General features: G+C 36.3%; 1 protein-coding gene across 1 annotated transcript; it reads left to right on the top strand.

The window, feature by feature from the left end:
- The first annotated feature begins 3,090 nt into the window (after positions 1-3,090).
- LOC134648326 (BDNF/NT-3 growth factors receptor-like) lies at positions 3,091-53,108 on the top strand. The gene is made up of 9 exons (XM_063502832.1): positions 3,091-3,138; positions 47,605-47,683; positions 49,348-49,440; positions 49,577-49,726; positions 49,978-50,075; positions 51,051-51,263; positions 51,394-51,616; positions 51,725-51,883; positions 52,002-53,108. The coding sequence occupies exons 1-9, from the start codon at positions 3,091-3,093 to the stop codon at positions 52,760-52,762; spliced, it is 1,824 nt and encodes a 607-aa protein (XP_063358902.1). The 3' UTR covers positions 52,763-53,108.
- Positions 53,109-58,845: the final 5,737 nt, after the last annotated feature.

The raw sequence follows: 58,845 nt of genomic DNA on the forward strand, positions 1-58,845 counted from the left end.
GGTTACCAGTACCAGGTTTTTTTTTCAGTGTAGTAGGTAGCTATGGTAACGCAGAAAGAGAACGCTGCAGGAATTAGGTACGGGAGCGTTTCTGTGTCGATGATGGCAAAAAAAATCTTTAAATTATATTTCATGTAAGTACCAATTTTATTCGACACTGCCCTATTAGTAGGTATTACGATTTGCCAAAAGAATAAGTCTGCGAAAAATCGCAATCTAATTTACAGGTCTATAGGATCATTCGTCAAAGGCCCACCAGAAATTTGTGTAAACACGGATTGCGATATCGAGGTCGTTTTAAGAATTTAATCGAAGTCGACGTCAATATTCATTTAGTAGCAGCCGAGTCTCACATTAAAGCTGCTACCTAATGCCTCGAGTACTGAGCTTGCAATAAACGTCGGCTTGCATCGCTAGCGCATACTAATTGCCCGTGCTACTGCATAGGGAAGAGATGACAAAACTGCAACACTTCCCAAACGAGGATTACAACGTGTAATAACGATTGAGTGTTGAAAACCTTTGGATAAATCAACTGATTTTTGATACGATACGATACGATCATTTATTGATAAAAATATTTTTACATGTCAAGTTTTAATACCTACTTGATGATGCTCTCCTGATGCTCAAGCTTATTATGGCGGAGTCTGAAGAAAGGCTGTGCACCAATTCAAGGTGTAAAGCCATCTCGCAGCTTATGTTTCCTCATCTACCCTGGAGCACGCAGCTCTCTGTTGGGTAATAGAACTTCCCAGAAGCAGTCGGATAAGTGGGGCCCCTACTCTCCACAAGCTGCCATACGATGATTGCACCAGCGGGCGATGTGGTCGTCACATCCCTACGCCTAGGTCTTATGGTTGTTATGTATGATTATGAAGTAATAGGTACCTAATAGTACACATGTAAAATACTACAAGATTTTTTATGTACAGTCAGCAGCAGAAGTTGCTAAGCGGGCAAGGTGTTCGAAATTAGCTTGACACGCTCTTATTCTCTTAATAATAAAGTCGCGTCAAGATAATTTTGATCACCTGGGCCGCTTAGCAACTTCTGTTGCTGACTGTACGTACCATCGCCCACATTGTTAACTGTACATCGGTGGACCTTATGCCTTTTGTGATAATTAGGAGTGTTGCTGTTTGTACCTATATAAACATAATTAGGTACCCGACTACGGCAACGCAAAAGGAGGGTTATGATTTTGACCGGTATGTATGTGGGTATGTATATATGTATGTTCAGTTGTTCCCTCATAATTTGTCAGTTGATATTGGATCTATTTCAAAGAAATCAGCCCTTAGCGTATATATAACTTGTCATCAATACCTACTTTGTAGACAGGGTAAACTCGTCTATACGTATTAATGTCCGTCACAGGCCACCAAATTCATCGATACTCGACGTCAACGGAAAACTTCGTAACTGAGCATCAATTCGACTTGTTTCATTTATTGTTTAAGATATAGTGGTAGTCGATATCACCAAAGAGATATTAGAGGCTAAAGTAAGCAATTAATTTCACAATATGGGGGCCATAACAGCTAGCAGACTAGCAATGTCACAAATTGTTAAAATAATGCAGAATTGCGCCCCTGAAGGGTTGTTACAAAGTGAAGATCGGACTTGACAAATGGATTGTCATTGTCGCTGATGACAAGTGACTAAACAGTGTTTAAGAGAGTGTATACTGTATGTTCCGAAAATCGTTATTTCCTAATTGCAGTTAATACCATTCGCATTATTTCTCACTTTATATTTTTCTCGTAATCTTCCTTTCCCTATAGCAACTTTAGTCATTCGCATATTTTTCCATTCTATTTTTTTTTTGAAAAACTTATTTACCCGGTATGTTTTGTAACCATTCGCATTATTTACCAACTTAAATAGACGGAGCCCCGCTTCGCGGGGCTCCTATTTCTGGGCGGTTTGCCCTTCGGGCATCTGAGCGCCTACCGCGAACCACGTTCGACGTGTTGCCTCTCTGTCGCACTTGTAAATTCGTACGTAAGTGTGACAGGGAGGTAACACGTCGAACGTGGTTCGCGGTAGGCCCTCTGAAGCTACCTAACGAACCTAACCTACTTACCTACCTACGCTTTTTTCCCCAAAGTGTAATGTTTTCACGGACGTCTCACTAAATCAATAGCTAGGTAGGTTAGGTTCGTTAGGTAGCTTCAGATGCCCGAAGGGCAAACCGCTCAGAAATAGGAGCCCCGCGAAGCGGGGCTCCGTCTAGTTAAGTTGCAAAGGAAATGTTTTTTGAAAAGAAACAGTCCGACGAACTCCAGATTTGATGGACACCCTAGCGTTTTTCATAGTTTGTTGTTGTTATGTCAGGCAGAAAATAAGCTACTAATAAATACATAGAATGGGTAAATATGAAAACGGTTCAAAAACATATCGAGAAAATAAGCTACTAATAAATACATAGAATGGGTAAATATGAGAATGATTATAATTGCTATTGATAAATGAAGCTTACGAGAAAAATAAAAAGTGGAAAAAAAATAAGAATGGTATTAACTGCCATTTAGGAAACTACAGTATACACTCTTTACATCTTAATTTAAAGGCTGTTCTAATTAATCTCCACATTTGACAAAAGCTCGTCATAAACAAAAGATTAACGCTACAAATAATCATCAACAACCCCTTTATCATAATGAGGGGTAAGCAAGGGATTTAATTTGAGATGTTTGCCGGGAGAGGCGCGGGCGGGGCTGCAGAAGGCGGGCCGAGATGTGCAGGATGCCCACTCGGCACTCGACGCCACGCTTGATCCGCCGCGGGACGCCTCCCGCACGCCGCACGAGAAAACTCGCTGATAACGCTTTCCACAAGTGAAAATTTCAAAACAGTGACCATTGTTACTTGTGACTCGATTCTGACAAGCTGTGACAAACTTACTAGATACTTACTAAAAGTTTTACTGATAAACTATATTATTATTCTAAAATGCCTATACTGATAAATGGTACCGTATGGATGTGTGATAGTGATTTATGCACAGTGATTTCAAGTGACTCTTTGGGTTTTTTGCAAAACTTTCGTGTCGTAATTGGATTTTGAGCGAACTCGGAAGTCAACATGGGGCAGCGGAATCGACGGGAAAAGCAGAAAGGAAAACGAGTGAGGGTGAGTGGACAATCGAAAACAGATTTTAATTTCTTAACTTTTAGTGTTGTTTTCGTTGTTGCTTGTTCTTTCATGGCAGAAAAAAGTAGAATAACGAAATATACTTTTCGTCGGCGGCCGATCGTAAGATCAGGCATATCGTGAAACGTGAAGTTCTTTGACGCGTTCCCTGAGTCGAGGGAGCCCCGCTACACGGGACTCCTATTTCTGGGCAGTTTGCCCTTCGGGTATCTAAAGCAACCTAACGAACCTATCCTACCTATATATTGGTTTAATGTCACTATCGTCAAAACATTACACAGGAACATTAAACGATCTGCCTGATCTTACGATCGGCCGCCGACATATCCATTATTTAGTGACAAATTCCAAAAATAATTAACATATTAACTGACGATTAAAAAACTATACGTAGGTATATGTAATGTACTTACCATCAGCATCACGCTCCGCGATTGTTGCGCCATTTAGGGTCCTAGCGAAATTGGTTGTTCAATACTTACGCTATAGATTAGATAATTTAGCAAGAACCCTAAATGGCATAACGCATAACAATCCCGTGTGGTGACTGTACCTACTTATAAGTAGAGGAAATAAAAACCTCGGAACAACACAGCTGAAAAGTTTGTGACACGTAATTGTTTTTGTTTTTCCCTGGTAATTAACGCCTTTGGTGTGGGGGTTGATGATTTGAAATAAGTAAATAATTAGTATTTATATGTGTAAACTTTTAGTAAAAATATACCTAAATATTGGTTTCTTTATATTTGCCATTTGTTTTAATAAATTAGGAGATTTTTTGAAGTGAAAACTTCTTTAGCGGCGCTGTGCACTTTTTGAGGTGGGGAAAAAATGATAAACTCCAGACAGCGTAAGGCGATCACGTGACCGTAAGGCGATCACGTGACCGTAAGGTTTAGATGGCCACTCATTTGATGGCATTTAAATCAATAAAGAAAAACTCAATGACGTTACATGAAAAAGGTTCTAATCTTGTACGGGCTGAAATACGAAGATCTCACAGTTACATTCTAACTTTATATCATTCAATAAAGCTACATCTTGATGAAATCGCTAATAAAAGTGAACTCTAGTACTGGTGAATAAAACTCAAACAATCATGACCAAATATATTTAGATGCGAGGTCTGCAAGGTAACTTACAATTTCTATTCGAATTTTAAACAATTAACGCTATAAATATAAGCTCACTTGCCATCAATTTCGGAACAAAAGTTTTTCAATAGAAAGGAGGATGGGTCAATTATACATAGTGCTGCAGACATTTTGGACTAGTCATTGAGTTTTCACTTCTGTCGGCACTCCCGGAGACGTTAGAACAGTTAAACTAAACGTTAGACAGTTTGGACTTGGTTTGTCCACGTCAAACTACACTCGTAATCTCTAGGGAATGTTGTATTACCTAATCTGCAATATTGCCAAAATACCTATTACATTCAAAATTAAATAACTTCATTTATACTTTGCAAAGGCAAATGCTATCCATGGGGCTCTTGAGAATTCTTAATTATATAACATAACACGCTAACGTTAACATTTTATTTATACCTATATAAATTATTACATTTCATCTTAGAACTAGCCAATTCATAATGTGATATACCCAGGCTCTAAGCTTTCATTACTCTCTAGTCAATAACAATAGGTACTCCACAAGTTGACATTATATATTATCAGTGTTATTTAAATATGTTTTTCTACTCCAGCACTTAAATGTGTCAATTAAATGACTGACAGTGATATCTAAAGCAATGTCATTTGAATGCTTTGTCTATAGGCTCATAAGATGACTGCTAGCAGTCATCTTATGAGTATAATACAACTGCTTTATTTTTTTTAAAGATACAAGTTCCGATCATCTTGATTGAAAGAGGTATGTTTTCATTTACAATAATAACTCTTTTTTTTTTAAATAATAACTCAATTTTTTTAAAATAATAACTCTTTTTTTTTAATAATAACTCTTTTTTTTAATAATAACTTTTTTTTAATAATAACTCTTTTTTTTTTTTTTTTCCTGCAGCTGTCATAGAAAAAGTAATGTATGCAACAGCTCATAATTGGTTCTTAAAATTCTCGGGTCTTGTTTTACAAAACTCGACTACGTCTCGTTTTGTAACTTCGACCCTTGAATTTTAAGAACCCTTATTATATCACTGTTGCATAAACTACTAATGAGACTGATATCAAATATCAATATTTATGTCGTACAACATATATATACATTCTAATATCATAAGAAAAACAATTCCCAATTACGTATAGGTAAGTACTTAATAATTAAAGACTTATAAGTAGGTTCCTAGTACCTACCCTAAATTATGATATCTAATTGAATTATTTTTATATAAATTAGTACTACAAAGTATATATTCTATATTCAGCAATCCATATTCTATAATATTTAGTGTGTGTTACTATTCAGCAGAATATGATTTCACGGGATATGGCTCTAACTCATTATAGTCATTCATATATATTTTTTTAGAATAGAATAGAATAGAATAGTTTAGAATAGAATAGAATATTGTTTGCAAACCTCATTGTTTGGATCGAGTAAGTACCTACTTTACTATTAAGTAAGTTAAGTTTGCCAAACTTGAATACCCTTTAAAGTTAACGGAGTATCTATGTATATATTTATATATTTAAAAAAATATATTTAAGCCCAACAAAGGATCAATTTCGTTAGTGACACATTTTAATCTTACAACTAATGTTAGTATGAAACTTTCCTTGCAATTTTCGAAATAGTTATTTGTACAACAAGAGATCAAAGTTTGATATTTCTTCGAGTGCTTATTTTGAGTCCCGTGCAAGCGAAAGATTCTATACTAGATTCACGAGCGTAGCGAGTGAATCTAATTTAGAATCTTGAGCGTAGTAAGGGACTCAAAAGCGCACGAGATGTAAATAACTTTGATCTCGTGTAGTTCACTTTTCACCTCAGCAGTGAGAACATATTAGAGAACCCGAAAAATGTATTCCTTCTTCATCACTTACATATTCACTCATGTTTTCTTAAGATATACCAACAATTAAGTTTTCACCTCAGCAGCTCGAACAAGGGTACTTTGCTACTTAAAAACAGGGAGCAAAATCGCATTTTGCTCACTGAGTGAGACAAAATCAGCAAAATGCGATTTTGCTCACTGTTTTTAAGTAGCAAAGTACCCTTGTTCGAGCTGCTGAGGTGAAAAAAAAACTGTCTATATTATTTCAAAAGAGATTTTCGATATCATAACTACTCGTGTTATGTTATAATATAAATAATATCTGGGAGACCGAGCTTTGCTCGGAAAACATATAAAAACTAAAAAATGAGCGTTTTCCCAGAGATAAGACCTAGCTAGATCGATTTTTCGCCCCCGAAAACCCCCATATACCAAATTTCATCGAAATCGTTAGAGCCGTTTCCGAGATCACCGAAATATATACCTATATAAATAAATACATAAATAATTAAATAAACAAGAATTGCTCGTTTAAAGGTATAAGATGACAACAAAACTATGTTTTATCTACCTATATCTTTTCGGGCTTTTACTCGAAATTGAGCTGGTGAGCTGATATTCCATTCCAATCAAGTAGGTATAGGTACGGTACACCTATATAACCGTGACTTCGAGAACCGTGACAACAATGCGAAATCGTAGACCAAGCTATACTGGTCTGGGTGAAGGGATGCGCTCGGTCTACGATGGGAACACCGTGAGTGTCATCACTGTCATCGCGTAGCACAGACCCCTGCAGCGTTATACGGTTTTACATTTTGGCCTACATGAGTTTTAGACATAAAATGTGTTAGAGAAAGATTAGAATTAAAGAAAAACCACACAACTTTGGTAATCTCATATTTAGCTACCACGATTAGTTTTTCCATTCAATCTCCCTGAAAAAATATAAATCGATTATATTGAGTTGCAAATCTTAGTAGAATATTTACTTAAAAGGGGACACGACGTACTTACAGTGACTTCAATATTAAGATACTTCAACAAAACTTAACTAAAACGTATTATTATTTGATGAGGCTACACATGCATACAAAGGGTGCACAGAATACTCTCTCTAATCATAAATTACACCCTGCCGGTCCACGAACATAAACTCGAGTTGCGTTATCAGTGTCATGTCATGTAGGTTAAGGAACTGTTAGGTAACGTGATGCACTATCTATTCACTGTCTAGGGATAGTAGGGATATTCAATATTACTTACTTATAAAAATTGTTTGAAATGAGACATTGACTGAACAAAACTCTGCATAATAGGAACATAACTATTTTATTTTAACCTGGGAATTTGAAACTTTGTAAAAAGGTATATTATTAAAAAACAAGGAAACTAATTTCAGCGTTTTTGAAAATTCATCCCCCAAGGTGGTGAAAAAGGGGTTGAAATTTTGTATGGAGACCAAATATTTTTATGAGTGTGAGACTTGAATCTTTGTATAAGGGCATATTATTAGAATACAAGAAAAGTAATTTCAGCGTTTTTGAAAATTCATCCCCTAAAAGAGATAAAAAGGGGTTGAAAGTTTGAATCCATTCCAAATGCTTGGAAACTTCTTAGAAAGGCATAATAGCCGATTACAAAAAAGTTATTGAGACGTTTTTTGGAAATTCAACCCCTAAGGGGGTTAAAAAGGGGATGAAAGTTTGTCTTGGGTTTCAAATTTTATTGTAAACTAGTTTGTGTGCACATCAAATATTTTTATGAGTGCGGGACTTGAATCTTTGTATAAGGGCATATTATAAGAATATAAGAAAAGTAATTTCAGCGTTTTTAAAAATTCATCCCTTAAAAGGGTTAATTAGGGGTTGAAAATTTGTATGGAGATCAAACATTTTTTAGAGTGCGGGACTTGAATCGTTGCATAAAGGCATATTATTAGAATACAAGAAAAGTAATTTCAGCGTTTTTGATAATTCATCCCCCAAGGTGGTGAAAAAGGGGTTGAAAGTTTGTATGCACATCAAATATTTTTTTAATTGCGGGACTTGAATCTTTGTATAAGGGCATATTATAAGGATACAAGAAAAGTGATTTCAGCGTTTTTAAAAATTCATCCCTTAAAAGGGTTAAATAGGGGTTGAAAGTTTGTATGGAGATCAAACATTTTTTTTGTGTGCGGGACTTGAATCTTTGTATAAAGGCATATTATTAGAATACAAGAAAAGTAATTTCGGCATTTTTGAAAACGTCCCCTAAAAGGTTTAAGAAGGGGTTGAAAGTTGGTAGAGAGTTCAAATTTTATTTAAAGCTAGGAACTTCAAACTTCGTAAATAGGTAGTTAGGTAGTAGGTTTTACTAAATAGTGGACTTGAAAATATGCTGGGGTTGAGAGGGATTATATCGAGAACAATTTTATTCAGTTACGGGCTTGAAACTTCATAGCCAGGTTGTGTATAATAATTAACAAATGATTAACAGTCCCTGCTGCTATCTTTTGCTGCATAATGTTCTTAGCTAATGTAGAATATATAACCACCAATATACAAATCCACGCGTACGAAGTCGCGGGCAACAGCTAGTGTAGCATAATTTCGAAAATCAAAAATCCTAAGTACGAAATTCCTAAAGACAAAACATCGAAAAACAAATTGTCTAATGTACGAAATTCCTAAAGATGCATGTCCTACGGTTAATCAACCTATGTTTTAAATGTCTAAAGTACAATTGATACTGCTAGTGCACGAAAATACTAACGACCTTTTTTCCTACGTCCAGTTGACCTAAGTTTAAAATACGATACGAGTAGCAGGGATCGGAACCGGTTTTTTGCAAAAACTTAGAAATAACCATATTTTTCGAATTCATTTATACTCGAAATGTAGGACTCGGTTGTGTTTTTAGGTTACGACTTCATATTATTAGATCGCCCAATTAGAAATGAAGTAATTAGCAAAGAACGAAAAAATACCGTTTCCGTTCCCATACAAAAAATACCGGTATCCGATCCCTGACGAGTATATAAATTGCGCTAACGACATGTGTCCTACGTTTAGCTAAGTTTAAAAAGTCTACCGTACGAAACTGATAATTTTATTTAATATCACGACATTTGGTCGTTCATGAAATGTCAAAAGTGACGTTTTTGTTTGAAGAAACCACAGACCTAGAATCCGCTCGCGCTTGACAGACAGCTTAAGTGTGCGAAAGGGAAGCCATCACGTATATGATCATCCCATGAGTGCGAAAGAGTCGGACTACCAATGAGAAAACGTAACCACTTTTGAGTTTGACGACGGCCGCTGACGGCCAAGAGCGTATCACGGTAATTTTCAAATTGAAAAATATACACGGATTAGGACGAAAAGTATTAAATAAAGTAATTCAGTGATGATGGTGTCTTGTAGTGTGCCTGGTTGCAGTGTCACAGGGCCAAATAATCCAAGCAAATACTAATTTCAGAGGATTTATGATATTCCGAGAGAAATTTTCATAACGATATTTTGTCAAATTAACAGCGTAAAAAGTGTAAGAAGCCGGTTTATACAGTTCATTATAAGTTTTTCTTCCTTTGTGTGCTAATATTTTATCATATTAGTCTATAATTTAAAATATTTTGTGTAAAAACATAATCTGTTACTTTACGCTAGGGCTTGACAAAATGTTCATATGACAGTATCGATAACTTGTCGGTATATCAATAGCTATGTAATTATTTCTTCACAAGACATCATTAAGATATTAGCTTTTATAACCGACTTGAAATAATAACAAATGTTATACCTTTTTGAAGGTGCTCATGTTTAGCAATAAATTTAAACTTCACTTTCCAACACAGTAAGAGTTACATTAAGATAAATCTGCAAGGATTTTGATAGCACACGCAGTGCAAGTGTTACTTATACGTCTTAATGTCGTAGAATTTTTACGTTTAAAATAACACATTTGAAAAAGTAGTCGATAAAGCAATCAAACATCGACAGATTATTAATATGTTGTAACTTGACATCACTATTTTTGATCTCACATAGACAATTTACGCACACACTTGCATTTCATTTTTGGTCACACTTTTGAAGATTGACAGTTGTTCTTGTTCATCTAATTCTATGGAAGAAACGTTACATTTGACACTTGTATGGATAGGATATGTCAGTGTCAAACAAGTGACAAAAGTCACATTTTTGTTTGAAGAAACATCACTTTTGACACTTGTTTGACACTGACATATCCGATCCATATCGTTTCTATGTCTAATATTTGACGTATCTTTAAGTTTGAATAAGGCTGTAAATCAATAGGTAGTTTAGGTTCGTTAGGTAGCTTCAGATGCCCGAAGGGCAAAACGTCCAGAAAAAGAAGCCCCGCTATGGCAGGGCTCCGTTGACTCAGGGAGAGAAGGACAAGTTCTCGGAAATATTGACTTTGAAAGTATTGTCATTAGGCATCTTGTACAAAGGAATTTTGATTTTCGAAAATGAGATCGTTCGATTAAAAGTGTATTAGGACATGCATCTTTAGTATTTTCGTACATTAGACATTTGATTTTCGATGTTCTGTCTTTAGGAATTTCGTACTTAGAATAATTTTGATTTTCGAAATTATGCTACATAACCCAATAGACATACCTACATAATAGCAAAGTTACCGCGTAATCTAATCTGTCGAGTTCACCGATAATACACTTTATGGTACCCTTGAATTAAACAAAAAAATACCTGCAAATTGTAAACAATACGGCTAGTGAAGAAGAAACACGGCTGCTTTCAATCGGAAGACTTCACATGCTAAAAAAGTATTAGACGCAGACAAAATAAAGATATCTTTAAAAACTGAGAATAATCGCTAGGTTAGAATGACATCCCGTAGCAATCATAAATATGTACAAGCCTTTTTCTAGTGCTGTCAATAAAAGTTATAATAGTAGTTTGTGACTGTACATAATGAAGGGCATTAAACACGAGTGTGGGTTTAAGAAACGAACGAAGTGAGTTTCTTAAAAGGATCACACGAGTGTTTTAATGCCTAATTATGTACAGTTACGTACACTACTTTATCTACCCACATACCATAAGCCTCCATGATGCATTCAGGAGCCGCATATTATGACCGGCATCGCGGCGTTGTTCAGGGCCACTAACAGTAATTATTAGTAAAATAAAACAGAAAACAAATGCGAAAATGAAGAAATTTATTTAGAACAATAATAATTATTTACAGTTTGGATGGTGCAATTATTATAATTCACTTGCCCAGCTCGGACAGAAGTATGATCCTTTGTATTGTTTCCTTGACTTAGCTGGTAAAAGTCATTTATAACGTTAGTTGCTTTGTCACGGATATCAGGAGGCGTCGCCGAAATATCTATATCATCTTGATCGCTCATTTTATGGTTTAAATTCAACAAATTGAACAAGTTTATGCAACAAAACAAATTTTAACCGGTAATGGCGTTATTGAAAAGTTTTCTGGCAGCTGTCATAGTTTTTTTTAAATTCAGAGACAAACTAGAGTCGGCCCCAACTATCATATCGTTCGATATCTTACTTACGTGCGACATTTGTCAAATTTGTTTGCAAATTAACAATTCATTTCGAAATAAACGTCATCTCGACTGATTTTAGAATAGAGGTCAAATCAAATTTCTTTGTTTTTCAAAGATGTTCGAAATTTGAATGCATAATATTATCGAAATCGATGTTATTTTATTATTTATACTGGATCAACCAAATCTTGTCAATAGTAAAAGGCGGCAAATTTGAACAATCGCGGGTTAGCAACACTGTGTTAGAATAATTCCAAAATCGCGTGTCATCTGTGTGTTATCTGTGGAATGTGGATCGCGAATGACAGCCATCATCTTATTGTTTACATTCTGAATCGTTTCTATTTCAAGAGAAATTCCTGGTGGTGGTGACAACCATTAAATACCAAGATTATGCATGACCTCAAGCAAAGCTAAGGTGCCTACAATGTACAATCATGCTCGTTGACGGTAAACATTAATAAAATTTGAGGTTATGATAATTCACTCCAACTGACGTATGAAGGGCGGAAAAATAAACACGTTTTGGTTCGATGTACATTGCTGCTTTATTTAGCCAATTCTGCTCTTTGAGTGTTACATGGTGTTACCCTACTTTAATTTGCAGTACATTGCTACTGACAAGATTTGCTTGACGCACTATAGCAATAATAACATTGTCACAGATAAGAAATTTGTTCTAACAAAACAGTCTATTTTTATGGTGGTCATAATGTGTGGTTCTTGAACGCATCATGGAGGGTTTATGATATTTGGGTAGATAAAAGTATATAATATTCAATATTCATGATCTTGACTCTACCCCCCTATCCATCCTAAGTATTCACGAATACATTTTGTCTCGACCGCGTACCCGTAGTTTGTATAATTTGACTTCGCGATACGTAACAACTATGTGGAGTAGCAGGCCAGACCAGAGTTACGTTGGCTTTTCAATGGCCAATAAGACCGTGGGCTTTTTATAAAATAACCTACGCTGTCGTTCGGATTGAAAGGAATTTATCCGGAAATGAATCCATTTCTAACAGTTTAGGCCCTTAAAACCCCCTAACATGATTTGATCATAAACTAGCTTTCAAGAACGCAAAACTTATAAATCTTATTTCTCTTGTGTCATAAAGTGTCATTCTATGGAACTTGCTGACTATATAAACAAAGAATTTTGTTTAAATAGTAAGCAAGTTCCATAGAATGACACTTTATAGTTAGGTACATATACGTAGTATTCTAAATAAAAATAGCGGAAGTCAGTCAAAGTATCTTATCTATTTTCCCGAGAGTAGACTGGTAGAGAATACCTTATATATCATTAAGTCCACCTTTTGTAATATTAATAAAGATTTTTTATGCAATATACATATACTTGGTCAACCAGATCTTGACAGTAGAAAAAGGCGGCAATTTTGAAAAATGTAGGCGCGAAGGGATATCGTCCCATAGAAAATTTGAATTTCGCGCCTTTTTTTACTGACAAGATTTGGTTGACCAGCTATATTAAATAAATACATAAATGAATAAAGTTATATTTGTTGAACATAAAACTGCAATTTAACCTCTAGGTATAAGTGAGGTAAATAAACAAATTTCAATGGTAGGTAGGTATTTCCAATAAAGCAAAATCGTCGTATTTTAGTTGAATGTGCCTATACAATAAGATAATAAGATGCAGCTGGGTGACAACTCGCACACCGTAAGACTTCTTGTTAAATTATTGAGATGCCGTTGTAAATGTGGGACCCGAACATCGATAAAATACATATAAATTCACGCCACTGATATGCAAACTGCAACAATAATACTCAATACGAAAATTTCCCATAAAAATGTAACTTTATCTCCTGTTAGCTCTAGAAATGGTCATTACGTTCGTTTAAATGTTAAGCATCCGAGATGTTGGTGTTATCAAAGGTTTCACCCTCCGTTTAGATAGGTACGCGTGTACATAACCGTTCTCTAAACGACTGTTTCAATAAAACGATCTGTTGGTAAACAAAAAGGGTTATCACTTTATTATTAATGCAGCTCCCATATTACTACACTGAATAGGTATGTATAGGTAAACTTATTTGTACTTTTTATTTTGTAACTGTCGTAACCGTAGTGAAATATTTTAAGTATCTATAGGTACCTACTTAATGATGATCCTTTGTAATAAATGTTATACTAATTTAATTATTTTTTAGCTAAGGTTTACTTACCTGTGCCAAAGAATTCCTGATTGCGCAGCGAACATGGACGCAATATTTAAACCATTTCCCACTAAATAAAGTATGGAATTTTATAATATGTATAATATATTGCTAAATGGGTAATATCTAACTCGTAAATGCATACGTCGACAAGAGGGCCCGTTTATAATTGGCATCTTTATCCGTTTCCTGTTCCTTTAAAGGATCTTCTTTATACAAGATCTCCATTCACACATTAGGCCATTCAACCGTCGCTCATTAAGATCATAATTACAAAAATAAGTTACGTAATACTTATATAATTCGATATTAAATTTTCGTGAGACATATTTTAAACTGTTTATACGACAACAGTTTCACTCACTTGAATTTTTAGTCGCTATTGGCGACATGTTTCGGGCCCTTCGGGGGCCCTTCCTCACTAAAAACTAAAAACGCTAAAAAACGCTAAACGCTATAGCGACTAAAAATTCAAGTGAGTGAAACCGTTGTCGTATAAACAACCTATATAATTATATACGCTGAAATTTTTCTAAATATAACACTTATCGTTTTTCTTAGAAACCTTTTTTAAGTCATGTTCGGTACCTATTTAATGATAACACAAAACTAGGTAAATATAAATTGGGCAACTTGTTTGATAATAATTATAATAATGGCGGTTATTTAGTTTCGTTGATATTAACAATACAACTTGCATTTGACCTCTCACTTCTGTTATCGGGAAATGTAACAAAATTCTAAAAGTGCTCATTACATATTATAGCAATAATGATCGTTTGAAGTTTGCCGTATTCTGTGGACTAATAATGCTCAATTGTTTGAATTTTTGATGTATCAGCTACAAGTATTATAACGAATGTAAGACGGAACTAATGTTACGGAAACAGACTCTAACCGTGTTCAAAAAGTTAATTACTAAATTACACTTTTTAAACACCTATATACAATATTAATACGATTTTACGATCTAAAAATAAATATTTTCATCTAAGGCTGCTTACAGACGAGCGACAGTACGCGACACACTGTCGGCGACGGTCGCTGACGACCGCCTGCGACGGCTATCGGCGACGGTCGGTGACTGTCGGCGACGGTCGGCCACTGTCGGCGACGGTCGGCCACTGTCGGCGACGGTCGGTGATAGCTGTTGCGGCGTCGCTCTTGTGTCACAGCACGCAGTCTTCGATGTGTAGTTCAAGAAAGAGCACGTATTTTCTTTTTCAAAATGAGTAATGACGATTTTGATGCTGATGCATTATTGTTTAAAGAAAATACGTGCTATCTCTTGAACTACACATCGACAACTGCGTGCTGTGACACAAGAGCGACGCCGCGACAGCTATCACCGACCGTCGCCGATAGCCGTCGCAGGCGGTCGTCAGCGACCGTCGCCGACAGTGTGTCGCGTACTGTCGCTCGTCTGTAAGCAGCCTAAATATTTGTAAAAGCTAATTTGGTTCAGACAGGCTTTTAAATTAAAAAAGGGGTTTAATACAATTAATCATTCAGGATACGACGGCGCAGTTAAAATCACAGGTGGATAGAATTCTTAAAAATTCCCTGTAACGAGTTAGCAAGAAATCCAGCAACAGACATAAAATTAAATTATCCCGTGATAACTGATAATATAATGGAGGTATAAGACAAAATAAAGGACTGTGAGTTAAAGATACGAATTATGATTTAGCCAGCATAAGATAGAAAACAGGTTCTTTGACTATTTAACACGGAAGTCAATCAACACCTCAATTAGAAACTAACTTCAAACTAAACTTAGGCATCTACAGAAGTCAGTGGGTTATGTTTGCAAACCAGGAATCAAGTTTAAAACTTAAAGCTCTGAATAACTTAACACTCTCTTGAACTCCATATTTGGACCACTCAAAGCGTCAGGATTCAGAGTTGCCTAATATTACTTAGTTAAGCTGCGTATGTTTTATAAGTTCTGCGCCATTAGAATTCCGCACGTGAATTACTTAGACATGTTAATATAACATGTGTGTTACTTTAGTGTTTCTACATATAAAGTTGCGTTCTAATTGGATGTAATAATATACCTCATTAACGCAATAAAAATATTATTATATAATTATAGGCGAGCAGCTATTCAGCTGATGAGCCTATGTCACACAGTGTCCAGTGTTACATAGTTCAAAGTTCGTATAGTCATATCACTTCACTAGTAATCATCTGTCTAACTTATTGTTTAAAAGCCAATTGTCCAATCTGTTTTTAAACACATTGACCGAGGGGGCAGTCACAACACTATCCGGTAAACGGTTCCAAGCCGCCACGACACGGTTGGACAAGGAATGATATGCAGCTTTAGTAGTAGTGGGAGTGCGAACAATTCGTAGGCTGTGACCTCGGGTCTCGCGGCTGACAGTTCTCTTATTGATTATTTTGTGGATGTCAGGGAGGTTGTAACAGTGGGTTAACAATTCCTCCTTTTATGATTTCTAGTATTATTAGCGACCTAATGGATGTTTCCCGATCAGGGAAAACGTTGAGAGCCCAGTCACATAGTGTGGTTCTTCAAACAGTAACTGATGCCGAATTTAGGCTCGTGTATTTTTTTTTCGGTTACTCTAACACCTAAAGAATTAATAAACAAATAACTAAGATCCTCAATAAAAATCAGAACCACATCATTTTTCACGTACGAAATGAGCGAGGATATTATTGCATGATACCTAATAATTCAGCAATATTTTTTTTTTTATAATATAATGATAGTAAATATGTAGTTGCAATTCTTGCCACCTAAATAAAAAGTTTAGATACGCTCTCCAATTTCTAAAGTGACGCGAGTGAACGGTTGACGTCAGAAATCAACAACAGGAACAATGGAGGATATCGGGTCTGTTTAAGCTAACACGAATATATTTACTAACTTTATTTTTTAATTTAATTGCAGACGCCTCATTCGGTTCTCGTATGTTTCTTTTCTCTTAATGAATGTGTTAATTATACTGGATTCTGACTCTTGGAGACCCTTTACATCTCTAAGGATAATTTGATAAACTATGTTATCTTATACGAGGGGCGTTCAAAATATTCTCGGTATTGATATCTTACGACCTCTTCTAAAATTTCTTTCGTTACTGGCCGCTAAGGTTTATTCATTGACATTAAAAAAAAGTATAATTCGAACCGAGATGGTCTTTTGTTTTTCTGCAATTGCTGAACAAACATGAACATCATGTGCGAATTGACAATGTTAACTAAATTAGAACATCGATGCGTGATAAAATTCTTGACAAAACAGGGTAAAAATCAAAAAACCATAAAAGAGGAAATGGATTGTGTTTACCGTGAGTCTGCTCCTTCTTTATCTACCATTCAAAAGTGGTCAAGCGAGTTTAAACGCGGAAGGGAGAGTATTGAAGATGACCCTAGACCTGGCCGGCCTGTAGTAGCTACTTCACAAGAAAATATTGATAAAGTGGAAAAACTTATATTGGAAGATGGTCGAGTGAAGGTAAAATCTATAGCACAAGTAACCAATCTCTCTATTGGTACCGTACATGATATTATACATGACCATCTTAATATGTCAAAAGTAAGTGCAAGATGGGTTCCGCGAATGCTGACTCGGCTTCAAAAAGACATGCGTGTAGCTTGTTGTTCCGATTTTATTGACCTGTGCGGTGAAAATCCTGATGAGGTGCTGCAAAGAATAGTTACTGGAGATGAAACCTGGGTTCATCATTATGACCCAGAGGGTAAACAAGAGTCCATGCAGTGGCACATTAAGGGTTCAGCTCATCCCAAGAAGTTCAAGGTCATCCCTTCAGCTGGCAAGGTCATGGCCACGATATTTTGGGATTGTGAAGGAGTATTACTAATCGATTATAAAGAAAAAGGTGTAAATATCACAGGACAGTACTACGCTAACATTCTACGTCAATTAAAGGATGTAATTAAAGAAAAGAGGCGAGGAAAGTTAACCAAAGGTATTCTGCTTCTGCATGACAACGCCCCCGTCCATACTGCTCATATTGCCAAGGCAGCTATTGTTGAATGTGGGTTTAAAACTGTTACTCACCCACCGTATAGTCCGGACTTAGCCCTCAGCGACTTCTTTTTGCTCCCCAATCTTAAAAAGGATCTGCGTGGAAATAAATTTTCTGACGATGAAGCATTGAAGGCGGCAGTGGAGGAGCATTTTTACACGAAAGATAAAAAATATTTTTACGAGGGATTAAAAAAAATAATTGATCGATCTTTTAAGTGTATGAACATAGGGGGGGAGTATATTGAAAAATAAAAATATCAAACTTTTCGTACTTGTTTGTTTTCATTCTCATACCGAGAATATTTTGAATACCCCTCGTAGTTCTGACACTTAGAGACATTTACACCTCTAAATAAGTTTAGATTTTTTTTCCATTAATCTTTTTTAATAATATTATTATAGTTTTTATTTATGTAATTCGACATTAAGAGACCTTATACATTTCTAAGTAATTGTAATACGTTAGTTTGATTTGTTAGTTGCAGTTAGTTGTATTTTATAATTGATGTATTTTTTTTTGCTTGTATGTAAATTCAATGTTGACGTGTAAAAGTGCCCTTGTGGCCTATTTGCTGAATAAATGTTGAAGTTTGAAGTTTGATAGCGCCAATAATCTGTGCACCCAATCTTGAGTATACCTAAATATAGACAGGGCTATGCGGCAGCATGGTATCAATCTGTGACGTGCAGGTGATGCGTGTGCCCACGCGCAGGACCCCTCGTGGTCCTGTCCGTCCGGTGTCTGCTCACTTTACTACCAGACTGTCACTACTGTTAAAGCTTGGTGCACACGTGAGAGACAATCCTCTTCAATTGTTCACTCGTTGTAAGTATTCATTGTTTGAGTAAATCAGAAAAACTCCTTCCAAAATAGTTTTGATCCTATAAAAATAATAAAATACTTATTATACCTACTCGGTTTCAATAACATTTATTGAGCATGGTCCCAAAAGAAAAATACTTAACTTCTATTATTTCCAAGACAGACAGTTTTACACAGTATTTTGTAAGAAAGGAGACTTTTATTTGTACACATACCCAATTAAATAAATTGTGTTCCTAGTTAAGTGCTTATTTTTCTTACCCTACCATCTTATGCCACTTTAAAATTTATACGACTCGAGTGGAATTCTCAAAGCTATCAATATCAGACTTGAGAGGTATCACGTATGAATCATGTATGCGGTAATTATTAGAAGGCAGTTTCACGTAATGATAACGTGGTCATAATCATAATACTTGTCCGTAGAGCTCTACGTTAGCCTTAGTTTGTTCATTTTTTTATCAACAAAATAGTCCTATTTCCTCCTCCGTTTGTATTAATAGAAATAATAAGCTAAACCAATCTTAAGTAATAAGTAGGTAGCTAATTAGTTAAGAAAAATAACATTTCCGCGTCGCCTATTCAAGAAAATAAATAAATATCAACGAGGAAAAATACACGTTTACTTACGTAACGTGAAGTAATTTAGAACAACATGTAAAACTGTGGAAAGGCTTGTATTCTATAAAAACAAGACGAAACGTTCTACAGAGCCTAATTAGAATGTTAAACTATATTAAAATAAAATTACATTATTCAACACTTGCTTTCCTTATTAATAGTAGATTGTTAACCAAGGGATGAAATGATGCCTTTCACCCGAGTTAAACACTCTACTTTTCGTTTCGAATACGAGGAAAGTAAAATGCATGTGTTTTTTTTAATGGATTAAGTATACAATTTTATAGTAAATCTTAAGGGTACTTTCAATTAACAACTTAGGCAAAAGTATCGTTATTTATGGAATGGGAAGTTAAATATCAGAATGGAAATTGTATAACAAATACATTTCAACCCGAATTTCAGTTGCTTATCGTAAAAAAAAAAATCGTACTTGGAACGTAAAATGCTCTAGTGCAGAAACGTAAGTATCATTTTCTGCACACCTTTGAGAACAACCATGACCCTCTTTCAGAGCATGAGAAATGTAAAGACTTTACCTTAGTCTTAATCAAAACTATATTATTTCAATTAAATTTTTTCGCCTTCATATCATTTTAAATCTTTTACCAGATAAACCAAATGCTTATCGGAATCGATCAATTAATAACACGAACAAGGTGGTCCGACTCGTGAATCGTAAACAATCGAGCGACAGATCGGCGTTTCTAAATTAATGGCTTACGGTCGGTAATATACACTTGGGAGTATTTATTCTCCTTAGTCTCTGAGAAGAAGTCTGAGATGGGCGGGCGGCGTGCGAGCGATAGTGGGGTCACGTTCCGGAGATAAAACCAGAGATAACAGACGTCTTCACTGTGCTGTCTTTGCGTCGAGTCCCGAGAATCGTTATACTATGTGGCGTAGAGTATGCCGGCCATTGTAGCTCTGATAATCGATGTCTAACATGCGCTAATGATGGTTGTAACAGTAGTGAGTTACGTAGACGTAGTGTGTGAAACGGCGAAGTGGCCATGAGTGCCTTGATCTCGATTCTTGGCAGCGGTTCTTTATTTTAAGTCAGACAGGTCGACCGAGGGAATAGTTACAAACCAACAAACATTTCCGGCATAATACTTATTTAAAAGGATTAAATCTTATATACAGTTCATGTAGAATAAGTAAGCAAAATTCGCTTTTGCTTCTCTACAGATATTTATTATGCCATGCAACTAACTGCAGCCTTGCGTCAATCTTGGTGCGGATGTTGAACCAAAAAAATGGTGCGACGGAAATTGGCGTTAGGGGACATAATTTCTAGACACTATTTTTACCAGACAAAAACTTTTTAGTTTTGTGAGTGGATATTTACTTGTGTCAATTTCTTTTTCACGTTCCATAAGCTCAAACGGCTGTGATAACCATGATGATTTATGACGTGTAAAATGTCGTGATATTATTTTGAATAAAAGAAATTAAGCTTTAATATATACATGTAATATATTTAGAATGTTCAATAAAACAGTCGGAGCTTTCATTATTTAAGTAATAAATAACTTTGTTGATTTAGGCTTGTGCAACAAAACTGGCTTAGAAATAGAACCCGACAATGAATTAGTTATCAAAAACGCATTAAAAGTTAAATTTGTTTATGGATAGCCCCGATGATAGTTTAATCTATAATGATTAATTAGACTAACGGTGGAAGCGAGTAGCCGTCACATGTTTTAAAATGTACAATTAGAACCAATTCGGTTGATTTATACGAAAAAACCAGGTATCAGAACTTACCAGGGCTGTTAACAAGATAATTTTTCAAAGAGAGAGGTATTGAATTATTTTGACCTCGAGGTCAATATGATTTATAGACGGTAACAAACAGACCCGGGAATTGAGAAAACGACCATATATCTTACCGTATTTTTGTTTACAAGAAAATGTACGACACACTCGATGAGGAAACAGACAACTTTAATCGTAGGGTTAATGAAATTAATTGTGTAGTTTATAGCCAAATTATAGGCGCCTAAGATATAAACATGAAACACACTTAATTATTATAGGTAACCAATTGTAGGTACGTATTGATTGATAAGATATATAGGTAAAGCTACGATTAGTTTTTTTCTGAATTCATCTTCTTGTTTCTTACAAGTACATATTATTATAAATAAATGTGGGTATGAGTGTATGAGTAAACGTTAATCTTTAGAGTCATACGGAGTATATTATTATACCATGGAGTCATACAGCTTTCCTGGGTTGCCTGAGACAATCTGACCGCAAGTAGGTACTTTTTAGGGCACACTTGTTTGCGTCGTAACGACGTAAGGGTAGATTTGGCCTCTTAGGGCGTCTCCTCTTCTTTTCTTGCTGTTGTTGTCTGTACATTGTTCGTAAATGTTTTTTGATCGTCACGGATTAATGTATTTTTTCTTTTTTTTTATACGTGCTGTGCTAAGCCGTGTATACATGGAATAAAACATTCCCTTACTCGTCAGTGTGAATTCGAGTGAACCGTCTGATATCACCTTTACCAACTATTCGCTACAGGGCCTTATATCACGAACAAACCAATTTAGCCCTTATCCTGATGGATAGAATAAAGTTTTTGATAGATATCACAAGCTTCACTTATCTACTTTCATGTTAGCTGATTTAGATAAAATATGACATAGCCAAAAGTGTGGGTTATCTGAGCAAATATTTAGGTGGTGCAATTAATCTAATGGCCTAATGCGTATTGGTTAGTTAGAAAACCATAAAATATAGCTCTTGCTTAGTTGGATACCTTGCTTGTCATTAACGACTAAGTAAAACTCTTTGAAAAATTGTCTTATTGATATTAAATTAAGGTGTAATATCAGACAAGAAAGTTGCTATAAAAAAACTTTAAATTGTACAAGGCCCAAGAAAGAATTCCAACAAAAACTAATGTATAGCTAGGCGTAAAAGTAGTGGCTTTAAATTTTTCAAAGTGGATGGTACTTCGCATGTTGTATCGCGCAAAAATAGCCAATATCGACGTCGGCGTTAAGTGCTAGACGACAGTCGAATAAACATTGCGGTCGACTCAAGGGCGCTCGCTTTGGGTTATAGCCACGGCAACATCTCGCATGGAAGCGCTCATGCGCAAGCTCTAGGTTGGGGTAGCTACTGCTAAGAGTAAGGGTACCTTTAGGAGGGAAAAGTTTTGAATGCAGGGTATTGTCAAGTTCCAACATTTTTGCAGCAGCAGCGTATCTATAGTGTAAGCCAATGATATTAACAATATTAGCATATATAGTCCATATGACTGAAAAATAAAGGAAAACCCACTGGATTCACTCAAATATGGAATGTATAATTTGTCTATGATTCGCTATTGCTACGCTTATGTGTTTTAAACTGAAATGTCATGTAACAAGTAGCATACGTTTATTAATGAATTGTACGTGGCAGGCTAGGGGTTGCCTAGTTAAATCCCTTACGTGGTAGAGAAAAAAGTAAACGAGTGCATGTTGAAATATCTTTGTAATATTTAATAGTAGACAGCAGTTATATATTTTCACGTTATTTCCCATATCAAGACAAAAAGGGAAAAAAGAAAGTAAGTATACATATATCATTAAAACAACGTAATTTACGTTAACCAAAAAGATGATGTTTTATATTGGTATGTTAATCATAACAAGGTTTTACTTTAAAAATACTTTCATACTGTAATACGATTTGATTTTTAGCTTCCCTGTCAATATTTGCATGCGTGCATCGACAACCAATCTCGTTACGGAATTAGGGCTTGCAAATATTCGAAACTTTCAGATATTCGAATATTCGACTTTTTCTGACGACGTATTCGAATATTATAAAAAATAAGAAAAGGAACGAGAAATCGGTTTATTATCGTTTTATTCAAAAGCTTTTTTTACATATTGCTAAAACTAATGATATTTGGCAGAAATCCACTTAATTGACTAGATTTTATCATCCTACTATTTATAAGATGCCCACATTTATAAAAACAAGTAAAACGCCAAAATTAGACGTATTTAATATTTCTAGATAAAACTTATTATAAATGCGTCGTTGCGTGAAATAATATAACGTTAACCATCCAAACACCTAGGTATGTAAGATATTTTTTTAGTAGGTAATTATTTTCCGATTTAAATTAACTTGTAATCACTCAGAGGCCTGTAAAAAGGCCTTTAATTACATTGTATTTTGAATCTTTATTGACTTTATTTGTTTTAGCAAGTTATTATTCCTAATGGTCGGCTAATTATATAATATTGGAATATTTAAGGGAAAAAGTTAGTTGAGTACTGGGTGGATTATTCGTCAGCTAAAGGTGCATGGTTAGATTACCAAGTTGGGTAGGTTTGGTATGATTAAATTTGAGAATTGCGATAAGTGGCAAGGTTTAGACTTCAAAAATTCGCTTAACGTACGCTTGTACTGAATAAACAGAATGACCCTTTAACTTAAAACTTACGCACCGTAAAAATAACATACTTTTTGGTATCGTATTCTTTTAAATTGAGTTAGGTTTCACTGTATTCACGAAGTCTATCGAGAGGAATACAGTAAAAATATTATTTCCTTCGTATTTGGGTACCTACCGTTCCTCATTCACTGTAAATACCCGTAAAACACACAGAAACTGTAACTACAGCGGATGACATAGATTGTTTTATAGTAATAAAAAATATTCGAAACTTGAGCGGCCGAATATTCGAATATCAAAACAGGTCGAATATTCGACAAATTCGAATATTCGAATTGCAAGCCCTATACGGAATACTAGTCACTTTTCAATCAACATACCTACTCCACGCGTAGGCGGTATCGGTATACGGTTCACGTTCATATTTTCACGTTCCAAATTAATGCTCGAGCTGTCAGTAACGGACGACACACGGTACTACAGTGTGATCCGTACTCCATGAAGGAAATTAAGCTGATTCATCGCCTCAAGTACTTTTTAGCCCTCAAAGGCAGTTTCAGGCTGATCTTTCAGGGATGATGGTGATGTACGAAAAAAAAAAGGTTTTTCGGACACGGTCTACAGTCAATTGTAAAACGACGAATTGAGTGTACTGTACCCATATAATTATACACTTGACTGAACCAAATCCCGAAGGCGGAGAGGTGTCTAATGACAACCGATATAATTTCTAACATCTACAGACCATATTTTGAAACGGTACAGTTTCGCAATCAAAAAGTACTTAACCAAATATGTTTAAGATGCCATTATCAATGTAGGTATATTATTATGTATAGTGTCGCCAATTGATTACATTATCAAAAAATTGCCAAACACATTTTTAAGGAAAAATACCGCAATACATTAACAATAACCATATCATCCGTGCTCTTACCTAAAGTGTCATTCAATAGAACTTGCTAACTATGTAAACAAAAGTTACTAGTAAATTGACATTTAGTGTCAATTTTAGTATGGCGGCTTGTTTACATAGTTAGCAAGTTCTATTGAATGACATTTTAGCACCCTCAGCCGCCTAATGATAACATGATAACCTCCACAACATCATTATACTTTTGCCGACTTTTCCTTAATATCGAGCCCGTGTTAACGACCTTCATTTGTTATCTTTATCTTCCTTATTCTCTCCTATTTTTCTAAGACAATCGGACTACATATGCTGCGTGTTATGTAGATCGATAGTGACGAAAACAAGTTCAACAGCCGAGTCACCCCAACAGGAGTCAAACACAGGAGACAAATCCATTTGAATCCGCACTGTTATTTGCTAAGCCACTGGATTGGAACTTCTAACCTTCGCAGACAAAGATTCATGGAGCATTAGCCTAACTAACCGTAACACTTAGCAGGACTTTAGGTTATCGGGTCATAGTACTTAAATGTCGGTTTCAACGTATACGATAATATAATATATATATACGATAATTGAATTTGATTTCAATGCATTAGTTAGGTATACCTAGTTAAAATATATTTTTATAATAGGTTGAAAAGCTATATACCTATGTACATCGGGAATATATTATCCCTTGATCAACGGTCCTCAATTTTGAAATTGGTGTGAAGCACACTGATTCTAACAATAAATCCAGTCAACTAAAACGCTAATATTTCACTTACAGTCCGTGCCCCGGCTGCAACCATACTAATATTACCAATTTTATGTAGCACATTTCAAATCTGAATATAAATTACAAGTCTTCCAATTTCTGGCAAACAAACATTTGTATTTGTCTCTAATAAAGCACAGAAAATAGAATTTAAATCCATAGATACTGTAGGTAGTGTAGGCACCTAACTTTATTTTAATAAACTTGCAATAGTTATTTGTACAACAAGTGATCAAAGTTTGATATTTCTTCGAGTGCTTATTTTGAGTCCCGTGCAAGCGAAAGAGTCTATAATAGATTCACGAGCGTAGCGAGTGAATCTAATTTAGAATCTTGAGCGTAGTAAGGGACTCAAAAGCGCACGAGATGTAAATAACTTTGATCTCGTGTAGTACACAACATTTTTCACCTCAGCGCAGTGAGAACATACCTATTAGACAACTTGAAAAATATAATCCTTCTTCATCACTTAATACCTGCACTCATGTTTTCTTAAGATACTTATACAAACAATTAAGTTTAATTACCGCAATGGCACACAAAAACAAAACGTAATAATAAATTCCATTAAAATAATATAGAAATAACAAACATCAACTGACACTTCAATCTACAACTTTTTTTTGTAAAAAAAAATATTTGTAAGATACGGTCCGAATTGCGAATACGTACTATTTGTCAACTATGGTAGAAATTCTTAAAAGTAAAATAATTAATTTTGCGTGATGATCTGTGTATTTTTTGAGTTCGTTATTTTAATTGTACAATAAAATACCTAAAATATAGTATTTTATCAGTTTTTATCAAATCTTAAACATTATTTTTATTTATTAATTATTAAGAATTCATACTCGTACGTGGTTTGGAACGATGTGGTCTGAAGTTTTTCGGGGGTCTATACTACCGTGACTATACTGTTGAATGTCGTTTTAACTTTTTTTTGTCTGTTTCTTTTTGCTAACAGTGTGAAAGGGACAGAGAGAATAGAACCCAAGTATTTCGAACTTTTATTAGACCCCGCATGTTGAAATGACATTTGACTATAAAGGTCACTTGAATGTCATTTTGTCTCACTCAGTGAGCAAAATCGCATTTTGCTCACTGTTTTTAAGAATCAAAGTACCCTTGTTCGAGCTGCTGAGGTGAAAAGATAATTTTATGTCACTTCATTTCTCTACTCTACCTAAGTTGTATTACCTGTAGTTATAAACAGGTCAAAAAGTTACTGTTAAGGCCAATTGTAGCAGGTTTGTCACTGACGTACCCTATAGGTATAAAAATGCCTTTTATACTTTATTGGAGTTTTGAAAGCTGTCTTATTTTTGTATCATATTTTGCAAAACTACGAAAACAACTTCGGTCCGCGACACTGTTATATAACATACAAATAATATGTCTGCCGTGGTATTGGTATAGTAGGTACTAAATTTTAATCATTTACCTATATTTCTTACATTTTAACTTTATAATAAATAACTCATGCTTAATTTTTTTACCAATATTATAAGTGGTTGGTTCTCTTAAATGACGCGAAGATAAGCTATGTCAACTAGACGGAATATTTACTTTCCCACGTCCATAATGTGCTAACATAATAATTAAGGAGATGACACTTAATTAGAAGCTATTAGGATTATAATACTGGCGCAATATCAACATGTTTTTAGTTTTTAGGGTTCCGTAGCCAAATGGCAAAAAACGGAACCCTTATAGATTCGTCATGTCTGTCTGTCTGTCCGTCTGTCTGTCCGTCCGTATGTCACAGCCACTTTTCTCCGAAACTATAAGAACTATACTGTTGAAACTTGGTAAGTAGATGTATTCTGTGAACCGCATTAAGATTTTCACACAAAAATAGAAAAAAAACAATAAATTTTTGGGGTTCCCTATACTTCGAACTGAAACTCAAAAATTTTTTTTTCATCAAACCCATACGTGTGGGGTATCTATGGATAGGTCTTCAAAAATGATATTGAGGTTTCTAATATCATTTTTTTCTAAACTGAATAGTTTGCGCGAGAGACACTTCCAAAGTGGTAAAATGTGTGTCCCCCCCCCTGTAACTTCTAAAATAAGAAAATGATAAAACTAAAAAAAAAATATATGATGTACATTACCATGTAAACTTCCACCGAAAATTGGTTTGAACGAGATCTAGTAAGTAGTTTTTTTTATACGTCATAAATCGCCTAAATACGGAACCCTTCATGGGCGAGTCCGACTCGCACTTGGCCGCTTTTTTGTTGACCGAGCAAGTGCTAAGCGCGAGTGAATCGTCACAGTTTCAGCTTGGATAAAAATGCTTTCCGGTTGTTCTCATCTATACCAAGCAAGTCCGATAATAATCTGTTTTTAATTTCGGAATCAGGTAGGTTTACGAGGTCTACTCGTACCGCTCACAGAGCCGCAAGTGTGTTAGTTATGGAGTTACTTTAATACCTAATCAATATTGTATACTGTTATTTACTTTTTACTAGACAATATCGTCTATGCAAATATAAAGTTAAAGTGATATCCAAACGAGCAAAGCAATCAAGACCGCCAGATTTGGAAGGCATTACGGACACGCATGAGAAAAGCATCACGTATTATATTACTTACCTACATGTTTAGTAATCAATCAAGTGGAATCAATCATACAAAGCCATACGTGCTCCACTCGACGCAATCTTCATAAATTGAACCGCACCGCGACTCTAAACAAAAAGAAAATTAACTATATTTAAAAAGCTAAGGTGTAATCAACTTTAACTGTTTAAGCAACGAAAAAAGGTAGATACAAATATAAAATTACAGTAAGACAATGGCTGTTTGATTGTCTTAACACTTTAGCTCTAAGTGTGGGTGGCGACGTTTCAGCCCATGTCATTCACTTGTACGCCTATAGCTAATACAAATAGATTGATTAAGCATAGCCTCATACAGGTAATTTCATTTCATAAATGTCTGTCAAGTTACAAACATTCAGGGTATAGCAGGGTAAATACATACGCAAAATGAAGTCTAGGTAGTATTTTCTATTCCAGTAGTTTTGCCAAAAATAAATGTAACGCCGATCTTTTTGTATGTTTTTTAATCTTCTCCAGTATAAAAAGAGACAGTAACTTAGATATGTACTCAAGGTAATGTCACTTACCCTAGATATGCAACATGGAATGGACCTGCTTTATATTCGTTTATATTAACTTGCCCAGTCGTACAATAAACTTTACGAATAACAAGAACATTGAAAGCGATATCTTATTTACAAACTAATATGCTAAAACGTTTCGTTTTCTTCGCAGTTAACCTTTTGGACGCCAAAGACTGATATATCCGCACCGTAGGTTCAACGCCAAAGACCGATTAATCGGTCACAGACCACAGAGCAACATCGACCTACGTGCATATACATAAAGTTCAACTTCAGTTTTGACACTTCAATGATGTGGCGTCTGAGTGACAGCTTTTGTGTTTGACACGGCGTGGAAAAGGTTAAGAAAATAAACCTGAAGTGCAAGTAAATTGATTAAAAGGGTTTTGTAAACATAAAATGTTTTTGCCCAAGGCCAAATAAAATACTTATATACCTAATTTGAATGCGTTACGAAAGTAATGAAACGTATATTTTACATAATACCCATCAGCGCGGCCAATTTCGGAAAGAGACATTCAATTAGTAGTTGAACGTTTATTAATTAGTGCATTTCATAGCAATTTCAATTATATGTTGTGGGCGTTGTGTCTTTATTTTGTACCTCAGAGTATTTTCAATTAAATTGTTCCTAAAAATCAATGTGACGTGATGAAAAGGATAAATGAGGTCGATTATCTAAGATCAAGATCACAAATGGGAATGGGAATACCCTAGAATACAAACACATTTGATTAAATCTCGAATTGAGATTGAAATTATTTAATTTAATTTTTGTTCATTAAGAGTGGTAGTTGAATTAAAGTGCACAAATTTGTCATATTTTAACTTTTATTACCTATCCTATCCTATGTTTATTTCGATTTATAATTATGTGCTAATTGGTGTTTATGGGGTCACAGTACCTATACCATTAACATTATAATTTAAAAGTTTACCTCTAACACAAAATTCAGCGATTTATTTATTCACTCAAAACCATGATTTTAAATTGCAAGCTTCGAGCGAGTTTTCAATATTTCGCTGTACCTATAACGTTTTCTCTAGATTAAAATTAAAATTGAAAACCCTGAGCGACAACGTTCGTTCCGTGAAATGAAAAAAACCAATGAAAACTTAATTATAAAACCCATTCCTAACTAGCTTAAAAGTTGGAAATGCAGTTTGTTTTAATACCGTCCTTGGAATTTTGTAGATGCTTTTTTAAGCCTTAAATTAATTGAAGTATGAAGTATAGACAAACTTTAAAATAATAAGGCAAACTTTAAAATTTACGATATCACGGACTGTCAAACCTCCGACTGGCGGTACCTCCGCCTAATATGTAGTTGTAGCCCCGGCAAATCCAATGCAACATTAACCGATTCGACGTCTAATTAAAGTACGGTGTGAAGTATGTGGGCCGTGAGCTGCAAGTGGGACGCAGTTCCGAACGGCTGTAGAGCGCCAGCAATTCGCGTGCCCCAAATGCGGGTTTCCGCATCGCATTACGCCTGTGACACTCGTGCGCAGTCTGTGTCAAGTTCAGATAAACTACTGGTAGCATACAATAATACTACATATATGCTATTAAACTTTTTTAGGGTTCCGTAGTCAACTAGGAACCCTTATAGTTTCGCCATATCCGTCTGTTTGTCTATCTGTCCGACTGAGGCTTTGTTCCGTCATCGTTAGTACTGCAATTCGGCTTGGATATATCCATAGGTATATATAAATCGATCATACCGGAAAAGAGGTAAAATAAAAAGTAGAAAAAAATTTGGATACCTCCTCTGCACGTAAATCGGGTATGATTTTTTTTTCTTCAACCCTTTGATGTGGGATGTCGTTGGATAGGTTTTTTTTAAACGAATAGTGGTTTTCAAAAGACGTCAGTGATGAGGTATAAATAATTCTTACTAGAAGGAAAACCTTTTTTAGCTTTTTTACCCTATTTATACTTCGCCCTTGGAAATGGGCTTTTTCCAGATTTATTGCACATTTTAGTACTTAACGTACTTTACAATGTTATAATAGGTACCTTAATGTCAGTTTAACTATATAATAATACTCGTACATATATCACATGACTATTTAAAAAACGATTTGGCTTAACATACACTGATCAGTGATTTTATATAAACGAGGTAATTAGTGAACAATCTCTGTCTTGACAGCGTTGACATGGGTAACGTTTTTTTATCAGATTTTATAAATAGAGCATGCCTTATGGAAAAGTATAATAACTCATATGGATAATTTTTATATCGTAACTAAAACCTTCACTTGCCCCAGGTTATCTTGCCTGCACTTGATCTTTCTGCCATACAAAAAAGTGCAGCATCAAGATATAGGACATTTGTAAAATACTTCAATCTAACCTACTTGACATTGGCAAAGTGTCTAAGAAGCAACGATGCCATTTTAATGAAGGAAAAAAGATTAACAGCGTCTGATATTATCAAGATACTGGCTAGGCGCGACATTTAAGGCCAGCATTTAAAGCAGCAAAAAAACTCCGAATTTGGCGCGTCCCTACTTGCTCTATCCCGATATGGCTGCACCGGTTCCTCATTATGGTGGGATTGGCCAATTTAGACTCGGTGCGAACTGTGGGAATAATTCCTCAGCTAACTTGCAAGTACTTAGACAGAAGAATAACATTCCTATGCATCTTCAATCCTTACGCTTTCTCTCTGATTGCGTGAAAGCTGTCCTTATACGTACATAACTTAGCACTTATTTCTTCGAGCAATTTACTTTTTAAGTGAGCATCTGCAATGCAAATCTCGTGATGTCTTTATTGAATAGCCCTTTAAATTGATTAATAGCCAACCGTTAAGTTAATGTTACACTATTTTTAGTAAATCCAACATCATTAATTTAACTCGAAGCATTTTTCTTTATTTTATTGTTTTTCGGGCGTGTGGGAACGACGTGGTTAATTTGATTCCGTTTAACTTAAGGTCGTTGATAATAATAATAATTAATAAATGTTCGACCAGAGAAACGTTTCCTACATTGGTATACTTTTTTTTAAAGGACACCTTTAAGTATAAAGCGGCCAAGTGCGAGTCGGACTCGCCCATGAAGGGTTCCGTATTTAGGCGATTTATGACGTATTAAAAAAAAACTACTTGCTAGATCTCGTTCAAACCAATTTTCGGTGGAAGTTTACATGGTAATGTACATCATATATTTTTTTTAGTTTTATCATTCTCTTATTTTAGAAGTTACAGGGGGGGGGGGGACACATTTTACCACTTTGGAAGTGTCTCTCGCGCAAACTATTCAGTTTAGAAAAAAATGATATTAGAAACCTCAATATCATTTTTGAAGACCTATCCATAGATACCCCACACGTATGGGTTTGATGAAAAAAAAATTTTGAGTTTCAGTTCGAAGTATGGGGAACCCCAAAAATTTATTGTTTTTTTTCTATTTTTGTGTGAAAATCTTAATGCGGTTCACAGAATACATCTACTTACCAAGTTTCAACAGTATAGTTCTTATAGTTTCGGAGAAAAGTGGCTGTGACATACGGACGGACAGACAGACGGACAGACAGACAGACAGACAGACAGACAGACAGTCATGACGAATCTATAAGGGTTCCGCTTTTTGCCATTTGGCTACGGAACCCTAAAAACGTTGAAATGATGAAAAGTCCTGTTTTAATCATGGGAATGGTTTTGTAAGAAAAACGATTTATCGAGTTTCCTATTACAATCTTGCAATACAGGAAAGATACGAGTATGTCTATTGATTTAATCGTGACTATGCCTGTGTACATTTTAAAAGTTTTATTTCTAATACACACTGTTTATGTGCGGTAACATTGCGTAACATGACACTTCATCGTTAATACTACGCAGTTCCAACCGATTAACAATTACATTTCGCGGAGCAAACAGAAATAACATGTTACAGAATTTCAGGGTAACACTAAAACCCCATAGGTTTATAGGCACATAAATCTGAATAAATCATTCCGTTAACCACAACACAATTGCAAAGTTGTAATGCATTAGAATAATTTATAACAATCAAAGCAAAACATAAAACTTCGATTACTAGATCAAAGACCGTTCAGGCGTTCAACCTTCGCGGAAGATTTATTAAAAATAAACAGTCGGTTTGCACGGAACCGGAGTTTACGGGTTGATGGGATAATAAAATGTGTTCATTTTGACACCGATCTGGTGTTTATTATTTAGGACGAATGTGACCCGCCGACCGAAACCCGACACCGGGCCGCCTGACAACCGCCAACTCTCGTTTTGTTTGATCTACTGAGAGCTTTTTAAACTTTTTATGTCTTACTTTAGTGAGCTCTAGGCGCCTTTTATTGCTTAGTAAACATCTAAGGATTATTCAGTCGGTGCTCGCGCTATCTTTTTGACACATTCATTTCAGTCATTTCCTAATTTAACGAGGTCCATAAGGGATTTCTTAATTTAGAAATTACGATGAACATATAGTTAAACTTGACCGAGCTCTCTAGAAAAGTATATACATACTGTTCCTCTTTTATCGACCCTTAGAAATACCAAATCTTTCAGTAAATTATGCGAATTGTCATGTACACGTAAGTAATCTGATAAAAGTAACAGTCATACGTAACAAATCCTCAATATCCTCATATGATCTCTTGATCGCATTTTACGAACAACCCAGCTTTGTTACTTCAATCGAAATTCTTACGTCACGGTCACTCATAATGTAAGCTTAAAACGAAAGCCGTATTGCATTTCAACGTACTTAAAAATATAAGTTTAACACTAAGTAATTGATTGAAATACCTGCTATCGAATAAAGATAACGGTAACACAAATAAATAAAGGCCTTTGTTTTGTAAACGCATATCTAAACGCGGATAATCGTTGAAATGTTGTTGATGTTTTGTTAAAAAGCACAGCCCGATCCGTCGGGCCCATTCTCCGACACTTAGGAAAATAGACAGGCCTTTACGTTGCTAGGCATTGGATAGCTTTATGCAACATAGTGCATGTCTTTATTGTCAGGTATTAACTTAGTATAAAGAAATAACAAAAACTGACGCTAAATTTTAGGCCTTACACTCAAATAATTTTTACTAATAGGACATTTATTGAATGCGATTGGAAGAATAAGGATTAAAGCTGTTATATTTATACAAAGTTAATTAAATATGTGCTTATAACATTGTGCATTCAATAAGTAGGTGCGTTCAACAAAGTAAAGAATCGTTTTCACTTCTTATTATTATAGTTTTTAAGATAAAAAAAAGTCATAGTTGAAGTGATTGGTTCACTCTGACATTGCATTAACGGGCGTTAAGCGGTCGGATTTTTAAATAAACATTTTTAATGATCGGCCCGCGCCTGCGCCAGGTGCGCCCATACTGCGTTCGCGCACCCACTCTCGATCTCTTGTTCCTAAAACAGTAACCTATTTATCTGATAAATATATGTGGACCAGTTGAAATAACTAAATGTTATTTAAATGGAGATTGCGCAATTCACTTCAAATCACCATTAGATAGCATAACGCTGCCAATACGAGCTCCGTATCACACATACATGTATGTGTATATGTATTATGCGCTAGTACAATTACATTCCATGTCTTGCATAAAATAGTATCCTAATCGATACATTAATACTTTGCCAAAACATTTATTATTATAAGTGTTTTACTATGTTTTTACCCTCTTGTGTTTCGTGAATAAATAAAGAAATAGGTAAATAAATAAATTGACAAAATAAAAAGCAATTTCAATTAATCTGTCATGACACTATATACACCAGTGCACTAAGCACATGACAGTTACATTTGCAAGTAGCCCAAACATAGCTAGGGAAAATCTTTTCATTAGGTATGGGGTTCTGTTGACTAATTTACAATTTTATAATCTTCATGATCGTTTCCACTTTATCACATTGATGCGGTTTTTCGATGCGGCGCCAGTGTTATAAACGGACTTTTAAAATAACTACAGGGCCAAATATGTAGCTAACTTTCGTCTTAAAACGACCCAGATTCCATTTTTTTTACACAATCGATAGGAGTTTTTTCCACTCTTCAGTAGTTCGCAAGATAAGAAAGGGCAAATCGTTCAGACGTGCTCAATAACAGACGCCCCTCCGTCAATTTTGAGGTACAAAGTCGTCGTTAGGTGTCAAGTAGTTAATATCAAAGTCAAATAAATGTGGTATTTCGAATATCACATTTTCAGCGAAGCGAAGTCAACATCTGTGACTGTAGGTATAGTTTGTAGCTTTCTAATAGAGCCCGAAGGCTAATCCTATTGTCTATTATTAAGTAAAACCGCTCGTGCCACGTGCCACAACCACCTGCATAAAAAATCGGTACTTCGGTTACTGAGTGCCGGCGAGTCGAACGCTACAGAACCAGTCTAAAATGTGTCATCGAGATGCGTAACAAAGGCGCGTTATCGGAGAGCGCACCTACACTGGTTTTTTGAGCGTTGGACTAGCCCGCGCTCAGGTGCCAAATAGAATAATTAGGACCCTTTTTTGCAGGTAAGTAGCACGTGCGGTTTTACTGAACAATAGACTATAGGATAAGCCTTCGGGCTCTACTAGAAAGCTACAAACTATAAATGTCATACTAATGCCCAGTGAATGACATACTAATGCCCAAAAGATGACACCCTGATTTCACCTATACCGCTAATGACTTTAAGTTTAAAGATGACATGTCCTGGGACAGTGAAGAGTACTCGAACGTTTTCCAAACCTAAGAAGCTAGTAATAGAAATGGCAGTTTTAGCGAGTAACTATGGGCATATTCATATTCGTAACTGATTTGCTTTCACTTTCTAATAAAAGTTTTGGTGAATTTAAGCAAAACTTTTGCAATATTCGGACATATTGCATCAATGTTTATTTGATAATATAACTTTTAATTAGATAGGTATAGGCAGGTAGGTTTTAATTAGATAGGGTGGGTAGGTCTTAATTATTAGATAGGGATAGGGTGTCTCACCCAACACAGTAATTTTTCCACTTTTAAATTTATTCTAAGCTTAATCGATCGATCGCGGACGTTTCTGCTTGTTAAAAATTAAAGATAGGTATAGTTACCTAATACTTTTCAATTTAGTATTTTCCTAGAACAAAATTAAATTGTTTTGATCAGCTTTTGCAAACATGTGCCGTGCGGTCCATGATGTTCGATTGCGACTGAGCGTTTGTTGCCGACTAATGTTAATGACTTTTTTACTCCAATTAAGCACCGATAAAAGGCACCGGTTTTATTAATCAAAATATAAATCTATCTAAAAAAGAGGTAGAGGAAGACCCAGAACATCGTAGTGCGGTAATATAAGGAGTTGGACCCGTATTACGGACGCTACCACTCTGGGCAGAGTGGCGAAACACAGAAAGGACTTTCGCATGGTGATCGCCGACATCCGTTAGGATATAGCACGCTGAAGAAGAAGAAATCTACCTTTGCCGAACACCTAAGAAAAGACTCTCTATAACTTCTATAAGTTAAAAGTTATTCACTGATGAAATATTTATCTGAGATAATATTTACGGAGCATAAACAAAAGATTCGATGAAAGAAGAGAATTTTGATCACACCCGCATCCAACATATTTCGGAAGATTTAGGGAGGCGAAGCGTTAAGTTACTCTTTAGTCGCTAATAATAATAATTAAGCATGATTGACAGTTGCCATCACGTTGCCATAGTCACACAGTTATTTGAGAATTTACAATTGGATAGGGACTGGCTAAAATTGATGGCTTTTGTCAGTCTAGCGTTAGACAAACACATAGGTACCCAGTCAGTACCTACCTAATACATTTAATGAGAGATTTTACCACAAGTTTCAGGAAAAAACACTTTATTTTTAAGGCTTCTAAACACTAGGTATAGAGAAGTGAACGCCCATTGTCTAAAGTGAGCCTTTTTGGGCTTTGCTCAAATGCATAAGTACCAAAGTATGCCGATCCTATTATCAAGTAATTATACGGCGGTCATTTCCTAGGTTCTTTTATATTAAATCTATACCCACTTTACTACCACGTTTATTACCTAGATACTAATGCATTAAGCTCAGTGAAATCTATAATGACAAAAACATATAAAACATATAATTGAATCACATAAAATATAACTGACTGAATGGGATAAATTTACACAATCTCATTTCATGCTTCATTTAATACTATGTACATATCTAATAATTATTTTAACTTTTTTTTTACCTATATGAATGCATTTTTAGAATTTTTGCTAAAATATTGTAGCAATCATAGACAGAATTGTATTTATACTAAGGAAAACGCCCTAATGCTCGACATCCTAATACCTAATATCTGAAACCTGACTGTGACTCTTAAGTACCTACTAAATATTTTAGGCCCACAGTGGGAAGCGTGTGGGAAGAAAAAGGAAGTTAAAAGATAAATACATAATTATTAATTAGTCTAGCGAGTGCCCGAATGATTTACACAGCAACATTCCGGCACCTTAGGTGATGCAAGCTGTTAACAATGTCTCAGTAATTCGTATTGTTTCGTCCTCTGGCACTATGTAACAATATCCGCGGGCTAGAACTTGTTAGACAATTGTTTCGACGGCAATGCATCAATCCCGAGTCACGTGGGTGCACCAAACCCACTGATGAACCAAAGGCTTGTGTACAATGAAATGAATTATATTACGAACAGATAACAAATACAATTTGGGATCTGTACTGTATATTCAATCGGGGCTCTAATGAAATTTAACATAATAAATACATACTAGTTATATATAAGTAAGACTAAACTCTCGACATGACATAACTGGCCATCGGTTGATTTTTTGCAATAACGCGTAAAATTAAGTTTTAAATTTACCTCCGACCCGATTAACTCCCGTCGTTGTGAATAAAAATGAGTAAAAATCGTGAAAGTTTAAATCTGTGTTTTGTCTATAGATAGGCCGTTACTTTGTTTAGATATTATATGAGCAGGCAGGACTGATTCAAATTGACTTGTCGTGCAACAAGCTGTCGTGTTGAGCCATTAAACTGTAAACGACTTTCACGTATTGTTTTCACTACCTACGAGGATTTCAACATGAGTAGATAATAGGTAAATAGGAACAAGGTAATACTGGTGCAGTCTTGTAACATTCATTCAAAAATTAATTAAGTTTTAAGGTAGGTATGAAAATACATGATACTTATATGTAAGTACCAAGGTATGGGCTAAAATAAATTTGTAATTATAAGAACTGATCCCACTGTAAGAACTTTTAAGCATTAAATGGACGCAAAACAGTTGCATTATGGTTTGACGGCCATATTCGAACTTTAAGATACGTCAAATATTTACTAGAGATTGAAACGATATGGAATGGATATGTCAGTGTCAAACAAGTGTCAAAAGTGACGTTTCTTCAAACAAACGCGTCACTTTTGGCACTTGTTTGACACTGACATATCTATTCCATATCCATTCCATATCGTTTCAATCTCTAGTATTTGACGTATCTTAAAGTTCGAATATGGCCGTGAGACTGAAATGTTTTCTATTAAATGTATATAGTATAAATGAGCACTCTCGAGTCTCGACTCGACTCTGTTATTTCTATTTGATATATAGTAGGTACCTACTCGTAATTTGTGCAAGTACCTATGTATGTATATGAAAAGAAAACCTACATGGAATTAATAAATCTGTAATTAGTTACTGGTATGTGATTTTAAATACTAACTAAATCTCTATCTAGATGACGCCATTGATAAACGAAGTATTCACAGATCAGATAATAGAAAATAACGTGTTCATCGTTCACGCCAGAGTTTGAATTTAATGAAACTGATGCTTTGCTTTCATAATACCAGGGTTCTTTCTTAAATTTGTAAAAGAACATATTCCCCTTAACGAACTTTGGAGTAATTAAGCAATTGGCAATTTTAATCCTATTGAGGAATATTTATTAGTACCTACACTAAATAAGAATTTTCAGTAAATTACATGATTTAATTTAAAACTGCTCAAGTCATTCGCGTCCCAAAGTCTGAGAAAGCCATATATATTAACGTCGAGAATTTATATTCCTAAACGGTCGGATTTACAAACGGACTGCCGCAGACAAGAATAATTTTAGCATTCTCGGATTTTCTCACGGACATGGAAAACTTTGTCGTTAACTTTTATTTTCATTTGCTGAAATGCGGTTTTCGTCCACGTACAGAACGCGGACACAGCCGTTTGTCGGAAAATAAGTCGCGTAAAAATAAACCTTCTAACTTCTAAAGGCAAGAGACAAAAAACATGGTAAACTAAATGAGAATAATTCATTACAGACTGAATGTACATACATTATCATAGTAATGCATTTTTTTATATGGAAATGCTGCTAGCATAGAATTTACGGCACCATGCCGCAGGGAATTGGTTTTTATTTATTTTAAGAATAGTTTTATTTATTTTTAGATTTAGTTTTTAAGTTTTGTAGGTTATTATTTAATTCCGTTTAATTTATATTGAGTTTGTAAGTAGTTGCGGTCCATTATTTAATAAAGATTACGTTTTTTTATAACAACGGAGGTGTAATAAGAGAACAACTTATGGTTGGTAACGTGTGGATAAAAATGTGTTATTTTTACTACTTATGTATAATTGATTGAACAGTTATGAATTCAGAAGTACTCGAAGTTTAATAATACGTTTCATAAAGAGCATTCATTTATTAAAAATATTTTAAAGGTAAGTTTTGAGAGTATTACTTTTTCCAAGAAATCTTATATTAATCATTTGAAACCTACTCATCTTCTACCAAGTTCAGTATTTATTATCCCTTGTTTATAATAAGTTCATAAGTAAGATAGAAACAGCAGATAGAAAGGTCATATGACGCTGAAAATTATCAAGTTTAAATTATTTTCTATTAGTCTACGTAATTTACTTTCTATACACCGCTCTAATATGCAAGTACGAGCGAGATGCATAGAAAATAAGTTATTCTCTATAGCGTTTACATACGTCAGTGCCAAACTGGTGGTAGGTACACCATATCATTTTACAAAGTAGTTGTAAGTTGATTTTTAGGGTTCCGTACCCAAAGGGTAAAAACGGGACCCTATTACTAAGACTCCGCTGTCCGTTCGTCTGTCCGTCCGTCTGTCACCAGGCTGTATCTCACGAACCGTGATAGCTAGACAGATGAAATTTTCACAGATGATGTATTTCTGTTGCCGCTATAACAACAAATACTAAAAACAGAATAAAATAAAGATTTAAGTGGGGCTCCCATACAACAAACGTGATTTTTGACCGAAGTTAAGCAACGTCGGGCGGGGTCAGTACTTGGATGGGTGACCGTTTTTTTTGCTTGTTTTGCTATATTTTTTGTTGATGGTGCGGAACCTTCCGTGCGCGAGTCCGACTCGCACTTGGCCGGTTTTTTTATAATTTTCCAGCTAGGCATAATCAGATTGATATCATCACCGTGCACCGTTCGGGTAGCCTTCGGGTACATTCGCTATATAACAGATTAATTACTTAATCGTCATATATTCGTCAATTGGCAGTACAGAACTATGACAAATTAAGGCTCTTTCACACGAATTACTTTAATTATCGTCAATGTTAGACGTAACCCACACCACCTCTTCTTCTGCCCACAACTTCCGGCAAGAAGCTAGCTCCAAATATATAGATGATAGATACTAAAGACTGATGTTTACCTCCATACAATATATGTTTCTTTAATTTAAAATTGTTTTCAATAGATGTGAGCTATGCGTGACATCTTTCGGGAAACTTAATAATTAGGTCTCCATTTTCTAGCGCTAAGAGTGCTAAGAGCCGTTCGCGTACCTATACAACTGGCCACGGACGCGCGAGACATGTTGCACATATGGACTACATTAGTTGAATAAGTAAGGACGTCTTTCGTTGATTCACGAGTATTAAAATTCGATGAATGCAGTTTATTTACAGACTAGCAGTCCTTACTATTGACTGGTCTCTACTGATATAGATAGAGCAGACCCATCGCTTCTGATACGGATCGATCACATTTCACTTTGACCACAATGCCGTGGCTCGTTAACAAACAGTGCCGTTAGACGAATGCCCAATGCCCACTGATTGTGCAATAATCTCGATCTAAGAAGACGGATATTGTTACACCGCAGATCACTTCACTAGACGGAGTATAAATTCCGACTAGTGGTCATCATCAAAGGTCAGCGGGGGTGATCTATTTACCTTATAATTTGACATGTCTTACGTCATGTTATAAGGAAAATAGCTCACCCCCGCCGATCTCTGGTCACCATTACAATGACTTACAAAATGAAAGCGCGACTGCAAAATTGATATTGCACCTATAAAAATGCATGTGAATTATAAAAAAATAGAAATCATATCCATAAAAAATTGTGTCAGATGCAGTCAGTTGACTGTCTGAGTGATTAGTGAGCTAGAGCTCGCGACGTAGGGCTATCATCGTACTTGCATATGGCTAAATTTTTAAAATAATCCTCATTCCTCACAACTTCGGGATATCTTAGGCATGGCTATAACAACTGAACTACCAAGACTATCTGTATGCGGAGTATATTTCCAAAATATTTATTCTTTATAGTAATTTACGCCTTAACAAAGCACTCTTTCCGTAAGAGAACTACACTCTTAGCGGCAAATAGGTAAGTCCCGAGACTTATTGAGAAAGCATCGGTAACAACGCAGATTTGTTTTGTTTTTCTTTATTCAAAAATTGTGATTTCTTTAGCAAGCGGCTCTGAAGATGCTTATGTAGGCTGACCGCGAGTCTTCGTATGGGCGTTATAATGCGGAGTGTATTTGAGAAACTCTATGTTTAACACACAACAATATTTGATCGTAAATCCATATTATCGTGTGGCTTTATGTTACTTTATAACGATATTTACGGTTTACGATCGGTAGCCATTACATTGTTGACCACCTCCTTGCGTTCGATAGGACACAGTTAATGGCAATGTCTGAGCTAACTGTTTAGGCTTAGCGGATAAGGCCAAGGTTGTTTAAATTACGTGGAATGTTTAGCAGAGGGCGTGTATTTTAGTTGAATAAAAGCGGAGATTTCACTTTTATTATGATGATCGAGTACCGCACGTAATATAAATACGAAAATGCGGACGGAGCGGAGGCGCAATTTATAATTTAATTTTGACGGTTTGACCTTACCAAAAAGGAATGGTAAAAATCTCGTTGTGTCTATAACAAAAAGGGAGGAATCTAATTTCTTCCCATTCACCTACCAAATGTTCTCAATTTAAACAATTTCTAAAATTGTATGTGTTGCTAGATGGGCTTGGAGCCGAAGTATTGTCTGCTTCTAAAATATTACTACCGGTCCCATTATAATGTGATGCTTATTATGTAGAGATACGGTACAACGGTAAATCTATTGAAAAATCTTTCAAACTACCTAATTCCATATTTCGGTTAGGTACCTACGAATTCTAAACACCTGTAACTGTGTGACTCATGTAACTAATTTCGTTGTTTACAATTGCCTACAACTTGTGCTATTTCTACTTTTGCCATTTGAAATTTATAATAAATACACAACTGGAAACACTAGCCACTTGTTTAATTTCTGGCCCATGGCACGACTATACTGCCGATGCCGCCTATATCCACCGTATTATGCATGTGCATTTGAAAACTAGTTCGAACAAACACTTTAATGCTTGAGAATAAGGTGTATAATTGGATGGGTTTTTAAATGCACATTCGGTGGATACTCTGAGCGTGTCAGTACACGTGTAGATACATCCAGTTCGGGTGTACACACGCCCAATTCGATTATAATTGGACAAACATTTGCTAATTCAATGACGTCTCTGCTGCGATGCACGTATTTCGGAAACAGACAAGATTATCAATCGTTACATATCCATAAATAAATATCTACCACCCATCAACCAATCGAGTACTTAAGGTGTGCTGTAAATATTGACTTCGAAATAAAATTTAGGTACCTGACGTTAAAACAAACTATGCTTAATCCAGGGATAAATAAAACATTAATATGTACTTATTTACTCAAAATCTGTTCAAAATTTAATGAATTCTAAGGTAGTTCACTTTAGAACCCCTACTTTTTTATTTGTTTGGCAGTTTTGAGATTATAATATATTTCTGTCTGTCTGTAGAGGTACTTAATTGGAGTCAGTAATAAAATACTATTTTATATACATACATTATTATACGAATAGCTAACAATATTAAATTTTCCTACGTCGAAAGCATTTAACAATAAATCTCCAGTGTAGTGGAAGAAAGCTGAAACGTGAAAAGTTTTCCATAAAATTGTAACAAGACGCCCAGCACAAGAGATAGGTACTTAGTCTCGTGGAACAAATTCATAGGTACAGTATACTTGGTTCCGCTATTTCTTTGTGCTATTAACATTCCTTTACAAAAAGATGCAAACTAAGTGAGGTCAAAGTTTTTTTAAGTATTTTATTTTATTAGACAGCGTTAGTGAATATTTAATACACAACACATTAGCTAGAATCTGTGCGGAACGGAAAAAGAAGAGTCGTAGAACGTATTGTTCCCATACATTTCACGGCTCTTCTCTTTCCGCACAGATCATACAAACGATCTTCACAGCGAATTAATAACATAATAAACAAGATGCATTACAAGATTAATAAGCAAGAGTATAATATTGTTACTAAAAGCTTAGTGAGTTAACTTTCTAATCCAAGCATCAGTACCTAACTTAATTTAGTGTTCAGTCAAGATCAACATAAATTATGAGAAATGTATGGAATGTTATATTCATTGTTCTAATTTTGTTGCATTATGCTGGAAAGAGCCGAACGGCATTAGCTTCCCACATAAAGAATAAAAAATCTGCGCAAGAACAAAACAAAACGATGCCTAACTGTGCCCTAAAAAGGCTTAAATATACTTTGAAAAGAATAGAAAGTTAAGGTGTTCCTAACACTGTTACCAGCCCTAGTAGCACGGTCGCATTTTTATTGTTTATCACCATGCCTGTCACGTTCTAACAAGTATGTAAGTGCGAAAGTGACGGGCATGGTGATAGTCGATAAAAATGGAACCGTGCTGAGCCCGCAGGCAAGTTATGTATATGTTATAGACCAAGTGATTGATGAGGGCATTATGTATAATGCCCGGGCATTATGAATAATGACAAGCTATATTGGGCCAAGTGATTAATTATTATCTAAACTTCATTATTTATCATATTGTCTGGTCATTATGAATATTGCTAAGTGATCGTTGGGCAATTTAATAATAAAGATATGTAACGGGCAAATTGATTAACCGGGCAGTATAAATAATGATCGGGCAGTATGAATAATGCCCGGGCATTATGAATAATGCCCAGAAGCTAAGGTAAAGTGATAATGTATTTCTGTGGGGGGTTGCAATTCTAACCCAACCTAAACCTACTTTTCTAAACACAGCTCTTTTCTGTGGGGGGATTCAATTCTAACCTAACCTAAACCTACTTCCTGTAACCAGTTCTTTTGTATGTGGGATTGCAGTTCTAACCTAACCTAAACCTACTTTTATAGCATCAGCATTATTTGAATAGTAATTATCAAATTGCCCAATAGGTGATAGGCATTATATAAAGTGCCCGGGCAATTTAATTATTTCAATAGTAATTATCAAATTGACCAATAGGCGATAGGCATTATGTAAAATGTCCGGGCAATATAATTAATTATCAAATAGCCATCTCATATTGGTCATTTTTAGGGTTCCGTACCCAAAGGGTAAAAACGGGACCCTATTACTAAGACTCCGCTGTCCGTCCGTCCGTCCGTCCGTCCGTCTGTCACCAGGCTGTATCTCACGAACCGTGATAGCTAGACAGTTGAAATTTTCACAGATGATGTATTTCTGTTGCCGCTATAACAACAAATACTAAAAACAGAATAAAATAAAGATTTAAGTGGGGCTCCCATACAACAAACGTGATTTTTGACCGAAGTTAAGCAACGTCGGGCGGGGTCAGTACTTGGATGGGTGACCGTTTTTTTGCTTGTTTTGCTCTATTTTTTTGTTAATGGTGCGGAACCCTCCGTGCGCGAGTCCGACTCGCGCTTGGCCGGTTTTTCATAATGCCCGGGCACTATGAAAAATGCCCGATTTATCACTTGGTCCATGACATATACGTGGCATGCAAATAATTACATATCTTTCACCCGGGGTGTGTTTTTCTTACAGCACAAAACAAGAAACTCAGCAAACCAAGGCTTGCTTCAACTTTGTCGATGAAAGATACATAGTCGTAGCAACCCATTACTCACATCATAGGTGGTAGTTAAGTCTGTGATTGCGCACCGTGATTGCATAGAACTTTACGTTATTATTAACGTAAATAAACATAATTCACTTATTGATATTATTGATTTATCGTAGCCCCGGGCCACTGTAGAGTGCGCGGCCACTCACGATAAGGTGGCCAAAATAACTCCACGCTCGCATCTCGTACGTTCCTGAGATAAGGGAGTACCGCCTAATCGCCTTATTTTTATTCGATTACTTATATAATGGTGATCTTGTAATAGACTACACTCTGGCAGCGATACTCCGAATCTAAGTGCAAAAGATCGGTAAATCATGAGCCACTCGAGGCTCAAAATACAAAACAGATTTGCCTCAATTAAAACGGTTTGCTAAAAATAATATAAGTAACAGCCGCATTTTAATTGGCGTTTAAGTAAAACAATAAACGGGTAATTGGTTCGATATCCGTATCGGATCAAATTTGTGATGACCTGCTTGACCTGAATCGAAAATAAGGGCCCTTGTATAGATAGAGGTACCTAGTTATTGCCATTTTTCGTGGTGCGCGACGTAATGACGGTTGTTTTGAGTATGTACGATACATATTCTATTTGTAAGGTGTTGCGGTGTATAGCTATCTTCACTACCTATTAAATTAATTTTAATATTACAGATAAGTGAGATAGGACCTGTAGATAGTTAGATGTAGGTACCTCAAAGGTAGAATCATTTGGTAGGTCGGCGTTTATTGAGTTAAAATGGCATATTTTTTAACGCCCCATAAAGCATAATTTAACAAATATTACCTAAATCAGCGGTGAACCTGTTATTTGCGGCCCGCGAGCCTCCCTGGCTATTTTGTATGTAATATTGACAAACGACAATGTCTGATAAAGTCATAAATATTAACAGAGTGCGGCCCGCGTCAACTTCGTTAACTACTATGTGGCCCTTGGCTGCTAAAAGGTTGCCGACCGCTGACCTAATTAATAACATAATAACTAATAACAGTCACGCCAAAACACCTTTACACGGGTCAAATTTTTATTGAAATGTTAAGGAACGCTACGTTAATCGTTTGTTCAGAATTAAATTAATAAAAAAAGTCTCGTATCATATCTTATGATACTCGTAAGTTAGTCATTCCACACACCACCGTTTGATGAACGTCCAGTCACGATGGGAATGTGAATCAATCTTGCATGGAATAAAACGGTACTCTGTCCTTGGATAGATTTATTACTTTACCTTAAGTAGGTAAGGTTAAGTAGGTGAGGATTCCCACGAAATTATAAGTTACGTAACAAAGGTATGTGCAAGGATTTTTCTTTTGACTTTGAGGGCGTGCTAGGTATATATTACTCGAGAATTAGTATCATTATCGGTGTATTAGTGTATCAGACAGGCGTTCCAAAGTACACGAATTCGAATCTTACCGTAGTCTGTGACACTTCCATATTTCCCATAAAGTACATTTTTTTTGTTTTCTAGCGGGCGTTTCTGCGTAAAAAGTTTAGTCCGGGTAACGCATTGTTACATATGAGTTCTCAATAAGGCTCTCAGTATGGCTTGGGACTTGGTGCACAGCAGATGTTGCTAAGTGCCTCCGTAAGGCGTGTAAGTAAATAAAGAGATGGAAACATTTACAAGGGTCAAGCAAGCTTCGCAATTGAGTGACCAAAACTGACAAAACAAAGTAAATCCCTCTATATAGAGCACATATAGAGATACATATCTTTAGCCCTGTCACCACTTGCCACCAGTAGATTTAATAGTTGATCAGTTATAAAAGAAACAAGCAACAACGGTTGCACTCCGGGAGTGCCGATAGAAGTGAAAACTCACCTCACTATGTTACCGACGCCCGGTAACACGATACATACGATTAGCGGAGGTATTCTATTTATTTATTATATATTATTATCATTCTCAAATAAGATCACACTTTTTTATTGACATGTTTATTTACATACTGCCAATGCCATGACAACGTCAAATTATTTGAACATAGGTAAAGAGTCTTGAAAAGGAGTCCGCAACATAAATGTCAAATAACATTGAGTTTTTCTTTATTGATTTAAATGCCATTTAAATTATGAGTGATCGCCTTACCCCCCTTACGGTCACGTGATCGCCTTACGCTGTCTCGAGTTTATCATTTTTTCCCCACCTCAAAAAGTGCCCAGCGCCGCTAAAGAAGTTTTCACTTCAAAAATGTACCTAATTACCGTTTGTTTAAAGCAAATCATTACCACTCAGTACTTGTTGAACGGATTGGATTACAAGGCTGTAGGCGTGACAATTAATATGAAAGCGTATTTAAATCGTCTCTAAACGAAGTTTAATTGCCCGATGCTCGCTTATTATGGACAACGGGTAGTCTGTAATAATGGTCCTACATTCTAATGACGTGCTTTGATAGGATTTCGCACAGCAAAATTGTTTTTCTCGGTAATGAGGTCTCGGCATGGAAGTCTATTTGTGAATTTTTATCACACTCGTAATAAAAGTGTAAACAAAACTTAAAACAAAAAGAGCTAATATTATGGGCACATTTGGCAAGATATTTCACATATCTATTATAAGCTGTGTCCATTTTCATTGCTTTAGTTACGGGGTAAAGAATAGTTTTTGCCCTAAGTAACCACTAGACACTGCACAATATAAAGGCTAACAACAGTAACAACACATTAATTATAGCATGCGTAATATTTATATGCGTAGCAGTTATCGATAAGCAGTATGAGTTTCAACCTCCGAATCACAACTGATTTTGGTACAATAATATGTATTATAATAGAGTCAATCTTGTTTTCAGGTGCTAAGGAGAAGTGAAAGGCTTGATGGGGCACCTAATGAACACGTACCGGCAGACCAGGCAACACACGCAGCACCGCGTAAGTTACTGATTTAACGTGTTGCATTTATGATAAAATAATAAACACTACACAATATATTAATGTATTTATGTACTTCATTATCATTAACCCGTGGAGCGCCCTAACAAGACACGTGTGCTAGTAACTAGTATAGGAGAGTTCCATACTATGGTAATTCTGGGGCGCTCCAGGGGTTAAATCTTGTCTCGAAGCAAAGACAACATACTATGACAAAATAGCTAATAGTGTTTAAGATTTTCGTTGGAAGACACTGCGGCGTTACCAAAAAACCAACATAGGCAGTTTAAGTATAATAATGATAATTCGCAATTGATCAAACGATCACGATATAATCCGCAACGATTTGCCATAGACACGTTCGATAAAACTGCGTAAACTGCACAGTAATACGTTGTAGCGTGTTGCGGGCTTTAATCATAAAAACAATAGTCACCTTAGCTGGGCCCCCTATACTTGTTCTTGCTCCTGTGTTTTCTGTTTCTTATGTTTGTGTCTTGACTAAAGACATGTTACTGTTTCTTCTGAAATTTCCATTCGTTACACGCCTACACTAAAATGAATGATGCAAACGAAGTTTCTAGCGTTCTAGTTCCAGCGTGCAGCGACGCAAAACAATTTAGAGCTATCGATAGGCCGTGCCAACTGAACTTGAAACAGCTTAGCAAATTGCTCGCTATCTACTGATCTAACATAACCTCAAGCGAGCCCAACTTTTGAATGTTTCAATGCAGATGCACAGACGATTGCAATAACATATCAGCCGAAAGACGTCCTTTGCTGAACAAAGGCCTTTCCAAGGATAACCACGACGAAACCACGATATGTACATCTCATATTTATTACAATCTTACACAGTGTTTTCTAGTACGAGGATACTTTCTGCCTCAGCGCCCCTGGTGGCCATAGATTCTACGAGAATTTTAACCACATTTTACCCGACGAGAGCACTCTTAAGTACTATTTAAGCTATATATTGACGTTATTTTTAAATTGGTCTCATAAGGAACGTCTAAACATAATTCGAATGCTTGTCCTTTTAGTGATCTACAGGGTGTCCCAAGAAGTAGTGATATACTGAAGCTGGGAGGTAGAGGACCTAGAGGGCTATTTGAATCACCCCCATGTATGTTCCGCGATTTTTCGTATTTTCGGAGTTATGATTTTTTTTAATTTTTCACCTATCGCCGAGTACGATGAGATTTTTATTTATGGTGACGTGAATTATTGCGGTAGATGCTTGATTTTTTTTGTGTGCTACGCTGATAGATAGGCCAATTCAGTATGGTAACATTTACTATCGTTAGATCTTTGAATGGAATTAAAAAAAAAATTAATGCCAAGAAAGATAAAATTATCCAGTATGTTCACAACTTCAAGGGCGCTTAGAAAAATAAAACATACTGGGCGATAGGTGAAAAAATAAAAAAAATCATAACTCCGAAAATACGAAAAATCGCGGAACATACATGGGGGTGATTTAGATAGCCCTCTAGGTCCTCTACCTCCCAGCTTCAGTATATCACTACTTCTTGGGACACCCTGTATATAACGAAATAATTTAATATTGCTATTCGTTTTCACCCGATTTACCCAGCGGTCATGCAAATTGACTTGAAATAAGAGCAAAAACAGGTAGTACCTAATATTTTTGTTTTTTATAGGCATACCTGGGAGATGTGGACCACACTCATGCGAAGAGGAGAAGGTCTGCGTGCCTGTCAAAGATAGTCCAGATCAACACTACTGCGTTAAAAGTAAATGTTTTCACCTTACAAATTATTCTCAACTGACAAAAAAGAAGAATGCATATTGAACATGCCAACAATTTCAAAATTTGGAATGTAATTCTTCATGAGATTTTTACATTCAACTTAAGTGTTTTTTTTTCAGGCAAACAGGGAAAATGTGAGAGACACTCTTGCGCTAATGAAGAAGCTTGTGTGCCTGTACCTAAAACCAATGGCACAACACTCCATTATTGCTTATGTGTTAATGGAGGTGAACCGCCTAGTAAAGACTTCAAATGTCCAAGGAACACAGGTACGTAATTTAAATTGTAATGACGTACTTACGTAGTATTATGTTTGAGGAGTTCCGTCAACTACTCAAATGCCTACACTTTTCGGACTTAAAATGGGGGCATCGGAGAATTCAACCTCTAGATATAGGTACTCGCTTCTATCTATGCTTTTGATTGCAGTTTTTAATTGCTTTATGATTAAATAAGAATTTTTTAAAAGGGAAAAGACAACAGCGAACAGGTATTCTCATTGTAACCTTATAATTTACAGTGCCAGTAGTTCTGAAGCCAGTCCTGAACGTCCAGCCTCCGAGCAGCACTCGGAACAACTCAGACGGCGCGAGGTTCACCGTCTCGCCTACGGGAGAAGTGAGTCATCCATCTTTATTACGTTTCTTTTAGCTGTTAAAACCAACTGTACAAGTGGCAACAAAATGTGTCTAAAAGACGCGTTCTATCTTATCAATGTTACGGATTTATTAAATTATACCTTATTTACATTAAAATGTTTTGCGTTGGTTTCCGCTTTTATTATATTTATCTATATAAAACGATGACATCATTTAAAAAAAAGTAATTTATACTATTATTAGGTGTCAGCTTTATAAAATGAACAGTTCTTAATTAAGAATTTTTGGCTATAAATAAGACTTATTTGCCTACCAAATCAAAGGTTAGTATCGATTTTGTGTGTTGGCTGTGGTTGGCTGGAACCGTGATGGGTGCTTTTATTTCAGAAGAGTTTGTTTTTCCATCACAACTGATAAATATTCATAGATAGGTCGGGCGATAATGTTTTTCGCGTACCTAATCCGAATTGGGAGTGATGTCACAGCGATCAATTACGGGTAGAGTAGGCGTTAAATGAGTCCAGTAGGTACAAGTGCATTAATGTTTTGTCTTAGAGTTAAGAATGACAGTAAGCGTAATGTAAATGTAGTTTCATATAAGCGTGGGTAACTTACTATGGGACATTATTGAAAAAGTGTTCTAATAATGACACGAGTCTGAAATTGCCCATAAGGAATCAGTACTTAAGCCCACGGAAAACTATTGATTTAGACAGCCTCTATTAGTAAATTTCTTTATGCACACAAAAACCGGCCCCTAGTCCAAGTCCAACCACTTGTAATGGAGGGTTCCGCGCTAAGTACCTACCTCTATATAACCAAAATCTTAAAAGAAACAACAAGCAAGCAATATAGAGTATTTCCGTGGCACCTACAAGCGGAAAGTGTGCCGAAATTGCAAGTTTTTATTCCAAACAGCGAGTCAATGAAACTAAATATGATGCCGTAATAATACACACGATGCATTTCAGACATAACCTATTTTTTTCCGCAGGTGCCCAACTCATTGATCAGTGACGTTCTGCCGGAATCAGTAGGAACAGCGGGTACCGAAACAGGGGTGTACAGTGGAACCGTTAGCAACAATTCCGCTCTACTAGCTGCCAGCGCTATCGTGGGGGCTCTCATGCTAGTCATCGTGTTCGCTCTGGTAGTTATATGCTACCTCAAAAGACGGATATGTGTTGTAGCAGGAAAAGGGCAACCGGTAAGAAACGTTTGATAAGAAACGTCCTTCAAAGATTGCATGTTTATTTGTTTACATTTCCTGAACAATTTGCTTGAGCTAGTTTCCTGTTGTACAGCTACATAATCTACGATTTGTTCCGTTATTGTAGCGTGTGCGACCAGGAGAACCTCTGCTTGCTGAACGGTATATAACGAATCCGCAGTACGGAGTGTGCGGCGCAGGCACGGCGGCTGCCCCGGCTCCGGCGACGCCCGCGGCGCTCCCGGCTGTCACCACGGACGTAACGAGTGACCAAGTTCCGCTTTTGGACAGGAACGCTTTAACCTTCCTTGAAGAAGTCGGCGAAGGATGCTTCGGGAAAGTTCATAAAGGTGAGGTTATAGACATCAGCTCTAAAACAATTTAATTAAAATATCTTTTGAAAGGATCCACTGTTGTTATAATAACGAAAATATAATATTTTATCTATATCTCCGCAGGGTTACTGCGCCTGGAAACTGACGAACAGGTGGTCGCAATTAAGGTTCTCAAAAAGAGCGCTGGACGTAGCGCGGAAGAGGACTTTGTGAGAGAAGTTTCTATTATGTCTGCATTCCGACATTCGAATATTTTAAGCCTCATTGGAGTGGTACACAGAGGTATGTAGTTGGATATACATACAATATTGCACTAAATTTAAAATAATAACTTGAGAAATATTTGAAAGGAGATGAAACATCAGACATTTTACTTTAATTGCAAATATTTCATTTACAGAAGACACCGACTCAAGCCCTTGGATGGTGTTCGAGTACATGGAATGGGGAGACTTGGCCGGCGTGCTGCGCGGCTGCCGCGGCGGCGGGCGCGCCGGGCCCACGCTGGACGACGCCGCTCTTCTGCACGTGGCGTTACAAGTAGCTCGCGGCATGGAGTACCTGGCTTCCCGCCGTTTCGTACATCGTGATCTCGCCGCCAGAAACTGCCTCGTTGGAGCTAACCTCGCTGTCAAAATCGCCGACTTCGGAATGTCACGCGACGTATACACCTGCGACTACTATAAAATGGGTGGCGAGCGGCCCATGCCAGTGCGATGGATGTCCCCCGAGAGCATAGTTTATGCCAGGTTTACCCACGAGTCGGACGTGTGGTCCTACGGCGTAGTTCTCTGGGAGATATACAGCCGCGGCAAACAACCGTTCTACGGACATACTAATTTCGATGCCTCAAAACTTATTCTCCAAGGTATCGTTCTAGTGCCACCAGAGAATTGTCCACGTTTCGCGTGCGAACTGATGCGCGGATGCTGGAGGACGGATCCGCGGGATAGGATAGGATTCGAAGAGATCTGTAGAAAATTGGAGATAGCTGCGTCGGCAGGTGGAGAAACACAGATACGGCTGCCGCGACCGCCACCGCCTCCGCAGGACTCGGCCGGATACTTGATCCCCGCGCCGCAGCCGCCAGTGGACTACTTGGCTACGATTCCCGACCCCGAGTCGAGCGAGGATGAGGACGAGGACGACGAGTACACGTGACGAGGCGCGGCGGCCGCCGCGAGCCCGGCGGAAGCCCGCCCCTCGGCGCCCGCGTCGCAGTACGTGCCGCGCACCACGCCGCCCGCCGTATCGGCTCTCACCTTCTCATTTCTACCCCAAACCACCGTCGCTCATTTCGAATGTTAAAACGGAATAGCGTGAGACAAATGGACGTCTAGGAGACTCGATGGAATAATACTCAATTATAAGTACCAATTAGTGTGATATTTCCATAATAATTTGTAGCCAAATTGTTCATATGTATTAAGTATAAAACAAACGGTGTTAAGTAAGGTTCCGTATTTTAATAAGAATCGCGAGAAATGTGTGATCCAATTAGGACTTGCAGTGGTGAGACCAAGAGACATTACACATTCACATAGATGATTGTACGATAAACTCAAAATATCGGAAATAATTGTGTGTCTATGGATTAAGGCTAAGACTTTAAATTATACGAAAAGAATTCTTAAGTGTTGTGCCATATCTACATAACTGACCAATAATATAGTGTATAATAAAATATATAATATAATTTTATAATTACATTCTGTACATTTTTGAATTATGAATTACGGCTAGATCTTCTTATTGGTCAAATACTTAGAATTCATAGAAATTTTAAAAATCACTCGTAGATGATATGTAATTGGCCAGTACAGACATTATTTAAAAATAATTATGTAATAAAATTGCTGTAAATACAGTGTATAATAAAATATATCATATAATTTTATAATTACATTCTGTACATTTTTGAATTATGAATTACGGCTAGATCTTCTTATTGGTCAAATACTTAGAATTCATAGAAATTTTAAAAATCACTCGTAGATGATATGTAATTGGCCAGTACAGACATTATTTAAAAATAATTATGTAATAAAATTGCTGTAAATACAGTTATACGAAAAATATTAAAATGGCAGTACAGACCATACCTAATCTTGATCTTTGCAAAATTAATATACCTATTTAAAAGAAAAACATCACAACTGTTAAATATTACAGTGGGTGGGTATATGTATAACATATGTAAGAAATAAATGTTGTTTATTTACACTATTATTGACCAAATCATTAGATAGGTAACTGAATTATTCTTATACTTAAAACAAAGTGTAAGGTTTCTAATTTATTCCTATTCATGCAATTTGTACATAATAACTATTAAAACATATACAATTAACATAATGTTCAAAAATTTATTAATTACAAATAAATAAAATCAAATGTAATTTTTTCAATGTTCATAGGTGTTGTAATTTTTTCTTAGTAAAATCTTTCTACATAACTAAGTATTTGTACCGTTTTATAATGTCCTCAGTGGGGAATAGAAATTCATAATACTAAATTTTTCATTATTATGTAAAGTGAGGCTTGTTTAATATAAGTGATGTGACTAAATAGATGACCCAAGGCCATGGCCAGTGCCGGCCCGAGCCCTTGATCAGGGTAGAGCGAAATCGGGTTTTGGCGCCCTTCGTTGAAGTTTTCAAGCGTATTTTGGGCCTCCGCCACACTCGCGTCTTTTAAAACTTTTTTTTTCTCATTTGCCATTTTGGCGCCCCTTGCCATGCGGCGCCTAGAGCGGCCGCTCCACTCGCTCTACCCTAGATCCGGCCCTGGCCATGGCATACATATTTAGATCAATTACTGATGAACAAAACATGTAGGTAATGGTGGTATTCCACCTGTCCAATTTCTTTATCCAATCTCAGTGCGTCATTATGCAAAATGTGAGACCAAATACACACTGGACAAAGATATTGGACAGATCAGAGGCGTATTTACAAATTTGGCGCCCCGGGCCATTTTGATTTGCCGCCCCCCCTTAATCAGTGACGATAAAGTATTTTATTTAAGAAAAAAAAACCTGCAAAAAGTACCTTTGGGGTGTGAAATAAAAAAAAAACTAAACATTTACCTTTACTCACATATATAGACACCCCTATAATGGACGTGGAACCGGTAATGGGAAATAAAACCACAAATCCTCTAAAATAAGTATCTAAAAGTAGTTTATAAACACTGGCAATATTTTACCATAAATAAGAGTTATAGAGTTTAAGTTTGACTTTTTATTAATTTCGGTTACTTTTTAAGAAATTGGCGTCAACCCAAAAGTTGTCGTGTCACTGAAAAAAATAACCAGTAAGAATTCTTAACAACTTCGCTAAGAAAGTTGAGTTCATATATTCAATTGTAATTAATTGTTACTTGGTGTAAACTAGAATGTGTTTTGTTAATTACATATACCATGACATAAGGTATACAACACACTATGTTGTGACTCTAGAGATGTATAAAAAATAGTGGCATTTTGCCCAATCCCATTATAGGAGCTGTAAAACTGCATACCTCCTATGATGGGACAATTTACATAATGATGCTTGCCATGGCGTAATTTCATGTTTAAACAATACAGAAGTGTAATGTAGTTACTTACGAACTATGTCAGGAGGTGTCCTCGGACTCGGATAAATTAATATCGTTTTTACAAAATTTTATTTGACTGGCCATATATGTTATAGTTTGTATGTTAGTTAGTGTGGTTCAAATCTTGGAAGTTGAATTAGTGCCACTTTCTGATTTCCGATTGAGTTGAAATTTTGGATACGTATGCAAATCGGATGACAACGCAATTATAATAACATGAACCTGATCTTATGATGGAGACAGGAGGTGGCCATGGGAAATCTGTGATAAACGCAACCTAATTGTGTTTGGGTTTGTTAGAATTGTCTAGATGAGTATTAGTTGGCTGTGGAAGGAAAAATACATTCTTACATAAAAGCTTATACTAAAAATTACGAATAACTAGTTTTTTGCCAAAAACTTATTCCCTATTCCAATATCTTATACTGCACGGCTAGCACATGATTACCCGCGGGATAGCTCGCGCCGCGAGAGACGGCAGTCGCCCGTCACAAATTTCTATCTCTATCTGTCAATTCCTCGATTTTGGCAGCATGAGTTCGCACATCGAGAAAAGAGTTCCACGAGAGAGAGCCATCCCGCGCGCGACTTAGCCAATGTGGCCATTTATACATGGAACAAACTTTTCATTCGTGGCAACACTGAATCGGTAAAATAATAATCGGATAAGTAATGAATAGTCAGCCTTAGAAACGGAGCGTCCCTAGTCACGATAACTTTGTCTCTTTCTCGCAGTATGAAGAATAAGAAATAGCAAATATTATTTTTAAGTCGAAAATGTCAGTGTCAATACTGTCAATCAAAATTTGATTTGCTTTGTCGTTACAAGTTGGAATATATTATTATAATTATCTAAAGATTACCTACCTAATCATTAAAATACAACTCCTTACGAATAATTGGCGTTTTGTTAAAAGTTTTGGCTAACAAAATACCATCTTTACGAAGAAGTCAAGTTGTAAGTACTTACGTACACAATTCAATCTTCATAAAGCTCTTTTCCGTTGTCTTTTGCAAAAAAAATACATTCCTTTTAAATCTTATTTACAGAGTAAATATCTTATGCTAATCCCCGACATATCTCCCTTATGGCTGGCTAGCCGCTGCATTGCTGGCTTCGAAGATAGATTGAATGACAATCATGCACAAGCCTATCATCAAACACGGAGGTATTCTCTACACCTAAGCATGCTGCTGCTAACCGCAGCCCTCCTGCCATCACGGAGGACATAGAAGGGCTCAAGTTGGGAACCTACTCCGTGCAAGGACAGTCGAGTGTTGATAACACTTCTCAAATAATGTGACTTTTAAATAAATACTACCAAAAACTTTAAATGATTTTATTTACTTTGGCCTTTTTGAGATAGGTACTCAGATTTAAGTACGATTCGTCGGAGTCGGAGCGCATTTCACATTTGTATGCCCAAAGCCGGTCGGCTGCTTGCGGATCGGATGGCTCCGGACGGATTCTATCGCTTCTGCCACACATTATGTAAATAGGTACACTGAAAAAGCATTCCGGCGCGGCCCAACTCCAGCCGGTCGGTGGGAATCGTAACTTAAGGATTAGGCTAGTACCAACTCGTACACTACAAAGTAAGTATTACGGCTGTGGTCTTCTGTGAGGTGGAGTTTGAGTTGAGCTGCCAGATTCATTATTTGCATTCTTTGTGGAATGTTGTTTCACAAAATTTCGTCTAAATCGGTTCGGCGGATTAAGCGTCATGAGGTAACATATAGTCAGCAGCAATAGTTGCTAAGCGGGCGAGGTGTTCAAAATTACCTTGACGCGCTCTTATTCTCTTAACAATAAAGTCGCGTCAAGATCATTTTGAACACCTCGCCCGCTTAGCAACTATTGCTGCTGACTGTACATAGGTACAGATTTACTTTTGCATTTACTTATTATAAGTGAGGTTGATCGCAATATTCAGGTCGGGATTGTGTTGTTTATATCCCACAATGAATGGAAACACCTAAGGAGCGACATAATATAGGTTGTCAACAATAATTGCATGTAAAAATACGCGTGTAAATATAACGGGTTAGCACTGATTGATAGCACGTAATTGTTTCCCGGATTAGCAATGTAATATTTTTGTATCAATTATTTATGTTTCTATTAATTATCCCCCAGTCAATTCGCCACCAAAGGTTTCCTTTGTTGATGTGGTCGTGATCGTACAATCTTAGGCTTAGATTTTTTTCTGTCGGATTTTCGTTTAACTTAAGAGAACAAACAAGTCATTGTGAAAAAATATAATAATTTTGATATTAATGGCATGATCATGAAACTCAAGATTCAAATTATACTTAAACAAAAAAGTGTTGTAGTATGAAATAAATATAAAATATGGAAAATTATCTTTCTTTTAGAACAAAAGTCAACAAAACTTCGACCAAATGCGCTTGTCGCCAAACTCAGTACCGGGAGCAAACCCTAGTCGCGACCCTCTAGCCTCGAAGACAATTTCTCTCATTTTGACGTTCAAACGCGGGACATTTTGTCTCCCATAGTACACTCGTGCTACGATTTTCGAGAGTATCCCGCGTGGAACTGTCAAACGACAAAATTATGTCGCTTTGACATTTGTCCGCGAGACAGCGGGTTGTCGCGCGGCTCTTATGCTACCGATTCGCGAGAGAGCGCTATGTCGCGGCATTTTCTCGCCTGTCGACTGTCGCGCCCATCATGTGCTAGCCGTGCAGATAAGTATGGTATGTCCATTATAGGGGCCCCATTACTGGATCCACGTCCATTACCGGGGTTCCATTACTGGAGCTTTGGTGTCCATGACTGGAGAAATAAAACATAGTTTTTTTAATTTGTTAATTATGTGGAAACTAATTGCAGTATCTTTGATACAATAGGTACACCTGAAACGTGAAAGAAGGATAGGACATTCATCTTTTAACACGCTAAGCGGTAGAACTTTTACATGTATCAGGGAAATATCACAAATACCTACTCCATATTTCCTCTTAACCTTTTGGACGCCAATGACCGATATATACGCACCGCAGGTCCTACGCCAAAGACGTATTATCGGTCATATACCACAGAGCAACATAGACCTAAGTACATATGCGTAAAGTTCAATCTCAGTTTTGACACTTCGGTGACGTGGCGTCTGAGAGACAGCTTTTGTGTTTGACGCGGCGTCGAAAAGGTTAAATGTCCCATGACTGGTGCCGTTACTAGGTATGTACATTGTTTTACTATGTACAAAATGTACAAATTGGTTGACAAAATCATCAATGACGCTGTCGTAATTTAAAACGTTTGTCAGCTCAGCTTCTATTTTAAGAAGAGCTAAGCTATTCAGGCGCTCTTCGCTGATAGTGGAACGTAGATATTTTTTTATTCTTTTGAGTGCAGAAAATGATCGTTCTGCACTGCAATTATAGTCACTGCGGTGCAAAGAAAAATGCGCAACGCAATTTCTACATATGGGAATGCTTCTTTAACGCCCTTATTTTTTATGAGTAAGCTTAGTTGCCTTAAGCTCATTTTATTTTCGTAAGCGGTCAAAAAATGTTTTAATAAAACACATTCGTCTTGTAGGTCTACTGCGAGATTTGGGTATACTGTTTGAAGGTTTACAGCATTCCTTCTAACTTCTGCCTCAGACATTGTGTCTAAT

This window comes from Cydia amplana, chromosome 5 (assembly GCF_948474715.1).
Source record: "Cydia amplana chromosome 5, ilCydAmpl1.1, whole genome shotgun sequence".
NCBI classification, from domain to species: domain Eukaryota; kingdom Metazoa; phylum Arthropoda; class Insecta; order Lepidoptera; family Tortricidae; genus Cydia; species Cydia amplana.

Coding starts and splice junctions, on each gene's coding strand:
- LOC134648326 (XM_063502832.1), top strand. CDS start 3,091: ATGGGGCAGCGGAATCGACGGGAAAAGCAGAAAGGAAAACGAGTGAGG. Junction 51,264..51,393: donor TAGCAGGAAAAGGGCAACCG/GTAAGAAACGTT, acceptor CCGTTATTGTAG/CGTGTGCGACCAGGAGAACC. Junction 51,884..52,001: donor CATTGGAGTGGTACACAGAG/GTATGTAGTTGG, acceptor TTTCATTTACAG/AAGACACCGACTCAAGCCCT.